Source organism: Astyanax mexicanus, chromosome 6 (assembly GCF_023375975.1).
Source record: "Astyanax mexicanus isolate ESR-SI-001 chromosome 6, AstMex3_surface, whole genome shotgun sequence".
Taxonomy (NCBI): domain Eukaryota; kingdom Metazoa; phylum Chordata; class Actinopteri; order Characiformes; family Acestrorhamphidae; genus Astyanax; species Astyanax mexicanus.
The window spans coordinates 57,807,826-57,879,914 of record NC_064413.1 but is presented as its reverse complement, the minus strand read 5'-3'; the positions used below and the strand labels follow the sequence as shown (position 1 = coordinate 57,879,914).

General features: G+C 40.6%; 4 protein-coding genes and 1 long non-coding RNA gene across 9 annotated transcripts in view; all 5 read left to right on the top strand.

The window, feature by feature from the left end:
- LOC103045221 (SH3 and multiple ankyrin repeat domains protein 1) overlaps positions 1 to 7,402 on the top strand; it is an 84,102-nt gene extending 76,700 nt beyond the window's left edge. For 2 of the 3 annotated variants that reach the window (XM_049480362.1, XM_049480361.1), the window contains 3 exons: positions 1 to 2,594; positions 4,309 to 5,595; positions 6,218 to 7,402. The exon at positions 1 to 2,594 is cut by the window's left edge and continues 378 nt beyond it. In XM_049480362.1, the coding sequence (XP_049336319.1) occupies positions 1 to 2,594; positions 4,309 to 5,595; positions 6,218 to 6,299 (3,963 nt within the window). In that variant the 3' untranslated portion in view covers positions 6,300 to 7,402. Of the gene's footprint in view, positions 2,595 to 4,308; positions 5,596 to 6,217 lie in introns of those variants that run through there. The other variant, XM_049480363.1, reaches the window with a different exon arrangement.
- A 4,041-nt stretch (positions 7,403 to 11,443) lies between these two features.
- On the top strand, positions 11,444 to 21,039 carry zgc:91999 (uncharacterized protein LOC445104 homolog). The gene is made up of 9 exons (XM_049480366.1): positions 11,444 to 11,662; positions 14,432 to 14,588; positions 15,378 to 15,613; positions 15,748 to 15,903; positions 16,581 to 16,756; positions 18,746 to 18,866; positions 18,976 to 19,046; positions 20,053 to 20,132; positions 20,453 to 21,039. Exons 1-9 carry the CDS (start codon positions 11,609 to 11,611, stop codon positions 20,590 to 20,592), a joined length of 1,191 nt encoding a protein of 396 aa, XP_049336323.1. The 5' UTR covers positions 11,444 to 11,608; the 3' UTR covers positions 20,593 to 21,039.
- Positions 21,040 to 23,636: 2,597 nt separating this feature from the next.
- Positions 23,637 to 42,212, top strand: LOC111189867 (circularly permutated Ras protein 1-like). Of its 2 annotated transcripts, none has more exons than XM_049480365.1 (19): positions 23,637 to 24,092; positions 24,188 to 24,421; positions 25,314 to 25,508; positions 26,002 to 26,121; positions 26,752 to 26,832; positions 26,929 to 27,002; positions 28,552 to 28,731; positions 29,143 to 29,184; positions 29,320 to 29,409; positions 30,298 to 30,449; positions 31,069 to 31,150; positions 32,274 to 32,404; positions 35,439 to 35,523; positions 35,742 to 35,848; positions 37,542 to 37,651; positions 37,962 to 38,073; positions 40,082 to 40,222; positions 41,046 to 41,139; positions 42,054 to 42,212. In XM_049480365.1, exons 1-19 carry the CDS (start codon positions 24,035 to 24,037, stop codon positions 42,126 to 42,128), a joined length of 2,163 nt encoding a protein of 720 aa, XP_049336322.1. In that variant the 5' UTR covers positions 23,637 to 24,034; the 3' UTR covers positions 42,129 to 42,212. The 2 variants fall into 2 exon arrangements, with proteins under 2 accessions (XP_049336322.1, XP_049336321.1); XM_049480364.1 differs by having other exon boundaries at positions 23,638 to 24,092; positions 26,749 to 26,832.
- A 9,572-nt stretch (positions 42,213 to 51,784) lies between these two features.
- Positions 51,785 to 71,850, top strand: lrrc4bb (leucine rich repeat containing 4Bb). The gene is made up of 4 exons (XM_049480564.1): positions 51,785 to 52,177; positions 65,837 to 66,282; positions 67,714 to 71,422; positions 71,562 to 71,850. Exons 2-3 carry the CDS (start codon positions 66,040 to 66,042, stop codon positions 69,667 to 69,669), a joined length of 2,199 nt encoding a protein of 732 aa, XP_049336521.1. The 5' UTR covers positions 51,785 to 52,177; positions 65,837 to 66,039; the 3' UTR covers positions 69,670 to 71,422; positions 71,562 to 71,850.
- Positions 71,851 to 71,896: 46 nt separating this feature from the next.
- LOC125802450 (uncharacterized) overlaps positions 71,897 to 72,089 on the top strand; it is a 4,617-nt gene continuing 4,424 nt past the window's right edge. For both annotated transcript variants that reach the window (XR_007439587.1, XR_007439588.1), the window contains exon 1: positions 71,897 to 72,089. This exon is cut by the window's right edge and continues 3,478 nt beyond it. This is a non-coding gene — a long non-coding RNA (uncharacterized LOC125802450).

Genomic DNA, 72,089 nt, shown 5'->3' with positions numbered 1-72,089 from the left:
CTGCCACCTATTCAGTCATCGGAACGTCCGGATCTAAGCAGCGGCGGTACAGCCAGACGAGAGAGAGAGCGCTACCGTGACTCTCGCAGGAAAAGCACTTCATTCTTCTACTCCTCTGAGGAGGACATGCTGGACGAGATGGAGTCCGGCCAAACCCCATCCGAAACTGGCACCACCCCTCGCCTCCGCCCATCAAAGTCTATCGATGAAGGTCTTTTTTCTAGTGATGCTGGCAGCATGCCACCTGCCTTTGGCCTTCCACAGTATGCCTCAGCCACCCCTCACCATGCCACAACCTTCATCCACCCTCTAACTGGGAAGGTTTTGGACCCTGCAAGCCCCCTGGGTCTGGCTCTAGCTGCTCGAGAACGGGCACTAAAGGATGATCGCCGTACTCGCAGGGAGGAAAGACATTTTGGTCGTCAATTTTCCACTGCTGGAGTGTTTCCCTCTACTACCCACAACCCTCAGCATCCTCAACATCCTCAGCATCCTCAGCATCATCAGCATCCCCAGCATTCTCAGCATCCTCAACATCCTCAGCACCCTCAGCATCCTCAACATCCTCAGCATCCCCAACATCCTCAGCACCCTCAGCATCATCAACATCCCCAGCATCCCCAACATCCTCAGCACCCTCAGCATCCTCAGCCCCCTCAACCCCCACCCCACCCTCCGCACCCTCAGCACCCTCAGCACCCTCAGCCCCCCCACCACCCTCCACAACCTCAGCCCCCACAGCACCCCCAACACCACTCGGCCACTTCCCACTACATACACCAGACACATGCTGCCCATTATCTCAGTGGCACGGGTACCACGCCTACATCAACAGCGCAATCCCCTCTGAGCCGACCACAGTCCCCCCGGATGTTGCAGTTGGGAGGAAGTGGGATGGGTTCTGGGGAATACAGTGGTGATACTGTGGACAGGGAGGGCAAGGAGGTTCAGAAGGTACGTTTTACAGGTGACAGAGCCAATCAGTATCAGACTTTCCTTAGAGAGAGGGAAGGGCATGGAAAGGGGCCAAATCAGGCTCCGCGCAGACCTTCCTTACTGCGCATGGAGAGTGAGGTAAGCAGTAACGCTACCGGCTACATAGGTCATGGTTCCTCCAGCCCTGCCCAAGAATCTGCAAGAGGAGGAGAGAGAACCATGCATAGAGACAGACTGACAGACAGAGAAAGGGAGGAAGAAACAGGAGGAGATCCAGTGGGAGAGAGTGGAGGAAGCGTAATGGTTTTGCCACCTCCAGCTCCATCCGTGGATGTTGCAGATGAGTTTGTGTTTGCAGAACCTCTGCCCCCTCCTTTGCAGTTTGCTAATGGAGTGGATGGATCAACACAGGGAACACCAGTGTACACCCATCATCAGCACCATCAACACCAACAGCACCAACAACAGCAAAATGAACAAAACCCACAGACACAGTCGGCACCACAATCTCTGCAGGACCATAAACCGTTGCATACCCCTGAACCTCCAAAACCCACTGAAGGCTCACAGTCTCTCCCTGACACTCAGTCCCACTCACAGTCCTGTCATCCCTCTGCAATCGTCCATCCCTATCTCTTTCCACCGTCTCCACTGATCCCCCCACCCCAGCTGTGCCCGAAAATACCCCCAGCAAATCCACCGCAACCTCCGCAACCCCCTCAGCCCCCTCTTCCTTCTCCACAGGCAGGAGACTCTGCTGCCTCCAGCCTGACATCCTACGACAGTGAAGTGGCTAATCTGACCCAATCAGCTCTTTCCCCATCGCTTCCATCTCCTCAAACCTTCCCTTCATCCTCTTCTCCCTCTGCTCCGCCCACGTCCTCAGACCCCGCCTCTTTGCACAGGCCTCTACCACTTTTCTATCAGTCCCAGGACCGCAGCGCTACCCTTACCTACGCCACCATGACAACTGCTGCCATAGCCACAGGAAATGCTGCTGTGGTAACGGTCACTATGACGACTCCTTCGGCGAGCATGGCAGTTGTTACCGGTGACCATCACCCACCACCAGTCAAAAACCGTGAGTGGTCGGAAGCAGTGGTGGATTCTGGGATTGAGGACAGCCACAGCAGCAGTGACCATCACATGGAGAAACACATCAGAGAACAGAGAGAAAGGAAACAGCAACAGGAGAGAAGGGTTAGCATCGAGAGCGGCAGGCTGAGGGACGAGGTGAAGGCGGGAAGACGAGTGTCCCTGGAATCATCTATGTCCAACCCTGACAGGCACCCTGTTAAAACACACAACGACATGCACGCCAAAACACAGATGCACAGAAGCAAACCGCCGCCGCCCCCGCTCACTAAGCCACACCCACACCCACACAACGCCATCAGAATGCACCCACACACAGAGGGTGGCCGAAGTGTTCCATCCTTACGCCGTCAGACCAGCGCAGCTCCCAGCTTCTACAGGCCAGACGAGGACGTGATGGGCGAGAGGGCTGTATTGGAGGCGATGATGAAGTCTCCGGGTTTTATGGACCGCCGGCTGAACTCTCCTCTCTCCAGTGTGAAGGCCAGCATCATCAGCGAACTCAGCAACAAGCTGCAGCAGCTGGGGGGCTGGCAGGGTCAAGGGCTGCAGCAGTCCCAAAGGTCAGACGCTGTCTACTACTCCCACAACTAATTTACACACTGCATGATCCTGTAGAACAGCGAATCCCGATGCTGGTCTCTGGAAACTCAGAAAATGCTGGGTTAGCTGGCAGTTAGGACTAATGCAAAAAATAGATAATTCCTGTTGATTAATCTGCTCTTCTCTGATATAAATTGGCTTTTTTAGAATTGTTGTTGCTTTTATATTTGTTGCATCTTAAAACAGCTTTGGTACTAATTTAAGTTGGCTTGATTGAATTGGGGATCACAAAATTAAGGTCCAATCCCATTTCACCCCTTGGCCCTACAACTTACCCCTTCCCCTCTGTTTTGCATGGTCACAGCAAGGGGTATGGGTGTCCCAATTCTTATTAAGGCTGGAAGGGTAGGTTAGGGCAAGGGATAGGGCTTCATATGGAGATCGCTAGTAGTTTGTCTCAGTAGCAGGCTTATCTAACTTGGCCTTTCTACCTTAAATGGTCCATCAGATTGCAACGGCTGCAGCATTTAAAGCAGAAAAATACAATTACAATTTAAAAATACAATTTAATTAAATAAAAGCTAAAAAATCTAATTTCAGCTCCCCATCACAGAGGAATAAAAACATTTCTGCACCATCTCCCCCTTTCTGAAGACATACAATTAAATACGCCCTAAAGTTAACTACAGTTAATCAACAGCTAGGTTATGAACTTTATTCCTTCTGATGACGTATTGGGTGCTTGAAGGATTTCCCAATTCTAACGGAACAATTACACTCAAAAAGAAGGGTTAGGAATAAGTATTAGGGCCGAGGGGTGAACTGGGATTGAGCCTAAGGCTACCTGCAAGGAGCTGGAGGATTGATGGTACTAACCTAGAAAGAGAAACAGGAAATGGACTTTAAAGCCTATGGTTGCATGGCTATAGTGCAAAGTGTTCACTTTTGGTAAAGGAATAACATTAGTTTAGTCTTCAGTGCTAGTAGTTTTGTTTTCCTAGTTACATTAAACACATTTAAATAAATGTTGAGAATAAGTGACAATAGAATTGTGAATAGTTCCTCTAACTATTATTGCATCGCAAATGGATAATTACACCACTTACATTATATCAGTTCCTGTATTACTTTTAATAGAAACACCATTTAGAAGGCTTGAACACACAGCCACTTAATTTTAAATGTGTGTGTGGTCTGTGTGGGCAAGGTTGGGTCTCTCTTCTTTATTTTTTTGGTGTTCTTATTTATTTATTTTATTTATTTCCTATGAATCAGATGCATTGTCCATTAGCTTGTTGAAAAACCTAATTTAATAGTGCTTTTACTGTTACTATATCTCTCAATGCATGACTGTATCCACTTTAATAAGTCTTTAATACATTTGTGGGCTTTTATTATTTATTAATATAAAGCCTGGTGGTAAGGCTGGAGACACTACGGTTGTCAAAACAATGACAAGTTTCCTGTTAGACAATGGAAACGCAGAGAACCCAGCACTCAGCCCTGCAGAACTCTGTAATGTCGTCTCAGAATGATGCCCTGTCAGTGCTAGGATTGGTGTCATTCACAGCTGGAGTAGTTCTAAATTCCTGGTCAGGCAGTGAACGCCTCGTGTGCTCGAAAAAGCACATTCTGTATTCACCCCAAAGGCAGTTTTTATGATTTTCTATTCCTGTGTATTTTCTCTTTCTGGTTTATCTCTCCCCTCTCTATCATTACCTATTGCTCTTGCAGGTTTTCAGAAGACCTGTCTTCATTACTTCCCACAGGTCATGCCCAGCCATCCCTCCTCCCCACCTCTGCTCAGACACTTCAGAGAGCTCTGTCCCCCACTTCACCTACTGTTCCGTTACCCCCGACTATTACCCCTAACCCCTTAACCCCAGCCATGTCCCCTAACCCTCTGACCCCCACACTTACCTCAACCTTACCCCCAAACCCTTTAGCCCCTAATTCTTTAACCCCCACCCCTTTTACCACTAACCCATTAACTCCAAATCTCAGTCCAAACCCCTTAACTCCTACAATAACCACTAATCCTGTCCCCTCCTCGCCTCTGACCCCAACCCTGAACCCAAATCCGCTGCCTACCAGTCCTCTGACCCCCAGCCTGACGCCTCTTCCTCTCGCCCAGTGCCCGGCTCAACCCCCTCCCTACGTCAACTGGACCCACTCTCCTTCTCCTCTCTCATTTTCTCACTGTCCTTTGTCTCCTCCCTCTCTCCCCCACGCCCCTCTATCTCCTCTGTCCCTCGCCCACGCTCCTCTATCCCCTCCAACATACGCTCATCCTCCCATCTCACCTATATCTCTCACTCATCCACCTCTTTCTCCTTCCTCCCTCTCTCATCCCCCTCTTTCCCCATCCTACTCCCCGTACCCCACTTCCCCGAAGCATCGCGCCAAGTATCGCGCTAAGGCCATGGAGCTGTTTTCTGCCTCGGAGTCGCGGCGCTCAGAGTGTCACGGTCAGCGCCGCCGAGCTCCGAGTCCGCTAATCTCCTGCTCGGACCGACCGCAGCCGGGTCCTCCACGTCCGTCCTCCCTCCCTCTCTTCCCTTCCGCCCCTCTCTTCGGATCTCCATTTGATTTGCAGGCTCCCCTCACTCCTCCTTCCAGCACCCATCCTCTAGCCGAGCACTTCTTCCCTCAGACGCCGCCGCTAATGTCATCTTCCTCCGCCCAGCCGCCTAACCCCTTGCTAGTCTCTCGCTCCCTTTCCCCTACCCACTTCCTGTCTGGTGGATCCTCCCCTTCCTGTATGAGCTACCCACCAACCCTCACACCTCCTCCACCCAACCGACCTTTTGCATCCAAGCCCCTCCCTTACTGGAGCAAATACGACGTCGCTGATTGGCTAACCTACCTGAACCTGGCGGAGCATCGAGAGCGTTTTCTGGACAATGAGATTGATGGCTCTCACCTGCCATCTCTGACCAAGGAGGACTTTCTGGATCTCGGAGTAAGCCGTGTCGGACATCGCATGAACATCGAACGTGCGTTAAAGAGGCTTACCGACAGGTGAGGAGAACCAGAAACCGACAGGCAGAACACATGCTGTCCAAACCACTTTTAAAGAGTTTTAGATCTAAATCCAAAAACAGAAACGTAAAGAACAATTAATATTTATGTTTTTCATTAAATACCTGTTTGTAAATTTATTTAGCTCTTTGGTTTAACTATCTTTGGTAACCCAATAATGCAATATACATATGACATTTTCCCAAATATTCTAATAGTGATGGCAATGGCCAAGAAAAAACTGTCCCCAGGACCAGACTTGGGACATTCATGCATCTTGGCATCATGTTCTCCTCCACCAGTCTTACACATTGCTTTTGGATAACTTTATGCTGCTTTACTCCTGGTGCAAAAATTCAAGCAGTTCAGTTTGGTGGTTTGATGGTTTGTGATCATCCATCTTCCTCTTGATTATATTCCAGAGGACTTTAATTTGGTTAAATCAAAGAAATTCTGTATATTATATAGTGTGTACAGGTTTAAATCTGCTCTATAAATAAATGACATACTTTATCCTGGATGGTGAATTGTAGTGTGTCTGGTGCAGGAGTCACCTCTTTTCTTTTCTTAAGAACGTCTGAAGTCTCATTGTTTTTCTTCTCGTTGTTTCTTGTTGGTTCAGGCTGTCGTCTCCATTCTCCGTATCTACCGTTTCCTCCGAGGGTCTGAACGAGCGTCTGAGGGACGAGGGCAGTCAGAGCTGAGGACGTTCTACACCGCAGACTGAGCAGGGCTATGAACTGGGACAACAGTACGTGGGAGAAGACAGCGTCTCTAAAGACGGTGACGCTGTACGAGCAGCGTAAACGACTCTTAAACACTCGGTCATCCCCCAGGGAGACTGAACTCTGCATCTCTTCTACTCTGTGTTAATCTGCTCCACCACTTCGGATCAGCGCCGTCCCCGGAGACGGGGGGACAGGACCTCGTCAGATGGACGAGTGGGACCTGCAGTGCATTCCTCTTGATCCTTCATGAACTGAAGTGAGAGCCGGCTTGATTTTGTTTACTGACGACGTCGAGGGCGGTGTTCCTCTGCTGCTGAACGCCAATCGCGCTGATGTAAAGTTTATTGATTAGTAATACAATGATCTTTATTGTTGTAAAACTTTGTGCAGCCAATGTTCTCCTCACCCTCAGCATCAAACACACGCCAATGAGGAAGAGGAGGTTGATGGTGGTGATGACAGTGGTGATGGTGATAATGATGATGAGGGTGATTAAGGAACATTTGCACTACGATTTCTATTTCCATTCATAATAATAATGATAATGATGATGATAATGGTAATAAGAATAATAATCAGCATTTAACAGTTAAGTACATAAACATTATAACGCTGTAAGCATAATCGGTCTTCCAGATAGCAGAACGCAGTGAATCCTCCCTTCGGGTTTAGTTTCTCTTCATCTGCTCTCTGTGCAGCTTACACACACACACACACACACACACACACACACACACACACACAAACACATACACACACACAAATCAGACACAAACACATGTACACACAAAAACAACACACACCTATATAAGTGTGTAAGAGTGTGTGTGGAGGTGGGCTCAGAGAGAATAGGATAACTTCATTTTATTTGAGAGAATATTTTAGGAAATTATTAGTAAAATCTATGAAATTATTGAGAACTTGGATATATATAAATATATAAATACATTATGAAGATGTTTATGCAGAGTTATTTAGATTTATCAGGTATTTCTGTTGCTATGTAAGAATGATATTTATGATGGTGATGATCTGAGATTAATGATTAAGATGTTTGAATAAATGATAATTATACTCCAGCTCCCACTGTTCTTGTTATGACCTGAATAAAACTCAAATATCCAGCCCCAAAACCTTATAGATTCCAACTATCACACCATCAGATCTCCTAATATCAGCCATTAAACCATCAAATGTTTGAATTCCGACCTTCAAACCACCCAGTCCCAAACATTAAACCCCACCTAACCCTAAACCATCCAACCCTGACCCATTCAGTCCTAACCCATCCAACCTTGACCCATCCAACCTTGACCCATCCAACCCCAAACCATTCAATCCTAAATTATATAATCCCAACCATCTTAACCCTAAACCATCTAATCATCAACTATTCAACCCCAACCATCCAACCCTAAACTACTGTATATACTCCCAACCATCCAACCCTTAAAACATTCAACCTAAACCATCTGACCCAAACCATCCAACCCTAAACTATATAATCCCAACCATTCAACCCAAACCATCCTAAACTACATAATCCCAACCACCCAACCCTAAACTATATAATCCCAACCATTCAACCCAAACCATCCTAAACTACATAATCCCAACCACCCAACCCTAAACTATATAATCCCAATCATCCAAATCTAAACCATTCAACCCCAGCCATCCAATCCTCAACCGCCCAACCCTTACCCATCCACCCCTAAACCATCCAATTCTAAAATACAAATCAACTATTTTCAACCATTTCAGACTAGACCATTTTAAAGATCAAATTCTGTTCCCAAGTGTTGCATCTCCAACAGGTAAAAATACATCTACACTGATCTAGGAGCAGTTTTACTTTCACACACAGTCTCAGGTTGAGTTACACTTGTAATAATTTATCATATCCTTTTTTCTGCATGGGACTGTACTGAGTACTAGCTAAACCTGAAGAACTGCGACCGCAGGAGCTGCAGTTCTGACCGCCGGGCTGGAGAACGAGTGCTGGACGTGATGACGAGTGGAAAACAGGAAGCTGAGTAGATGTGGTGCCCTTTTTGGTTACTCACCACCTCCAAACATTTCCTGCTATTTCCAGCTGCTGTTTTTAAATGACATCACAGTAATTAGCATTTAAAGGGTGTATTTTTAGTAGTGATGATGCGAATGTCTGTCGGGGTGAAAGGAAATGAACAGCTGCTCTAAACAAATAAAAACACAGACACCATTAGGGCTGATGCATTCTGGTACTTTAGGCATGAAGCTGTGGAGCTGTGGAACTGTGTTCTGTGGAATTCAGAAGCTCTGATCAATACTTTAGGATACAGGGATGAGTTGGAAAGATGGGAATAGAATCCTTGCCTCACTAATGCTCACTAATTTCTTGGTCCCAGAGATTTTTCTTAAAGCCACTGGAGGAAAACGTATAGTGTTCTGGCTGGGTTCCTCCTGTTCCTCCTTATCCGAAGGAGCAGATCCTGGTCGTGCTCTCCTGGTGTAACAGGATCTTCCCCTGTGTCCTGGTATCTCCCGGTATCTCCTGCTATCTCCTCCATGACCTTGAGACTGTGCTAGGAGACACAGCAAACCTCCTTACAACAGCACCTACAGATATTCCATCCTGGAGGAGCCGGGCGACCTGTGCTACCTTTACGGTCTGCAGGTATCGCCTCCTGCTACCAGTAGTGATAAAAACAGTAGTGACAGAAGATTACGTGAGGATGAATCCGACTGAATGGTCAGGTTGATATCCCTGAAGTTGAACTGATGTTGTGCTAAACTCATCAATCAGTCAATCAATCAACCTTTATTTTAACTTGTGAGTACGTTGAGGGTGAACCTTATTACAAGGCAGGGGGAAAAATAATGATTAATAAAAGAAAAACACATTAAATAAATATATTTATTTATTTATAAAATTTAAAATAAAGTAACAAATAATAGATGTACACGTAAAGTATAAAATAAAATGATGACTGATAAGTAATGGTATTGTATAATTAATAATAATGAACTAACTATCATAAGAATCTAAATTAATAAATGAATTAAATAAATACATTTAAATAATAAGAGAAAGGATAAACTCAGTTAAAACAGTCACAGTTTATAAACTCTATAAACATTAATGTTATGTGTAGGCCATGCCCACATCTGTTTTAAATGAACTAAAGAAGAGCTACAGATAAAATAATTACATTAATCATAAAACCAGCAGCAGAACTCATGCAGGGGTGTGTGTGTGTGTGTGTGTGTGTGTGGCTGATTGCCATGGTAACGGACAGTAAATCTATATGAGGGCCATCACGTGACTGACCACTGTGTGCGGGCACAGTTGCCATGGTGACGGAGGATGACAGTGTGACAGTCTGCACAAGCGTAGCATGACTCACTCTCTTACTTCACCCCCCACCACACACACACACACTCTCACACACACACACACACACACACTCTCACACACACATAGACACTAATTAACTCACATGATTGTTCTTGTCACAGAGTTGTGATTTGGCCTGAGGGTCAAACTCACATTCTCCAACACACCAACTCATTAACACACACACACTTAATCAATACAGTCAGTATCTAATACAAACTATTATTAATTACATACTTATCTGTGTAAATGTAATGAAATGTAATGGAATATAATGAAATGTAATGAAATGTAATGTAATGTAATGAAATATATCTTTATAGATTATATATTATTTGCTAAATCTGTTCTGTAACTGAAAGGAGGATCTAGTTTAGACCCTGTTGGTTTCTCTATGCTGGATATAAGATTGAGACGGTTGGGTTTGGAGGTTCTACAGGTTCTGTATGGATCCTGCAGCACATTTACCCACAGATGTTGCTACAGCTGGGCCTGTAGATCCTGTAGCTCTACACTCGTAGGCTGAAGCTGAAGCTGAGTCCCAGCTGCTCCATAAATGCTGGATTGGTGATAAATCTGGAGATCTGCAGGACGAGGAAGTGCTGCAATCTGGTGGAGACTGTGTTACTGGGAAACCCTTGCTGTGTGTGGGTGAACATTATCCTGCTGAAAAATGCTGCTGTTATCAGCTGGAAGTTCTGCAGGAGAGAAAGCAGCAACACATGGATCTGCAGGATGTTCTGCACAGATCACTGTTAGTAATGTTCCTCCTATCACTACTAGGGGAGACTGACTGTCGCAGATCATCAGTCATACCTGCAGTTTACACTGTGAACTCTTCAGTCCAGGCCAAAGGCAGGTTTGAAGATTAACAACAAGCCTCCAAACTCAAACCTGACCTAAATCAGATCCCAAACAGAACCTGAATTTGTTACTAGAGATGATACAGTTTCAGTCTGTAGCAGTGCAGGTTTTTCATTCATTAAAGCCTCTGCAGCATTACACTTGTGTTACATTTGCGTTGCACACTACTTCTGAATTGGTAGATGTTAATATGATGGTTGTTAATATGAGACACATACAAACACATACTTTCTTTCTCTCTCACACACACACACACAGTCAGACAGTGTGTGTGTGTGTATGGATAGTCAGCTCAATTTAGCTGCCCTAAAACATGATCACACACACACACTCACAGCAACATAGCAACAGTTGCTACTGAGTGTGTGTATGCATAGCATGTGAAAAGTGTGTGTGTGTGTGTATAGTCTGTGTGTTTCTGTGTTTAGTGTGCATATGTGTGTGTATAGTGTGTATATAGTGTGTGTATAGTTTGTGTGTGTGTATAGTGTGTTTAGTGTGCATATGTGTGTGTATAGTGTGTATATAGTGTGTGTATAGTTTATGTGTGTGTATAGTGTGTATATAGTGTGTGTATAGTTTATGTGTGTGTATAGTGTGTATATAGTGTGTGTATAGTTTATGTGTGTGTATAGTGTGTTTAGTGTGCATAATAGTATGTGTGTTGATTGAAGAAATGTAAATTCTGTTATATACTGTATGCACCAATGGCCAATGAATATAAGGTTTAATGCAGGTGTGTGTAAGAGTGTGTATATCTGGAAGTGTGTGTGTGTGTGTGTGTGTGTGTGTGTGTTGTGACCTTTTGCGTGTTGTTTATTTTGGGACGTCTCTGCTGCATGGTGGAATGTTTGGGAGGGGATTCTATTCCTGCTGCCAGATTCCTGCACACACACACACACACTCTGTTACACACTCACACACTTTCAAACACACTCTCTCTCACACACACACTCTTACACACTCTCTTACACACACTCTCCCACTCTGGTGTGTTGGTGTTGGTGGAGGTTGGAGTGTGTTTAGGGATTGGGGCAGCAGCATGTCGGACCCGGAGCCGGAGCCACAGGAGGACCCGAGCCGGAGCTTCTGGATGGTGAGAGAACTTCAGAGAGAGAGAAAGAGAGAGAGAGAGACAGGGAGAGAGAGAGACAGAGAGAGAGACAGGGAGAGAGAGACATTCACTCAGTGCTGGAGTTCAGTTCTGTAGTACAGTCTAATAGTTCTATTGGTTCTGTAAGGTTCTATTGGTTCTGTAAGGTTCTATTGGTTTTGTACATTTCTATAGTTTCTGTAAGGTTCTATATGTTCTGTAAGGTTCTATAGTTTCTACAAGGTTCTATGGTTTCTACAAGGTTCTATACATTCTGTAAGTTTCTGTAAGGTTCCATAGGTTCTGTAAGTTTTATAGTTTCTGTAAGGTTCTATAGGTTCTGTACGTTTCTATAGGTTCTATAGTTTCTGTAAGGTTCTATAGGTTCTGTAAGTTTTATAGTTTCTGTAAAGTTCCATAGGTTCTGTAAGTTTTATAGTTTCTGTAAGGTTCTATAGGTTCTGTACGTTTCTATAGGTTCTATAGTTTCTGTAAGGTTCTATAGGTTCTGTAAGTTTCTATAGGTTCTATAGTTTCTGTAAGGTTCTATAGGTTCTGTAAGTTTCTATAGGTTCTATAGTTTCTGTAAGGTTCTATAGGTTCTGTATGTTTCTATAGGTTCTATAGTTTCTGTAAGGTTCTATAGTTTCTGTAAGGTTCTATAGGTTCTGTACATTTCTATAGGTTCTATAGGTTCTGTAAGTTTCTATAGGTTCTGTAAGTTTCTATAGGTTCTATAGTTTCTGTAAGGTTCTTTAGGTTCTGTAAGGTTCTATACATTCTGTAAGTTCTCCAGAAGATCTGCGTCTGTAAACAGTGTTTGATTGTATGGATATTGAAAGAAGCTGGTTCAGCAGAATCTTTAGGAACAGTGTTCTTAAATTAGTTTGTGAGAAAAGTCGTAGCAGAAGTGTGTGACCATGTGTGTTTATAACATGCAGAATGTAACACTGTATTATTAATGCTTATACATTTTTAATGCTTAACCTACTTAACAGAGAACATTATAACAATGTTTAGCAAAGGTTTTAGGAAAGTTAGACTGTATTTACCTGTATCTCTGTAGGATATACAACCAATATTTTTTTTTAATGACTGGAATATAGAAGATGCATTTGTTACCCTGAATGGCATGATCAAATATTCATACTGTCCCATAGTACTTAAAGGGCACTTTTCTATTCATCTCCTTCTGTCCACCTGTAATTAACTCTATATAACATTAGAATAAACTCTAATAAACATAAAGTCAGTGATCAGCGAGAGTGTCTACATAGCTGATTAAAGATGATTACAACTGATGTTTATTTGAGTTTAGTATTCTAAAGTTATAGAGTTAATTACAGGTAGAGACTCACTGATCACTGACTTCATTCATGTTTTTTTTATTTATTATTCTAAAGTTATATAGAGTTAATTACAGGTAGATACTCTCACTAATCACTGACTTTATGTTTATGTGGGTTTAGTATTCTAATGTTATATAGAGTTAATTAAAGGTCTTCTTATGCACTATGGGACAGTATGAATATTTGATCATGCCCTTCAGTGTAACAAATGCACCTCCTATGTTCCAGTCTTGTATAAATGAACTGGTTATAGCCTATATAGATAATATCTTAATGGCATTGTTTACATTCAGTTTGTGATGAACTCTGGCGAGGTTTTGAGGATAGGGGCGTGGCCTGGGCAAGTATATTCTTACAGTGGGTGAAGTGGGAGGGGTTGATGACTTGATTAAAGACAGTAAAATAGGTGGAAAATGTTGTTACATGTGGGATATTGCGTTCTTAACATGAGTTAAAGATTAAAAAAATCCTATAGTGTGAGACGGGTCAAATGCCTTCAGCCTCAATCACCCTGATCCATCTTAGCTAAACACAGGGGAAGTTGATGCTTCCAGCGTAGTAATAGTCACAGTACTGTCCTAACGTAGCCCACGCAAACTTTGTATTTTATAACCACAAACCATGAACAAGACAAAATACATAACAGGGCAAAACATAGATAGATAGATGAAAAAAATAATTACTGTAGCAAAGTATAGATAACATACATTTGTACTTAAGTAATGTGACGAAGTATTTGTATTTCAATAATTCACAGACGCTTTTATAATATTTTGAATCTTAATTTGAATCTTCCATAGTATTCCATTTCTTACTGTGCTCTCTTATTGTACTACTCCTATTGTTGTTTATTTCTACTGTGTTGTGTAACTGGTACTGGCTGCTACATTTAAGTCTATCTGTCTATCTATCTATCTATCTATCTATCTATCTATCTATCTGTGGACAATTAGTGGCAGTAGAAGCATTTCAAAGGTTTGATCATTTAAATGGTAAAAGCAGGATTAAACAGTAAAACCCATGAAATATTGTTTATTATTTGATATAATAAAAGTATATATTCAGCTAACGATACTGATATTTTTTACTCTATTAATAAAGTATGAATTTATGTCATCTATTATTTTCTGAATCTTTAACTTCTAATAAATTCTGAAAAGTCATTTGTAATGAAGTATGCATCCTACTGTTATACATTAATATATCTCCAGATTGTGCAGGGTTTACTGTTCTGAAGTGTGTGTGTGTGTATATATCTGTGTGTGTGTGTGTGTGTGTGTGTGTGTATATATCTGTGTGTGTGTGTGTGTGTATATATCTGTGTGTGTGTGTGTGTGTGCGTGTATATATCTGTGTGTGTGTGTGTGTGTGTGTGTGTGTGTTTGTGTATATATCTGTGTGTGTGTGTGTGTGTATCCTCCAGCCCGGTAACTACGTGGCGACGGTGCAGCGGACGCCAAACTGTTTCCAGGTGTGTGAGGACGTGGTGGCGTGCTTTAAGGACCGGGCGCGGGTGGAGCGGCACTACGCCCAGCAGCTGAAGGAGTGGAGCAGCAAGTGGAAAAGCATCATAGACAACAGTGAGGACACACCCCCCGGCCACTTTATCAGAAACACCATTGTATTATTTAAGAGATACTCACTTTTTCATATAGTAATCATACGACTCAGCACAATCACCATGTGAGGAACGCTAGAACCAGGAAAGGCAGAAACACGTGCTGAATAAAATCAGGTTTTTATTTACAGAGAGTAAAATAAACGATATAATCAGGGCAGCAGAAATAAAGAACATACCAGAATCATACTGAGGGACAGGCTAGAGAGAAGTTAAAGGAACAGAAACAGATCATAAACATGAAAACAGGAAAGCAAGAAAAAACGCTGTAACAGAGCTGGAGAACCAGGTAATACTCTGCAACAAGAGAAAGGAACAATGGACATTAAATACACTGTGTCGCATGCTCAGCAGCATCTTTGTAGTCCATGGGCTGAGCATGCTGGGAGTTCGAGTCTTTAGGAGTAACAGCGACTAGAAAAGGCAGACTGACAACATCAGGCGTGACACACCATTAATATATATAAAATCAATAAAAAATAATATAGAAAGAAAACTCAAATAATAGGAAACTCTGTTTTTAGAAGAAAAATAGACTATTTGCAATTAACTTAAAAAATAAATATAAATGAATACACGTATAACTCTCTCTGTCTCTCTGTCTCTATCACTCTCTCTCTCTCTCTGTCACTCTCTCTCTCTCTCTCTCTCTCTCTCTCTGTCTCTCTCTGTCTCTGTCACTCTCTCTCTCTCTGTCTGTCTCTCTCTCTCTCTGTCTCTCTGTCTCTCTCTCTCTCTGTCTCTCTCTCAGGGCCTCTGTATGGTTCTTTGATGCGAGCGTTTCAGAGTTTCTTCTCCTCCGCTGAGCGTCTCTCCGTCCTGCACTCGTCTATCTCTCGCTCGCTGGTGGAGGAGGATGGTGAGCGGATTCACGTCTGGCAGAAAGAAGCGTTTAAACGCAAAATGTTCATAGGATTTCGGGAGTCACATGACTTCGAGACGGCGTTCGCACGCGCTCAGAAGCCCTGGGTGAAAAAACTGAACAAGGTAAAGATCAGACCTGTCCTCAGTGTGTCCCAACATTACTGCAGGAATACACTCTGAGAGTGTGTGTGTGTGTGTGTATGTGTGTGTGTGTGTGTGTGTGTGTTTGTGTATAATGTGTGTGTGTGTGTGTGCAGCTGGATAAAGCTCAGAGGGAGTATAATAAGTCGTGTGAGAGGGAGCAGAGTGCGCTGGATAAAGAGCGTCAGGCCAAAAACAACCCCGGCGTGAACGAACTCACACTCACCAAGATCCAGCAGAACTGCGAGAGAGCAGCGCAAGAGCGCGACAAGGTGAGGACACTCTCTCGCACCAATCAACTCCCACCAATCAACTCACTTACACCAATCAACTCACTCACACCAAGATCCAGCAGAACCGCAAGAGAGCGGCGCACGAGCGCAACAAGGTGAGGACACTCATACGGATCAACTCACAAATCAGCTCACTATCACCAATCAACTCATGAATCAACTCACTCACACAAATTAACTCACTCACACCAATCAACTCACCAGAATCAACTCAGTCGCATGAATCAATTCACTCGCACCAATCAACTCACACCAACCAACTCACTCCAACCAACTCACTCCAATCAACTCACTCCAACCAACTCACTCCAACCAACTCACTCCAACCAACTCACTCCAATCAACTCACATGATTCAACTTACACGATTCAGCTCATATGAATCAACTCACACAATTCAGCTCACTCAAACGAATCAACTCACAAGAATCAACTCACTCTGATAAATCTGCTGTCTCAGATGAATTAACTTGCTATGAACAATCCACTCAGACCAATCGGCTCACTTAATGAATCATCTTAAGCAAGAAAATCAACTCACTCATATGAATCATCTCAAATGAATCAACTCACTCTCATAAATAAACTCACTCACACCAATCTGTGTGGGTGTGTGCTTGTGTGCGTGTGTCCGTGTGTGTGTGTGTGTGTGTTCAGGCCCGGGATCGGTATGAGAAGGTTCTGGATGATGTAACAGGATACGCCCCCCGTTATATGGAGGAGATGGAGTCGGTGTTCGACCAATCACAGGAGCAGGAAAGGAAACGCATCAGCTTCCTCAAACAGACCTTCCTGTCCATCCACAGACACCTCGACGTCACCAACAACGATAGGTCTCACAGCACACAGTACCACAGCAACTCATCTGTAGCACCATGGCAACCACCCAGCAGCACACTAACACCAATCTAAAATACACACACTACCACCTTACCAATTATTTAGGACACCAGAGCAAGTAGTAGTATCAATAGTAGGAGAATAGTGACCACTTAGCAACACCATACCGACCACCTGTAGCACCATAACAACCACCTTCAGCAGAATAGTGACCACATAGCAACGTCATAGCAATGTAACAGCATAGAAACCACTTAGGAACTGCATAGCAACAATATGTAGCAGCATCTCAACCACCTGTAGCAGTTTTATCACAACTTAACAACATCGTAACTACTTAACAACATTACATTAACATTTACCATATGTATCTGATTACTGTGATATTATATCATTATCTAGATTTTAGACACTAGAATAAACAGATACATCAAGTTTATATACTGATAGATACAGTCAGTATGGATACCTACAAGAAACGTGTTCATTTAGACATCAGCACCATAACAACCATGCATGCATCATAGCAACCACCTGTAGAGGAATAGCAACTATCTAGTAATAATAACCACCTATGTTCTATGTTGCATAGCAACCATAGAAATGGATAATGATTAAAACTGCTTAGCAACAGAATACCATCTATCCAACAACAGAAACCTCAAGAAACATCAAAGCAACCACCAAGTAACTCCACACCAACCACTTTAAACTGTTGTACTGTTGAGAGTACAGTAATCAGATAGATAGATAGATAGATAGATAGATAGATAGATAGATAGATAGATAGATAGATAGATAGATAGATAGATAGATAGATAGATAGATACTTTATTTATCCCGAAGGAAATTTAATCAGTAAACTGTCCAATCAGATTCTTACACTGTTAATCCCTTAATCAAACTTCTTAAACTTTAAAAACACGGTATTATTTATTAATGTATTTTTATTAGTTATTATTTTAGTTTACCATATAATTTAATACATGATTAGGTTAATACTGTAAGATTGATTGATTGATTGATTGATTAGAGTTTTATATACATTTAAATGCATAAACCTTTAAGTATTGTGGGTTATTAGATTTATTCTCTCACAGTCTGACCACCAGACAGCTCCAAACCCCCAGTTTTTCAAAAATGATGAATTTGGTTGATTGGAGGATAATTTTATTTAATTAAATAGTCCTTATCTACAGATCTGAAAAAAAAACATTTCTCCCAAATTACAAATAAAAATATTCTCATTTAGAGCATTTATTTACAGAAAATGAGAAATGACTGAAATAACAAAAAAGATGCAGAACTTTCAGATCTCAAATAATACAAAGAAAACAAGTTCATATTCATAAAGTTTTAAGAGTTCAGAAATAATCAATATTTGGTGGAATAATCCTGGTTTTTAATCACATTTTTTTTCATGCATCTTGGCATCATGTTCTCCTCCACCAGTCTTACACACTGCTTTTGGATAACTTTATGCTGCTTTACTCCTGGTGCAAAAATTCAAGCAGTTCAGTTTGGTGGTTTGATGGTTTGATTATATTCCAGAGGTTTTCAATTTGATAAAAAAAAAAAAAAACTCATAATTTTTAGGTAATCTCTTATTTTTGTTCCTGTTAAGATTCTGTGTTTATTCAGATTTAGTGTTTAGACTGTTATCTCACAGTTTGGCCACCAAGGGGCTCCAAACCCCATAGTTACTTAATGAATTTACTTTAATAAAGCAAAGCTGTTCTTTTAAAATGTAAATAAGTGGGGCTGGGCAAAAACATTTCTGTATAACAAGGGGCTTGTACATTCTTTTGGGGGCGTGGCTAAAACTAGGAACATAAATAGAGTGGAATGAATGCAGGACCAGGTTGCATTTGTGTTTGTTTCTGTTCCCGCATTCTCCACCAGTGCTCAGTAAATTCTGTATATGGATGTTATAAGGTGTGTGTAATGCGTATAATGTGTGTGTGTGTTTGTGTGTATTGCAGTATAAAGGCTGTGTACAGTGAACTCCACCACACTCTGATGTCCATCTGTGAACAGGATGATTTACGCTGGTGGAGGAACAACCACGGCCCAGGCATGACCACTGATTGGCCGTCACTGCAGGTGGGCGGAGTCTGTAATAAATCATAAGTGTGTCTACAAAGACCTCACTGAAACCTCAGAACTGCCTAAACGTGTGTGTGTGTGTGTGTGTGTGTGTGTGTGTGTGTAGGAGTGGGTTCCTCCAGTTAGGAAGAAGAAACCAGGAAAGAAGCCAAAGCCTGTAACCGTAGACACCAAAGCGTATGTTTACCATTATCCCCATTATCACTATAATCCCCATTATCACTATAATCACCATAATCACCATTATCACCATAATCACCATAATCATAATCATGATAATTCAGCTGTTTTACAGATATAACATATTTTTTAACTGTCATTAGCATCTTTATCATCCCCATCACCATCATCATCGTAATCACTTTACAGTCTTCTTCACAATTACTTTCAGCAATATAATCACTTTAATCACAGTAAAAAGCTCTCAATATTATCATCACCATAATCACCATCAGTGTTATTCACCAACACCATCACTATTTCTATGACAATTACAGGTACCACTGTTATCATCACCACCAACACATCTGCATCACTAACACTAATGAAGCACTATCATAAACTATTGCACTATTTCTATAACTATTGATACCATCACCATCTTCATTAAATCATTATCACCATCACAACCATCACCACCCTCACTACAATCATTACCATCACTTTTATCACCACTTTCATTACCACCACTATTATCATCATCATCAATACCATTACCACCCTTATTACCATCATTATCACCATCATTATTACCATTACCACCCTTATTACCATCATTATCACCATCATTATCACCATCACGACCCTGATTACAACCATCACCATCATTATCACCATTACCACCCTGATTACCATCATTATCACCACCACCACCCTGATTACAACCATCACCATCATTATCACCATCACCACCCTGATTACCATCATTATCACCATCACGACCCTGATTACAACCATCACCATCATTATCACCATCACCACCCTGATTACCATCATTATCACCATCACCACCCTGATTACAACCATCACCATCATTATCACCACCACGACCCTGATTACAACCATCACCATCATTATCACCACCATCACTACCATCACCAGCTTCATTACCATTACATCTGTCACCATCAGGGTGGATTTGAGTATTAATTTTATCATTGTGTTTTATCTCCCTCTCTCTCAGGGTTATGATTGGAGGAGTGCGAGTGAAAGCTCTGTATGATTATGTTGGGGAGGAGGCTGATGAACTGTCATTCAAAGCAGGTAACCCCGCCCACTTTATAATGACATCATAACAGTTTATAACAGTTTATTTGCTGTTGGGTTTAGAAGCAAAAATCAGGTTTGATTGTTCAGTAAATGTATTAAATACACATCCTCTTACACACCAATCAGTGTTGAGTATAGGGAGACTCCGCCCACATAGGTGATGATGTCAGGATGTAGTAAAGTGGTTTAAGTGGCTCAGTCTCTAAACTGCAGTGTGAAACTATTTAAAACTAACCAGATTAAATACAGATTGTGTGTGTGTGTGTGTGTGTTTTTATGTCTGTGTGTGTGTGTGTGTGTATCTACCTGTAAAGGGGAGGAGTTTCTGAAGGTGGAGGATGAAGATGAGCAAGGCTGGTGTCGTGGAGTAAAAGAGGGCGGAGTCGAAGGCTTCTATCCAGCCAATTACGCTCATGTGGAGCAGGGACATCATCAGGATGCACAGGAAACCTGATTGGATGGAGTTTTTCATTAAGTCACAGAAAGCATGTGAACGTCTTCATTATGATGTCATGGTGATGTCATCATGACCTCAGATATCAGCGCTGAGCAGGAGAACACACGGACCAGAACTCAGAACCACTATATACTGAACATGAGAGTAAATCAGAAACACAGTATTATTACTATTTATTAAATATATCACATCTCTGTATTGTTTTTCCTGTGGCCACCAGAAGGCGATTTAAATTATGAAACGGTATTTGTTGTGGTGCTTCCTGAGCCTGATTTAAAGTGTTTTACCTTCCAGGTTAAAGTGAATAGAATTTTATAATGTTATTAATCAGTATTAATGATAATTAGCCATATTTAGATGTTACGCATAATTAATTATTAAATCTGCTGCGATTAAAAAAACTGTACACAAATAAAAATCTATTAAAGTTCAGTAAATACATCAGTACTGGTCTGGCTTTTATCTGATTCCATGAATCCTGATTTGTCCTCCTGGAATATCCCCGTCCAATCAGAGAAGATCAGATCCACTGATGGAATCACCTGGTCTATATTCAGTATATTCAGGAAGTCAGCTGACCTCATTCTTTGGGCTCATAACGCTGCTGAACCCAGACCTGACCAATCACAGCACCCCCAGATCATAGCCCCGCCCCCACAGGCTTGTACGGCAGCACTAGGCATGGGTAATCACTTCTTCCTACAGCCGCCTCTCTTCTCACCCTCACTCTGGAACTCTGGGTAAATCTGAACTCATCAGAGCTTCACATCTTTACTGTCTCTACTAAACTGAAGCTGTTTTTTTCACTGATAAGAGATTTTCTTAAAGCTACGCACAACGCTATTTAGTCACTTTAATCCCTTCAGTTCTCTTTACTGCAGTGTGTGTGAGTGTGGTGAAGCTCTTACTTTCACTATTAACCAACATATCCCTGAGTTCTAGTGCTGTTTTTATACTATTCTATTTGATTTCACCAAACGATTAAGTGATCATGTGCTAATCACTATCATTTAAGATGTTTTTTTTCCCACCACATTCCTTTCTAGAAAATAATGTTCCTCCACGGTCCTATATTTAATAATATGGCATTAGATAGTTCTTAACCTTTTTTAGTAGTTTTAGCTACAATCTCCTTTAATGTAATGGTTAACAACATACCAGTTAAAGAGCAGGCAAAAATGATCATACATAGAAGATCTAAACAATAGAAGGGTTAGGCACAAAGATTATTCAAAAACAGAAAAAAGATTCGGCAACAATAAGTAATAGTCAAAAATACAAAAATATAAGTTGGGAAGAAAAGAGCAATAAACAAAAGAAACATGACATAGAAGAGCTACAAACTAGATCTAATCCCAGCCAATGAGAAAACAGAAACAGTGGGGGATAACATATAGTAACAAGACCAGGTGTGTGTAATCAGAAGCTTGGCGAGTTAGAACGTCGTAGCATCATGTGATCAGCAGAGGCTGGAAGGTCTGGTGTAAGTGCATGCTGGGAGTTGGAGTCTTTAGTGTGTGTTAGGTAGATAGAGGTCAGGACTGACATTTTGACTCAGGGGAACTTCCACATGGTGGTTTAATGAACTAATGAGAAGCTACTCCCTGCATCAGCTGACCTTAACCCTCCTGTTATGTTCTGTGTCAAATTGACTAATTTTAAAGTGTGAAGATCTAGGAAAAATACCTAAAAGTATTTTTTCAGTATGAATCTTCTTCCGCTGGCCTTAATTAGTGTAATCAACATATAATATGAAAATGGTTCATTTCACATAATTGCAAACAAAAAAAAACAAAAGAAAACAAAATTGTAATGTTATGTTTCAATGTTATGTAAAACTGTTGTGTTTTATATGATGGTCTTTCAAAGTAATAAAGTAGTGAAATGTTAAAAAACAAGTTAGAATTATGAATCATTTTTATATTATATGTTGATTACAGCATACAGTATATATATATATATATAACTACACTATCTGGTAATATGTGTGTTATTATAGCTTTATAAGCTTTATAATAGATTAATCATTAAAGCAGGAGGAATAAATCAGAATTATATGAATTATATTCAGTCTTATTATAATCCACTGGTGCAGCAGTACAGATCTGTATGTGGGAGCTGTGTAGTAAACCAGTGAATATAGCGCCCCCTACTGCTGCTGTATATTAATAGCAGATTAAAATCTGTTCATTTATATTAATACAGTATGTGTGTATTTAGGCATAGCTCTATAAATCTCAGATATCAGTTATAATGTTCTGCTTAAATCACTGTATATCTAAAGAGTTAAAGCTCTTCCTACTGTATCTGTTCAGACCTGCATTACATAACTTAGTTGGAAGCTGTGTGTGAGTGTGTTTGTGTGTGTGTGTGTGTTTGTGTGTGTGTGTGTGTGTGTGTGTGTGTGTGTGTGTGTGTGTGTATGTGTGTGTGTGTGTGTGTGTGTGTGTGTGTATGTGTGTGTGTGTGTGTGTGTGTGTGTGTGTGTGTGTATGTGTGTGTGTTTAGGTGGATGAGTAGAGAAGCAGGTTTTTCAGGTTGCGGTAAAAACACTTAAAAGCCAAACCGCGGCAGCAGACACACATACACACATCTACAGCTCTGTAAGTATACACACACACACACACACACACACAAACAAACACACACACACACACACACACACACACACACACACACACACACTCTTTCTATCGTATTCTAAAACACACAAAACACACACTATCAATATCGTCTTATTTTTCCTTATATCTGACTGAGCTTTCAGGTACAGTTAAGGTTTGTGTGTGTGTGTGTGTGTGTGTGTGTGTGTGTGTGTGTGTGTGTGTTGGCATGATTGAAATGTAAGTTTTGTTTCCTTTTCCTCATTTTTCTTCTTCCTGGTTTGAGTGGTAAAGGATCAGGGTGATCAGGTACTGTCTGGGGTTTCAGTGTTACGGGGTGGTAATGGATCAGGGTGGTTGCTCAGGTCATTTTGGGGGTTGTTTTGACAGTGTTGGTAGAGTTTGAATATTGTGTGTTGGTAATGGATCAGGGTGGTTGCTCAGGTACTCTCTGGGGGCTGTTTAAGGACTGGGTGTTGGAGAGTGTGGTGTGGTTTGAGTGCTATGGGGTAGTAATGGATCAGGGTGGTTGCTCGGGTCCTTTTGGGGGTTGTTTTGACAGTATAGGTAGAGTTTGAATATTGTGTGTTGGTAAAGGATCAGGGTGGTTGCTCAGGTACTCTCTGGGGCTTGTTAGGGGACTGGGTGTTAAAGAGTGTAAATGTGAGTGTTATGGGGTGGTAAAGGATCAGGGTGGTTGCTCAGGTACTCTCTGGGGGTTGTTTGATTATTATTGGGTGGTAATTGCTTTGTACTCTCTTTTTGATCTTTCTGAATCACTGTTAATGTTGTAACTTTATTATCCAATCACAGGGCCCAGATTAACACAGAATCAGATGGAGTTCGCGTGTGAATTTGTTTATATTTCTCCAGCGAAGCAGGTGAAGCGCTCAGGTGAGGGGCGGAGCTTGTATGTAAGGTACGCAGTATTGGTTATTTTTTTGTATTTATTTCTTTAATCTAATTAATTGTTTTTCGTCTTTTCTCAGCTCTTCTCCCTCCAGCAAAGGACTTTCCCATTAAGAGCTCTACAGCCACGCCCCCTAAACCAATCCCCGCCCCCAAACCACCCGTACCCACTAAACCCTCAAAACAATGCTCACCATCGCCCCCTGTCCCCACCACCCCTAAACCACACCTTTCAACCAGTCCCAGAAACCCCTCACACACACCTGTCTACGAGAACCTGTCGAGAACTCCGCCCACCCCACCAAACAACACAGGTGAGTTTCAGTCTTCAGTACATTGCAGTAAAAGTTACGTAAAAAAAACAAATTAGCGAAATGACAAAACACAGCGCATCCAACTAAAGCCAAAGCTCCACCCATATTTAAAACGGAGGTAAAAACATGATTTTTACAGACGCAGCAAACGTTTTCGAAATTTTAGGGAAGCAACTGATGTATATGTACAACACCACGGACAAATTTTGGGTTACAATAGCACCGTGCAGCTTGATTTAAGGTGTCTCAGTGTGTCTTTGCTATAATAACAACAGGAAAAGTATGTCTTTCACTGTTTGTAACGCAACGCAAAAGTCATGTACTAATTCTCTTAATTAATCATGGGTGTGGTTAATAATTTTCAGAGTGTCTCTTGCTCATCATTCTCTTTAAGAGTAGGTCAGGTGAGCTCTGTCTTTGGTGGATTGCTATTGTAACGGTGCAGCTACCTGGACGTGTCCAACAAACTCTTCTCAGCAGAGGAAACTGAGCTGCTGGTTGACGCTGTGAAGGAGCTCCAGCAGCTCATTTACGGGAACAGCAATGTTATTTTATTTACTATTCTGTTTATTGTTGATGTAAAAGTTGGGTTTGTGCTGCTGTGTGTTCATGTGTGTGTAATAAGTGGGGGTGTACGCTCGGCTCGGCACGGCGCCTGTGTTACCGAGATAGCGATGAACGTCTGACTGTTGGCGTCTGTCTAGGTTGTATTCAGTCAGTGGAGCTCCTGTGTTTTCTGTTACCAAGATAAACAAGATAAAACTCCAGAAATGTACCTGAACACACCTCATTTCCAGAACACCACGCCCATCAGTGTAGATATATTCAGAAGATCTGCTGCTGTTTAAACCAGGTATTAATTTATATGTGTATAAATATGTTGTTTTTTCAGTCACTTCTCCTCCACGGGTTTGGAAGGTGCATCTTCCCCCGTCTGCTCCCTCCACCACTGCTAAGCCAATCAGAAAACCTCAAACACCATCAAACAGCAGTGAACCCATCTACGAGCCGCCGCCCCCAGACCCCGAATCACAGGCCTCTAAACCCCCCACCTCCCCCCGTAACTACAGGACCTCCCAGACACCAGGTACACCACCTACACTCATCATCTAATACAGTATCTGCTCCCAGGAGGAAGTGAGGGAATTTTATTCTATTGAGAAAGAAGATAAAAGTTATCAGGATCAATAAATTATTATAAATTTATTCTGATTTTTAGAGTAATATTTATTGATCCACACATACAGTAGTAGTGTGTATCGTATGTGTAACACTGCAGACGTCTCAGCAAGAAGTTGTAGAGGTTCCTCCTGTGATAATCCATCCCATAATAACTCCAGTATTCTCTGTACACAGTAGCTGCAGATTGGGTGGTAGGGGTATAGGAGTGTTGATAGAGCGTCCAATAGAAACAAATCCCACACATTTACTATAATCAGATGATACAGTGGATCATCTTCAGTAATGAGTTACTGAGTTACTCTACAGTCCTGCTGTTCTGATGTAACAGTCAGTGCTGTGATTCTCCACTAGAGGTCAGTATAAACTGTTAATAACACAGAAATCCTCTGTTCTTACAGCTGAAGCTCCGCCCCTTCCGCCACGCCCACCCTTCTTACCGAAATGCCCGGAGTACGTATTAGTGCGCCCTGTTTCCGGCCGGGACCACCTCCCCGCCAGCAGCGCTCCGGCTACTGAAGGTCTGAGAACTTCCAGCTGTAGATCCTACAGGACCTGAGTGAACACACCTTTACACACTTTTACACAGCCCAGATACAGTACACTCCTTCAGCCAGGACATGCTAAACTACCCACCCCGCATTTTAACGTTTATTTAAGGTTTAATCACATTTTTTAAAATCCCTTCATTGTCCAGTTATGTAATTATATAATATATAACAATAACTCTTTTAATGTTATGTACTATATAAATGCTCAATTTGTGGTTAATGATAACTGATTGTCAGTTAACACATGTTTTCATGCTGTAATTGGCTTTAGTAAAAAAATTGCTCAACTAGTAAAAAAGGTACTTTCAATTTTAAATAAAAATGTAGCTACTAATAAAATCCTATTATCGTATTTATGAGAGGTGTACTACCACGTGCACAATCACATGTATGATCACATGCACCCTTCACACATACTACCACATGTACTATCACGTGCACTGTAACGGGTAATATCAGGTTCCACCACAGCTTGCATCTACATCTGGATCACCATCTTCTGGTGTTTCCTTACTTCTGAAACACAAATTATAATTACTGTTATAGTGATGATGATGATGATGATGATGATGGTGATGATAGTGATGATGGTTCCAGCAGGAGAGTCTGAGGGTCAGCTGCTGCCTGGAAACCCGAACGTGTTGCTGGTTAATCTGGGGAAGCTGGTGATGGAGGAGCCGGGTAAGATCTGCTCAGTTTTAATGTGATGAATCTGATTGATTATTTTGTAATATAATAACATGTTTATACTGGTTTGTGTGGGTCGGGGGCGGTTAGGTGAGCCTGTGCTGGGAGAACCGACGTCCTGTTTTGGATGTGGATCCGTGTTGGAGTCCAGCTACGATAACATGGTACACATAACATAACTACATGTTACTGTTATTATCTGTGTTTTATACTCTGTATACCTTTATACTCTACAAACAATGTGGTATGACAAGAAGTATGTAGCTAAAAGAACTGTGTAACTGTAAGGAACAACAACAAACAACAAAAAAACTTTAAGAACTGCGTAACTATATCCCTATCTCCGACAAACCAAGTCTCCCTGAAGCTGTGGGAGTCTCCCGCATTTCGGTAGAGGCTCCCTGATGCCCGCGAGTCACATATAATCTCCCGAAATTCAGAACGAGTGCCCCAAACGCCACACAGGCCACAGACTTTTATTCTCTAATCGCGTGTGGGAAGGAGAGAGAGAAAACAGAGAGGGTTCTGATTGGCCTGTTCTCTGCAAAGAGTCTGTGAGACAGCCAATCAAATGTGGGCGGGCAGTGTTTTCCCCCCCTCCCGGACAGGATTTGTTCAGTGAGTGAGAGAAAGCAGATCATGGCGGAGGCAATATTAATAATTATTGTAATATGATATGAAATGTTTTTGATGTTGTGCAATTTCTTGTGATATTGTTACTGTCAATTTTTGTCAAATAAAAAAAAAGCAGAGGCAGGAAAGCAGAGGCCTTCCAAAAAGAAAAAAGATAAAACTCATTAATAAAATTAATTAATATAAAATTAAAGTTTCGTTATCATTTGGTGAGTTGGTTGAATTTTTATTTTTTTTTGTCGCCTGGGCGGGGGGGGGTGGTTGGGGGGGGGGGGACCTCCCTGAAATCAACTTTTGCAACTTGGGATGTCTGCTATCTTGACGGGATTATTTTCTCGGGGGGAAGTCTGTGTAACATATTTCACACTTCTATTCAGTGATAAAACAGGAGGACCAGTGAGTTTTTAGGTTTTCTCGGTCACATGACATCATCAAGTTCAGTAGCTCCTCCATTTCCGCTAGCTGATGTGTTTTTTTAACGTGGATCTCCATGGAAATCGTGGTGCGCCCAAAGTGTAATTACGGTGTGCGGCAGTGGACAAATATCTATTTTATTAAAGGAGACGAAACTCAGAGATGTGCGTCCGGACGGGACTAAAATTACCTGAGGAGCACGGAGTTCAGAGAAAAACAGTAGATAATTCAGCCTGTAATTTTCTCAGTGGACGTCTGGGAAATAAAACACCTACATGATCGTTCTGGACGGGAATAAAATCACAGAGGATGAAAACCCCCATAAAAGAGAAAATTACCCAGAACCCCCTGAGAAACTAATCCTGTCCAGACAGGGCTGTAGTGTTGTAAATTACAATACATTTAATTGGTTCTTTGTTAAATTTATAGCTCCCTCTATTGTTTTTGAGTTAGAAATGCATGTAATCTTTAGAAGGATGCGAATGTTCAAAAAACTCTAACATTTTTAAACAAATTATACTATTATGTTACAAAGTGTTTCCAGAAAAGTGTGTGATTATAAGAAATGTTTTTGAGGACGAGGTTTAAAACATTTTAAAACATTCTGAACAACTGATTTATTTTAGGAAGTAAAAAGACTAAAGTCAAACGTTTTCCTTTTTTTAGGTAAAAGAATGTTATTTCTGTCAGTCTTGGAGCCCCGCCCCTTCCTCTCCTATAGACCCGCCCACTGGTTGTGAGGACTGCCTCTTCCAGTTGAGTCCTGGGATCAGAGGCTCCTCAGCGGACAGTAACCTGCTCATCTTCTGTATCTCTACCTCACACTCCATGAGTACCAGTGCTCAGGTGTGTGTTGCTATGGTGTTATGCTATTGTTGCTGTAGAGTTGCTAGGTAAGGTTGTCAGTATGCCTTTGCTAGGGGGTTGATATGGACTTCCAGGTGAATGGTGTTGCTAACCGTACACTAGGTGGTTATATAGATTTTGTAAATTAATAAATTTATCATTTCATAACTGGCTTATCATATTTGGTGGCTGCTATGGTGTTCTGAATTGGTTGCTATAATGTTCCTAAGTGGTTGATATAGGACACCGGAAGTTTACTATAATGTTTCTAATTGGTTGCCAAAGTGTTGCTTGGTGGTCATTATTGTGTCACTTGAGGTTGCTACAGAATCCCAGGTGGTTGATGTGGTGCTGCTAAGTGGTTGCTATGGTATCACGGGTATTGTTTGTTATTGTTTGTTTCTACTGCAGGTTGTAAAACAGAAAAGTGCTACACACAGGTCCCGCCTCCACGTGAGTTACACTATCATCTAATAACACTGTTCGCACATTTATTACACATTTATTCACTATCAGCTTACACAGTGTGTGTGTGTATATTTGTGTATATTTGTGTGTATATGTGTGTGTGTGTGTGTGTGTGTGTAGTGTGTACAGGAGGCTGTACTACAGTGTGTTCAGGTTTTGAGTGAAAAGCTTCCAGAGACTCGTGTTGGTCTTGTGACTTTCGGTGAAAAGGTAATTATCATATTGGTGGATTATATATTAATAACCTTTATAAATAAGTAAAGCAAACTCTTTAACTGTCATTAATAAAGTTATTAATAATATAACACATAATAAAGGTCTCATAATAAACTGTAAAGGATAAAGTATACCTTCCTTATTATCCTTATAAACTAATAATAACTCACAGTTACTGTGCAGATTCTTAAGTATATATTTAATGTTTATAGTTGATTTCTGAAGGCTCTGGGTGAGGTGTATTTTTGCTGTGGTAAAGAAGTGTTGGTGTGGGGTATTGTGATTGGGGTGTCATGATTGCACTGCTGACTGTTGACTGTTGTCAGGGTTTTAATCATTCAGTGGCGCACATGTATTTCCCACGGCCAAGATACAAATACACCAGAAATATACCTGACTGCTCAGTGTAGATATATTTCTAAAGCCTGACGCTATTTTAACAGTGTGGGAGCAAGATGTGAAAATAAACTGTTGTTGGGGTGTAAGATAGCAATGAACATCACGACGTACCTTGTGCAGGGTGTATGATAGGGCCCTTATAGTTTATTAATAAGTTTATTGGGGGGTAAATCTGTTCTGTAACTGAAAGGAGGATCTAGTACCTGTTGGTTCCTCTATCCTGGATATAAGATGAGATTGAGAGGGTTGGGTTTGGAGGTTCTACAGGTTCTGTATGGATCCTGCAGCACATTTACCCACAGATGTTGCTACAGCTGGGCCTGTAGATCCTGCTCTATAAAACACCTGCAAACACAGGGAATGGATTTCTAGGTTCTAGATTGTTCTAGATTAAGAGCAGTGTAAATTATAGGTATTAAATGGGTGTAAAATACACTTCTATACAAAAATTAATAGCGCTAATGCTAATGTGTGTTTTGTTAGGTAACGATACACGGTTACGGTGAAGTCCCGCCCCGAGTTCTTCAGGGAGGAGAACTATCTGATAAAAACCTCCTTGAGGAGGCGGGGCTTAGCTTTCCAACTCCGCCCCCTCTGTCTGAGAGTCAAGCCAACCTTCAGATGGAGATTCATAGGTAGCTACAATATAACAGCTAATGCAATATAACAGCTAATGCAATATAACAGCTAATGCAATATAACAGCTAATGCAATATAACAGCTAATGCAATATAACAGCTAATGCAATATAACAGCTAATGCAATATAACAGCCTATGCAATAATATTTGATTTTGTAATCTTCTTTGCTAAACCTATGAAACCTGCTACTCCTGCACTCAGTCATCTTGCATGTGCAGTGCTGGGTGGGTGGTCACTAACATGCAACCAACGTAACTCTTTTGCTCTTCCTTTTCTGGGCTGGTCCTGATGAGGGCCAGTTCCATCATAATACTTTTGATGGTCTTTGCTGTGTCTGCATGTAAGGATACTTTCAAAGTTCTTGAAATGTTTCAGATTGACAGACTTTCATTTCTTAAAGGAAGCAAAAAAAACTAAAATATAAACAAAAACTGCTTAGTTTATTAAATAATTCTATATGTTTTCCTTTATATTATATTATAATTTGGATGAGTTTAGTATTAATCTACAAATACAGAACATTTATAATAATGTAAATTTAGTCCTGGGTAAACTCGATGTAACACCAGACTGTGGTTAGTGATTGTATTTCCTGTTGTTTAACCAATCACAGGCTGGAGGAGTGCGGAGCGTCCGCCCTCGGACCTGCTGCCCTCGTCTCCATAACGATGGCCTCCAACCACCCTGGGTCAAAGGTCAGCGGAGGGTTTAAAAGTATTTTTTGGAAACAGCTTATGGCACCTTACATATATTTCAGTTATAATGAAGCTATATTTAAACACAACATAAAACATTAGATTGTGTTTTTAAAAGCCTTTTTCATATATCTTCTGCGAACCTTATTAGATTTAAGTTTGTGTTTTTTTAACATCATTTTTACTACACTTGAAGTATATTATAAAAGTACTACTTTATGTATTGATGCACATATTTTTTTTACTCTAATAACACTGAAAAAAAACTACACTAAAGTACACTATAATCAGTATTTAATGCCACTATATATATTTTAACAACACACCATATAATTTAAATTATATTGCTTAAAATTAATTTTATGGAAATAAAGATAAAGTATATTTAATGTGTATTTTCTTTATGTAAATTAAATTTAAAATGCACTTATATGTATATGTCCTGTACACAAGAGCACGTTACACGTTACATATAATAAAAGGTTAAATATGAATACTGCTGTATACTGTTGTTGTAAAATGGCCTCATAGCTGACTCAGACGTGCAAAAGCACACACAGCTTGTCTAATTCCTGTAGTAGAGAAGTGCTGCCAGTAGATTAGGACTCTCTGGAGCTTGATGATTTATATAATATCAGGTTTGGGTTATAGAGGGGTATAAAGACCCGGGTATTGATCTGTGATCAGTGGAGGATCTGTGTTCCTGTGAAATGATGGAGCTCCGTATAATAATAAAGCAATAATACACTTGAGGTTTGTGCTATAACGTGTAATATTGGCACTGCTGTGCTGTGGTCATAGATCAGCAATATTAAAATTTTACAATATTACAAGTGTATTATTGTGATTACACCACAGTTCCATTATCTCTGTTTATTGAAAGATTTTAAAGAGTTAAAGAGGAGGAGTTAAATAGGATCTGATTGGTTATAAAAACACCACCAGTTAAAATAGTTCCATTGCTGCTCTGTTTGGCTTGTAAGCGCTGCATCGTTGCTAGGTTACCTGTATGTGGCGGAGTAATACATGGAGAGCTTCGGTTACAGTGCATTACCGGCTGATAATATATATATATATATTTATATATATAAGGAATAAGGAATATTGTGTGTGTGTGTGTTAGGTGCTGGTGTGTACTGATGGTGTTCCTGATGCAGGATTGGGTGGTTTGAATCCGAGTCTTTTTCCCAATCGTTCAATCGTCTCCTCGTCAATATTCTACAGGGATCTGTCAGAGACTGCAGCGGCGCACGGGTACAATCAACCACCTCACCCCCACACTCACCATACACCACTACCTATATTATATTAATATATTCATATCAAAACTCACCAAACACCACCACATATATTAAAATAATATATTAATAACAGCAATTACCATACACCACTACATATATTACATATATTATATAAATATATTAATAACACTCACCATACACCACTACATATATTATATTAATATATTAATAAAACTCACCATACACCACTACATATATTATATTAATATATTAATAACACTTACCATACACCACTACATATATTATATTAATATATTAATAACACTCACCATACACCACTACATATATTATATTAATATATTAATAACACTTACCATACACCACTACATATATTATATTAATATATTAATAACACTCACTATACACCACTACATATATTATATTAATATATTAATAACACTTACCATACACCACTACATATATTATATTAATATATTAATAACACTTACCATACACCACTACATATATTATATTAATATATTAATAACACTTACCATACACCACTACATATATTATATTAATATATTAATAACACTCACTATACACCACTACATATATTATATTAATATATTAATAACACTCACTATACACCACTACATATATTATATTAATATATTAATAACACTCACTATACACCACTACATATATTATATTAATATATTAATAACACTCACCATACACCACTACATATATTATATTAATATATTAATAACACTCACCATACACCACTACCTATATTACATATATTATATAAATATATTAATAAAACTCACCATACACCACTACATACAATATATTAATAAATAATAATAACACTTACCATACACCACTACATCTATTATATTAATATATTAATAACACTCACCATACACCACTACATATATTATATTAATATATTAATATATTAATAACACTTACCATACACCACTACATATATTACATATATTATATTAATATATTAATAACACTCACCATACACCACTACCTATATTATATTAATATATTAATAACACTCACCATACACCACTACGTACAATATATTAATAAATAATAATAACACTTACCATACACCACTACATATATTATATTAATATATTAATAACACTCACCATACACCACTACATATATTATATTAATATATTAATAACACTTACCATACACCACTACATATATTATATTAATATATTAATAACACTCACCATACACCACTACATATATTATATTAATATATTAATATATTAATAACACTTACCATACACCACTACATATATTACATATATTATATTAATATATTAATAACACTCACCATACACCACTACCTATATTATATTAATATATTAATAACACTCACCATACACCACTACGTACAATATATTAATAAATAATAATAACACTTACCATACACCACTACATATATTATATTAATATATTAATAACACTCACCATACACCACTACGTACAATATATTAATAAATAATAATAACACTCACCATACACCACTACATATATTATATTAATATATTAATAACACTTACCATACACCACTACATATATTACATATATTATATTAATATATTAATAACACTCACCATTCACCACTACATATATTATATTAATATATTAATAACACTTACCATACACCACTACATATATTACATATATTATATTAATATATTAATAACACTTACCATACACCACTACATATATTATATTAATATATTAATAACACTCACCATTCACCACTACCTATATTATATTAATATATTAATAACACTCACCATACACCACTACATACAATATATTAATAAATAATAATAACACTCACCATTCACCACTACATATATTATATTAATATATTAATAACACTTACCATACACCACTACATATATTATATTAATATATTAATAACACTTACCATACACCACTACATATATTACATATATTATATTAATATATTAATAACACTCACCATACACCACTACGTACAATATATTAATAAATAATAATAACACTTACCATACACCACTACATATATTATATTAATATATTAATAACACTCACCATACACCACTACATACAATATATTAATAAATAATAATAACACTCACCATTCACCACTACATATATTATATTAATATATTAATAACACTTACCATACACCACTACATATATTATATTAATATATTAATAACACTCACCATACACCACTACATACAATATATTAATAAATAATAATAACACTCACCATTCACCACTACATATATTATATTAATATATTAATAACACTCACCATACACCACTACATATATTACAATAATATATTAATAATAGCACTCACAATCCTCAGCTACATATATTATATTAATATATTAATAAAACCAGGACCCATTAACACATTAACACATGCTGTGTTTTAACGTGAGGTGAAGTTTACAGTGATGGTGCCGGATACAGCGTCACTACTGCAGAATTCAGAATGTAGATTACCTTTTAAAAATTATTATTTGAAAATATTTGATGGCACATTTCCTCTTTAGGTTGTTGAGTGTGGAATATGGAGCTAAACTAGCCTTTATTTCCTCCATTAAATCTCATTAAAACTCAACACTTTATAATATTCTAGTGTAAAAATCACCAACACTTCCCTGAGTATTCATTTACTTTATTAATTAACCCTTTATTAAATATATTTTTGGGAGAAAAAAAATCACAGCACATTGTTTATCACGATGATCTTGTAAGCTTACAGCACTAATGTAAGAATAGAGTAAAAATATAAACAAGCATGTTCATGTTTTTATTTATGACCCATTTGTAAACCTTATTGTACTGGATGTAGAGATGCCATGTAATATTATAATAAAAATAAGGTAGGATATGGAACAGAGTAAAAACCAAAATATTGATTTGTTGGTTGATGATTAAATTAAAGTATTAATTATTAAATAAATGTATTTCATATAAAGCTTTTATCTGTCTCTCTGCAGTGTGTCGGTATCTGTGGTGTCTCTGGAGGGTTCAGTCTGTAGACTGGATGAATTGGGACGAGTTACAGACGGAACCGGAGGAAAGGTGTGTACATTTTTACTATAAAATATATATTTATATATATTTACTGATCAACATATTTACTACGTTCATTGTTCATTATGTTTTTTCAGCTCTACTAAGCTTATAGGAAATATAGGCTCTATTTTAGTGATCTATATAGAGAGAAACAAGGAGGAGGTTATAATATTCTGCTATAAATATTATATATATATATATATATTGTGTGTGTGCATATATAGGTAGTAATATCTAGCTATGATGATCTGGGGGAGGAGTTTATGCGGCTGATTGATGACAGGATCATTGCTACGAGCTGCACCGTCACCCTGCTGTTCCCTAAAGTTCTGTAAGTGATTTAAACATTTCCTGAGTTTTATATATTTACCTGTTTAATACAATATATATATATATATAATGCTCTATAGAACAGCCCCAAAGCATGATGCTCCCACCACCATGTTTAACAGCTGCTACAGTGTTACTGAGGTTTAACACCTCAACAATCTCTGACCTATCTTACCATAAAATATTTATCCATAAGGATTATATTTTCTATATGAGGTTGAGCTGTGAGCTTTAGTGGAGATTTGAAGGTGTGGGTTTTGGAGGCGGAGTCTATGGTGAGGTAAAACTCTGAACTGTAGACAGTGATACTGGTGATACTGGTGATACTGGTGATGCTGGTGATACTGGAGCTCCAGCAGCTTCCAGTTCATGCCAGGTCGGTTTTTGTTTTTATTTGTTTGGATTTTGGGCTGTTTCTGATCTGAACTAAAAATCAGTTTACTCTCAGCTGATTGGACAGATCCTACCTGAAGTGGCTCCGCCTCCCAGTAACTGGTTCTTACATACAGCTGTCTGAATAAGTGATGTTGGAGAAGTTCAGAACCGGATCCAGGAGACGTTTGGTTCTGATCCGATTGGAGCTGCCAGTCAGAACCTTTTTAAGTGGTTCTGAGACGCTTTCAGCTGTAGTCCATCATGATCACTAACAGGAAGTTGAGAGCTGTTACACTGTATTTACACCAATTTATCCCATTCATTTTTAATAGCAAATTTCGACGCAATGCATCTATCCAATCAGAGTGTGGAGAGAAGCTGCAGAGATTGTTGGGGTCTCTGGTGGGTTTTGAAAATATTAATACAGTATATACCGTATTTTTCACACAATAAAGCACACCAGATTATAAATCAAATAATTTTTAAAGTTAAACGAGTGCTGGATGTTAATCTACACAGATTTCTCTCCTGAAAACTGTTTATTTGGGTGAATCAAGAGTTTCCGTTTATTTACAGTAATCTTAGATTTACAGATTTATCCTAAAGCTAGCTGTGGTTAGCAACACTTAGTGCTAATAAATGCTCCCTGATAGCGCTACCCTGAGGACCCCAGTAAGCCAGGGTGATATTATCTATCGGTTCGTCCCACGTAGCTTATTTTAACACGGTAAACACGCAGACTACAGTCCGATATACTCACCTCTGAACAGTGAAAGAGCTAGCGCTTAGCACGGTTAGCAGCTAATGCTAATACTGCTCCAGTCATGCTCCCTGAACCCAGAACTCTTTCACAATTCCAGCACCATGAATCCTGATATTGTTCATCTTGGAATATGAAGAAAAAATTAATCCATTGTTGGAAGAATAACCTGGTCTATATTCAGTATATTCAGGTAGAGTCAGCTGACCTCATTCTTTCAGCACATACTGTTGCTGAACCTAAACCTGCAGCATCAACCAACCCCACATCATTTACTCACTTAAATACAGATGGAGACTTTTATTTTGGACAGGAAGTGAATAAAAGTGGGTTGTGATTTTTAACCACGAGAAAAGTGGGTTTCGGGCTGAAACCTGTTCAGATTTAAAGGGATAAATATTTCAGAGGATTCTTCAAAATGTAAACTCATGCTGTAAATTATTGCATTTGTTTTTATTTTAAAGATGTATAATATCATTGAAATCTCAATATTACCATGATCTTGATTTGTGAGGAATGTAGGAAAGCTTCTAACCATACCGTTGTGTTGTGTCTGTAGGACGGTGATAGGGGAGAGGCAAGCAGGGCATTGTGGGATACGGGAGGTTGGGAACATCACAGAAGAATCACAGATCACCTTTCAGTACGGACAGGCAGCAGCAAACACCAGTAAGAACATCAATCATCTTGCTGATCTGATTGGCTGAGGGCTTTCTGTGATGAGCTGAAGTTTGAGCATCTCTAGATCTTCCAACAAGACAATGACCCAAAGCATTCCTCAGTATAATAGATCCATAATAGGACATATTAGGTTTCAAACATAACATCTCTCTCTCTCTCTCTCTCTCTCTCTCTCTCTCTCTCTCTCTCTCTCTTTCTCTTTCTCTTTCTTTCTTTTTCTCTCTTTCTCTCTCTCTTTTTCTCTCTTTCTCTCTCTCTTTCTCTCTCTCTCTCTCTCTCTCTCTCTCTCTCTCTGCAGTTCTGCAGCAGGGTAGGAGTGTTAGTGTTCAGTTGTTGGTGAGGTATTGTCGTTGGGATGGACTGAGCATGCTCAGAGTTCTGACCACCAACCTCCAGACCACCGATGACAGGTAATCAATCAATTAATCAATCGATCGATCGATTATTATTGATCTTATATAAAATTTCAACTTTAACAGGTCTTTATTTTATTTGACCTGATTAGTTTAGATTAGTTTTACACTGCAGTTTAGTGAATAAACAACTTTACTACTTCCTGTCATCATTACTCACCTATGTGGGCGGAGTCTCTCTATACTCTACACTGATTGGTTTGAAGAATGTTGATAGGTGTTGTGCTAAATGATGTCTCCCTGCCAGAATGTGTCTCTATTATTGGAGTGCAGGTTTGAATGAGTAAAAGATTCCCCTCAGATTCCTTTTATTAGTGTTTATAAATAAAGATTAATCTACAGCAGCGACCTAGCAACCACTTAACAACACCTTACCAACCGCCTATCAACACCAAAACAACCACCACAAAGATGACAGCAACTGCCATTCAACACTGTCCCAACCACCGGAGACCTAGTTATATCTTAGCAAACACCTGGAATACCTTAGCAAGTGCCTAGCAATGCCTTAGCAACCACCTTATAAACAATAGTAACGATAGCAACAGATTCCATGTGGTTTATTGGTGCGCATTTTGGTGCGTTTAGATTTATGCCTGTGTGAAACCAAACCAAGCAGAGGGAGAAACTCTCCAAATAAACGTAATAAACTTATCGACTGATAAATCTGATAAATCTGAAAAGACTCCAGGTAGAAACAGAACCGTGGACGTGATCAGGGTTCGAATTACGGGGTATTGGAGGGGTCAGACCCCCCCTAATTAAGACTTCAACCCCCCCTAAAGGGGTAAAAACAGTAGTTTCAGGGGGTATATTCTGTGGTAGTTCTGTGGGAATATTGTGATACGATTTCAATCCCCCCTAAAGTGGATCAAACCATTATTCCATGATTATAATCATATTCCTCTCGTTTACCTGCTGCTGGATGATTATTGGTCAGGTGCATCTAAGTTAGGCAATGTGCTCAAGCACCTTAAATGCTGCTGATTTACCATTCTGCTTTAAATGCTGCCGTGACGGTGCTTTTAAGGTAGAACAGAACGTTCAAACAGGAATCCAGGTTCTGTTTTATATGGGCTGTTTGTGAAGCAGAAATGTGTAAAACTCTTAAAACACTTTATCATCTATTTATCAACTACAGTCTAAAAAGGGAAAGTGTTTAAAGTAGAGAAAACTAACTTAGTTTTAATGCAGGGAAACAGTTAAGGCAGAAAGGAAATGTGAAGAAGAAACTAAAAGCTTTATACGCTGCAGTAAAAACACACCTAGTGAGGAATTAGTTACTCAGATTTAATTACTCATTTTTAAGGTAAGACTTATTTTCTATCTTTTTATTAGGCTACTTTGAAAATACCAATAAATAACAATAGCTAAGCTTTTAAAAAGGCATTAGCCAAGCTATATAAATGCATTCCTACATCTCCACTTTTATACATTTATTATATATATATATATATATATATATATATATATATATATATATATATATATATATATATATATATACATGTAATACTGTAGTCCCAGTGTCAAAATATGTGATTATTAGATGAAGGACAAAATCCTTATTTATATCTACAGGGATTTTCAGTTACATTGTTATTTTCTATTTATTTAGAATTAAATGACAATGATTCCTGTGGGAGAATTCCTAAATGGTGAGAAAGCTGATGAAAATAGCAGCCAATAGCATTGTGTGTGTTTTAGCAGGATTAACTGTGGATTTTGCTGTATAATATATTATATATGATTTATAAAGGTTATTATGTGGTATATAAGTGGTACATTATGGAGAAGACATTATGGATTTGTCTGTAGAGGTTACAGTAAAGAAGTGAGACACTGTATTATACAGTTATCACTGTATAACTGAATAACTCGCACCCTGGACATGATGTTCTTTATTATTATAGTCAGTAGTTGTGTAGTGTGTAGTTGTGTATAATTGTGTAGTGTGTAGTTGTGTGTGTAGTTGTGTAGTGTGTAATTGTGTGTGTGTGTGTAGTTCTCAGGCTGTGTGTGGTCTGGATCTGTCGGTGCTGATGGTGAACGCTGGTCAGACGAGTGCAGCTTTGGCCCTCAGGGGCCGATTCCGAGACGCCCACGCCGAGAGAGACGCTCAGAAACAGCTGATCCACCGAGCGCTGTGAGTGACATCACTTCCTGTTATAAACAGCATCATTCAGATTCACACAGGATAAGAAATGTCAGTATAATGAATTACGTGATGTGATTATAATCAATATTACTAGACTGTAAAATATCTATAGGATATGTATCAGTTATCAAGTCAAAAGCTGGAGTTTCTGGACGTTCTTAAAATGTTTTTTATTTAATTTAAGGTTAAGGTTTGGTAACATCGCTGTGACGTCAGTCCTCACAATGTTTTAATGTTGAGTTTTGGGAATGTTACTTTGAACTATTTCATAATGTTATTATTTGTGTAGCAAACATTCTAAAAACGTTACGATGCAGACGGTTATTATGTCTAATGTTTTCAGAAAGTTCCTAGAAAGTTTTTCTGTAACAGTACAGGCTAAACAAGACACTGCAAAACATTTTAAAGGGTTTGAAGAGATTTTATTGTCATTCACATCACAAACTGTGATCTCACCGTCCAGTTTACACTCAAAGAGTAACTGTTAAAATAGATAAATATAAGATTAAAAAAGAATAAAAGGAACCTGCACTCAGAAGTTATGAAAATAAAACCTTTTAACTTTTAAAAACAGTAATAAAACCGATATTAAGATAAAGACATATCATTTAGAAGTAGAGCAGCAACAGGAAGTCAGAGTGCAGCAGGTTTTACTACAGCAGCGCGGGTCAGTGTGAGTAAAGAGCAGTAACATGTTAGAGTTTAATGGTGTATTTGGAGAGTTTTCTGTCGATAATAACTTTTCTCTGTGAGCACTGTGATAATGAATATAATTGTGATTACTGTGATTATTGTGATTATTGTGTTACAGTGAGTACAGACAGAATACTGAAGATGAGCTGATGTTCAGAGAGTGGATCAGAACTTCTGACCCCATCTACAACAACCTGGACATATACACACAGGTACATCACACACACACACACACACACACACACACACACACACACACACATCTTATTAACCCACACACATTTTAAATGTAAGTGGAAATATAATAATAATTCAGTATTTTTAAATGTATGTAAATTTCATATTCTGGGAAAATCTTCATCCTAAATATACATTGCAATATTTAATATAATAAATACATTTTATTAAATATTATGCTATATTATGTTATCATGCTTCCAGGTCTTAAAGTATTTACCTGTGATTTCTCAAAACTAAATACTACATTTACACTGATCATTCATTCATTTATTTATTTATGTATTTATTTATTTATTTATCTGTAGAAAGCGTTAACCATAACCTTCATTAAAGTGATTCTTCTGATAAAACACATTTTTTCCTAATACCATAATATGACTTCAGATCTGCACTAGCCTTTAGATTCTGTGCTAATTGGGGGGATATAAGCTTTTATTATTAGTTAGCTACATTACCTACATTAAATACATTACCTACATTAAATACATTACCTACATTAATTACATTAGCTACATTAATTACATTAGCTACATTAAATACATAAAGTACATTAAATACATTAGTTATATTAGCTACATAAGGTACATTAGATACATTAGCTGCATACAAACATTAGGATTTGTTACATGGACTTCATTAGCCTTTTAGCTTCAGTGCTAATTTGTGGGGTATAGGTTTTCATTAATATTTACATACATTGACCTCGTAGCTCCAGTGCTAACTGATGGATATATTAGGTCCAAGTCAGTTTCCTGAGGCACTGAATCCATAGCACCAAGCTAACTGATGCTAATTGGTGGAATATAGGCCTGTATTACTTGTTAGCATATGCTAATAGCTAACATAGCCTGTTCTACTGATTAACCCTCTCCACTGTATCTGTTAGTCTCTCTCAGACGCCGACGCCGCTGTGATGTACGCCATGAAGAACGGCTACTACCACACCGAGTCCTACTGCTAACCGCACACCGGCCACTTTATCAGAAACACCTTCTACCACTGTGGCCACTTTATTAGAAACACTTTGCTGTATAATTAAGGTGTTATGCTATTGCTGATGTTATTGCTATTGCTTAATGCTATTGCTCATGCTAATGTTAATGCTAAAGCTATTGCTGATGCTCATGCTATCGATTTTGCTAATGCCAATGCTAAAGCTCATGCTGATGCCCATGCGATTGCTATTGCTATAGCTATTTCTAAGGCTAATGCTCATGCAATTGCTATGGCTGATGCTAATGCTCATGCTTTATGCTATTTCTGATGCTATTGCTATTGCTGATGCTAATGCTCATGCAATTGCTATGGCTGATCTTTATATTTATAAATAATATGCTCATGCTCAGTAATCAGTTTTGCTAAACTGATTAGCATGCTTCTTTAGATTGGTGTTTTTATAATTGTGGGATGTAACCTACCAACCAGGTGGTGGTTGCTAAGGTGTTGCTGTGGCAATGCTGCTGTAGTGTTGCTATTTGGTTGCTATGGTGTTGCTACGTAAATAAGTGGATAAGATGAAAATAAACAGGATTGAAATAAACCCAATGACCGACTTCCTGGGAGTAAACCTGTAGATGATATGATTTATGTTTATATTTGTAATTATATATTTTATATTTGAGGCACGTGGTGAAGCAAAGTGTGAAACCACACCCCCGATTTTATTACAATAATCCAGAAACTTAGTGAAAGTGGCTCTTAAACAGGTATAAATGTTCTTAACTCTCAAATTATAATAATAATAATAATAATAATAATCTATATAAAAATGCTTTTTAATAGTGTGAACAGTGTGAACAGTGTAAATAGTGTAAATAGTGTGCGGTAGTGCAGTAGTGTACAGATCAGGAGTGTGGGGGTGTTTATAGGACTGTGTTTCTTTCTTTGGTCACAAGAGGGCAGCACTGATCTGCTGAACTGCAGAGTGAACATCATTTTCACCAAAATTAAATACCTAACACATACTATTCTCCCCCTCACTCCCCTACCTCACACTACCGCACACCAACTCACACTACCACACACTCTCATACTACCTCACACTACCACAAACTATTCAACACTACTTCATACTACCACACACACCAACTCACACTACCACACACTCTCATACTACCTCACACTACCCCGCACTACCACAAACTTTTCAACACTACCTCAAACTACCACACACTACCACACACCAACTCACACTACCACACACTCTCATACTACCTCACACTACCACAAATTATTCAACACTACCTCATACTACCACACACTACCACACACACTCATACTACCTCACACTACCACAAATTATTCAACACTACCTCATACTACCACACACCAACTCACACTACCACACACTACCTCATACTACCACACACTCTCCTACTACCGCATACTACCTCACACTACCACCAACTATTCAACACTACCTCATACTACCACACACTACCTCACACACCAACTCACACTACCACACACTATTTAACACTACCTCACACTACCTCATACTACCAACTCACACTACCACACACTATTTAACACTACCTCACACTACCTCATACTACCAACTCACACTACCACACACTATTTAACACTACCTCACACTACCTCATACTACCAACTCACACTGCCTCACACTCCCAAATACCCCCCCCCCCCCCCCACACACACACACACACACACTAAAAACAGATTGTGTAAGAACTAAATAATTTTCTCACAGACAGGAAGTGATGTAGGACTTGTTTCCATGGAGATGGATGTAGTTGCTTAGATACTGTCACTCTCTCTCCCTCTCACACACTCTCTTTTTCTCTTTCTCCGTATCTCTCTTTCTCTCTCTCTCTCTTTCTATATCCCTCACTCTACCACTCTCTTCCCCACTCTACCTCTCTCTCCCTCTCCTTCACTCTGCCTCTCTCTCTCTCTCTTTCTCTCTCTACCACTCCGTCTCTCTCTCTCTTTCTATATCCCTCGCTCTACCACTCTCTCCCTTGCTCTACCACTCTCTCTCTCTCTCTTTCTGACATTAAAGTTATTTTTGCGATTTAATTTGTGAAAGGTTTACAAATATAACACAAATGTTAGTGTGAGTATCAGTTGTAATTACTGTACTCATCCCATCCTACAGTAATGGATAGAGTGCTGGTAAAGAGAGAGAGGGATGGAGATAGAGAGAGTGGTAGAGCGAGGGGTAGAGAGAGAGAGAGAGAGAGAGAGAGAGTGTGATAGAGATGAAGAAAGAGAGGGATAGGAAGGGAGAGAAGGAAAGAGAGAGAGACAGAGAGAAACGAAGACAGAGAGAGGGAGAGAGAGAGAGAGAGAAGGAAAGATTGAGAGTGGTAGAGCAAGGGAAAGAAAGAGAGGTAGAGAGAAAGAGAGAGAGAGAGAGGGAGAGAGAGAGAGAGAGAGAGAGAGAGAGAGGGAGAGAGGGAGAGAGAGGGAGAGAGAGGGAGAGAGGTTGTGGAGCGTGGTGGAGGTGGAGGATGGAGGAATATCCACTGCACTGCTGTGTGACTGGATTCTTAATGGAGGAGAGAGAGGGGGAGGAAAAGAGAGGAAAACAAGGAAAAGAGATAGAGAAAGAGAGAGAGAGAGGAGGATACGAGGGGTTGAAGTTGAAGGAAAGCTGATGAGAACGAAAGAGCAGGAATGTAAAAAAGCGAAACATCAAACATAAAACGACAGAACTGAAATACTGATCTCCACCTAAAACACCAAATACAGTAATTCAGTTCAGTAACTCTATAATAACTCTACTGATCTGAGTATCTAAACATCGGCACACTCCCAACTCTACTGAACATCTCAAAACATCTCAGAAAACCCAAACCATTAACCCGTTAAACAGTTACAGCAGCTGAACATAAATCTATACAGAGTTACGTTTTATACTGCTGGAACTGGCACTAATTTGTTAGATAGCTTAGCTTGTTGTAGCTTAGCTACGTTATTCTAATTGCCTAGTTTTTACAGGTATACAGAGCTCTAACTCAGCCGAAAAAACTCACTACAAGTACTTTTTTGCCATTTCTGTACAAATAATTTTGGTTGCCAAATATTTGGTTAATTTGACTTTACATCCCAAGATGGCGGCGCGTTAACACGCAGCGGCCGCTCCGGGTCCGTTAAATGTTGCTTTTGTGTTACTATTTGTCGTTTTTTCCGTTTATTTCCTGCAAATATGTGCATCGGAACACCCGTGCACATGTTCTACCACCGCCAGACCCTGCTACAGTGTAGAAATCAGCCAGACAACACGCTACCGGACGAGGTCCTGCAGACGCTACTTGAGCTTAGCTGCTAAGAGACCCAGGCCGGCAGCCTGCGGTGTTTCCTGACGCCGGAGCCCAGCGGAAGTGCCATCGCAAGCGGTGCGAGCGTAAGCGGAAGCGCGGAAAGAGAGCCGGGATCCGCGCGAGGCTAAAGGCTAGTCCTAGCCGGCCGGCTATACCATCGCTCTTTCTGGCAAACGTCTGTTCCCTCAACAATAAACTGGACTACATCCGACTCCAGCGAACTACCCAGCGTGAGTTCAGAGACTGCTGTGCTTTGGTTTTTGTGGAATCGTGGCTGAACGACAACACTCCGGACAGCGCCATTCAGCTAGCCGGGCTCAGAGTGGATAGGAGCGCGGCTCTATCCGGGAAGACCCGCGGTGGAGGCGTGTGTGTTTACATGAACACGGAATGGTGTAACAACGCTGTGACTGTCGCCAAACACTGCTCTCCGCTGGTGGAGTTCCTGATAGTCAAGTGCAGACCTTTTTATTTAGTACGGGAGTTCTCCGCCGTGCTAATGGCTGCTGTCTACATCCCACCCAGCGCTAGCATTGGTGCTAATGCCAAAGAGGCTCTGTGTGAACTCTATCGGTCTATCAGCGATCTGCAGAACAAACACCCAGACGGACTGTTTATTATCGCCGGAGATTTCAACCACGCAAGTCAGTGCTCCCTAAATTCCACCAACATGTGAACTTTGCAACGAGAGGAGCGAGCGCGTTGGATCTTGTTTACACAAACATCCCCAGCGCGTACCGGGCAGAGCCCCGCCCCCACCTCGCTTTCTCGGACCACATGTGTGTTTGGCTGACTCCAACATACACACCACTCATCAGACGCTCCAGACCAGTTCAGAAGCAGGTGAAAACCTGGCCGGCAGGCTCCATCTCTGCCCTTCAGGACTGTTTTGAGTGCACTGCATGGGACATGTTTAGGGAGGCTGCTACTGAAGGCGATTCTGTTGATTTGGAGGAGTATGCAGCATCAGTCACTGGCTACATCAGCAAGTGTATTGATGATGTCACTGTCTCCAAGACCATCACTACACGCCCAAACCAGAAGCCTTGACTGCTGAGGTACATGCGCTGCTGAGGACCCGCGACTCCGCCTTCAGAGTGGGTGACAAGGTGGCCCTGAGGAAAGCGAGAGCCGACCTGTCAAGAGCCATCAGAGAGGCAAAGCGCGCACACGCCCAGAGAATCCACAGCCACTTCAAGGACACGGGTGACGCGCAGCGTATGTGGCAGGGCATCCAGGCAATCACCAACTACAGGACAATGCCACCGTCCTGTGAACGTGATGCCTCCCTCCCTGATGCCCTGAACAACTTTTATGCACGGTTTGAGGCACAAAACAACACGATGGTGAGAAAGACCATGCCCAAGCCGGACGAGCAGGTGTTGTGCCTGACTGCAGTGGATGTGAGGAACACTCTGCGCAGAGTCAACCCACGAAAAGCTGCAGGACCAGACAACATCCCCGGCAGAGTGCTCAGGGAGTGCACAGACCAGCTGACAGATGTTCTCACGGACATCTTCAACATCTCCCTGTGCAGCGCCACTGTCCCAACGTGCCTCAAGTCCACCACCATCGTTCCCGTGCCGAAGAAGTCCACAGTGTCCTGCCTCAATGACTACCGTCCCGTTGCACTTACACCCATCATCATGAATTGCTTCGAGAGGCTAGTCATGAGGAACATCAAGACACGACTGCCCTCTTCACTGGACCCCCTGCAGTTTGCGTATCGTCCCAATCGCTCCACGGACGATGCCATCACCACCACCCTTCATCTCTCCCTCACCCACCTGGAGAAGAAGGTGTACAGTCAACAACCTTCACCTGAATGTGGACAAGACAAAGGAAATGGTTGTTGACTTCAGAAGAGCACAACACACCCATTCTCCACTCAACATCGACGGGTCCTCTGTGGAGATTGTTAAGAGCACCAAGTTCCTTGGTGTCCACTTAGCAGATAACCTCACCTGGACCCTGAACACCAGCTCTACAGCCAAGAAAGCCCAGCAGCGTCTCTACTTCCTCCGGAAGCTGAGAAAGGCCCGTCTCCCTCCACCCATCCTCACACTCTTCTATAGAGGGACCATTGAGAGCATCCTGAGCAGCTGCATCACTGCCTGGTTTGGGACCTGCACCGTCTCTGACCGCAAGACCCTCCAGCGTATTGTGAGGACAGCTGAGAGGATCATCGGCGTCTCTCTCCCCTCCATCACGGACATTTACACCACCCGCAGCATCCGCAAAGCAACCAGCATTGTGAATGACCCCACCCATCCCTCACACAAACTGTTCTCCCTCCTGCCTTCGGGAAGAAGGTACCGCAGCATCCGGTCCAGCACGACCAGATTCTGCAACAGCTTCTACCCCCAAGCCATCAGACTCCTCAACTGCAGAGACTGAACTGATGGTTTTTCTGTACATGCACACACACTCTTACCCCACTTACCCCAGAAAAAGGAAAGCACTAAAAACCCTACTACCTCACTGGACTCTATTGCACACTGTGTAATAGAGTAATTACTACCTCACTGGTCTTTTTTGCACACTTTTTGCACACTGCATAATTTGCACACTGTCTTGATATTTATTATTCTTTGTCTGTATGGTGTTGTATTGTCTGTCTGCACTTTTGTACTGTTGCACTATTGTTCTGTCTACACTGTGTTTATGTGCACCATGGTCCCTGGAGGAACGTTGTTTCGTTTCACTGTGTACTCTGTATATAGCTGAAATGACAATAAAAACCACTTTGACTTTGACTTTGACTTGAACTTTCGCTCAACTGGTGAGCCTGACTGAAACTCTAGTGTTTAAAAAGCTCATAGAATAAAAAATCTGAACTATTGTAAATGTTTTTGTATTGAAACATCTGTAGAAGGGTTTTACCAAGGTAACATATTTAAACCAGTCAAAGGTCCAATAAAATACCCAAAAGGGTTCTTTAAGGGCCTTTTTACCACAGAACTATTTAATCAGTTAAATCGGACTCTGGCTGGTTTGTACTCTTGGTTTGGTTGTTTTGGGCGGTTGTAAAAAATAGTGATCACCTTTAGATTTGGACAGAATCAACCATACTAACCTATACTCCCAGTGTTTGAGCTGAACGGCTGTTCAGGTGCAGTTTAATCTGATTTATTACCCAGATAATACTGAATACACCTATTAACTAATGCTAATCTCTGCTGCTGCTCCATGCTAAGCTGTTTACACACTAAACTAAACTAATGTATATATCATTTTTGTATTTACTTTTAACATTTCAGATTTTATTTCCAGGTATTTATATCTGGTTCTGATTCACATTTCAGAAAATACTATAGCACTTCCTGTCTTATTAGCAAAAGTATTGGGTCATGTGACTCAGGTGTGTTTTTTGGGCAGGTGTGTCCTGATACTAACAGCACTGAATGTCTAAACAATCGGTGTCAGATCTGGGTTTTATCTGTTCAGACTGAGCTTTTATAGTTAGAGGAGGTACCAGTAACATTAAAAACAGAGAGAAGATTATATATCAATCAGAACCATTAGAGCACAAATATTATTCATAACCAGAACAGCTGTGTTAAATGTCCCGAAGAGGAAAGTCGTCACTGGTGTACTAAATCACAGATGATGAACAGGTAGACCAAGGAAAACCACAGCAGTTTATGACACAGAAACAGTGTGAAAACTATAAATAAAAAACTTAAAACAGTTAATTTAATAGTATTACAGTATTACTGGAGAGAAAGGCTTGTTGTTGAGATAATTGAGGCAGATAAAACGCTCAGATCTACAACGCCGCCTGCTGGAGAGAAGCTCTCTGTATAGAGACAAATCATCACAGCACCAGATCTCCGCTTTAAATCAGTACTAGGGCTGCACGATATTGCAAAATTTTTTCATTGCAAATGTTCTTTTTTCGGTGATATATATCGCAATATTAAACAATCCAGGGCTCATGACATCACTAGACCGCCCCCACCCGTCCACAGTCTCGCGTCGCCCGGACCAATCAAGAGCTGAGTCAGCGCCGAGCTCTGAAAAACCCGAGGAAAACAGCAAAACAACAGTAATCTGCCCTTTAATCAGCATTTACATGTCTTTCATTTAATTGCCTTAAGTGACATCATCACATGTGCTGTGATGTGACTATTGTGCATGTGCACATCGCCATGACAACGCTTAAACGATATATCGTGCAGCTCTAATCAGTACAGTATCCGCCGCTGATGGACAGTGTGAGATACAGTGTGTAGTAGATACTCTATTCCCTCAGAGATGAATAAAAAACGCCAGAGTGAAGAAAGAATAGAGAACTGAAACAACTCTCCCTGGAGCTTTCACACAGAGAGAGAGAGAGAGAGAGACAGAGAGACAGAGAGAGAGAGAGAGAGACAGAGAGAGAGAGAGAGAGAGAGAGAGAGAGAGAGACAGAGAGAGAGAGAGATTTTGTATGTTTGTTGAACTGTGTTTGCTATATTTAGATATTTGGATATTTGTGTGTATGATGAAAAACTATAATTATTATTTTTCAGTAAACTGTAAACCAATACGTTATTTATCAAAAAAATAAATGCATATTTCTAAACATTTACGCAACTATTTTGAGTAACCTGAACATTTGTGGGCACAAATACGTTCACATTCTTATAAATACTGAGTTTAGTCTGTTTTATCATTGGCAGCTTCTTTTCTATTAGCTTCTGGCACAATCTATTTGCATAATGGGTGTGTCACAACTTTCCTGACAGACACTCACCATCACTGTCTACATTAGGTAAACTACTATATATATATATATATATATATATATATATATATATATATATATATATATATATATATATATATATATATATACACACACACACACGCACAATGCCCATTTGTTAAGTGAAAACAACTCAATGTAATCTAGGGCTGCAACGATTACTCGATATAATTGACAATGTCGATTATTTAATTTTGTCGACTACAAATTTCATTGTCAACTAATCGTTAAATTATTCACACAAAATGCTGGAGAAATAAGAGCAATGTGAGACGGGTAAATCTCTCACTCACACAGATTATACTTAACTTAACCTGTGTCTCCAAAAGTGCTCAACAGATTACATATTTACTAAATATCAGTACTTTCCATGTTTAAACAACATCTACACATTTAAATGCCTTTTAAATGTCATGTTTAGCTGTTTTTCTGTTGTTTTTAGAGATGGAGGAAATGGCGGAAATAATCATTGACTAATCGACTAATCGGAAAAATAATCATCAGATTAGTCGACTACCAAAATAATCATTAGTTGCAGCTCTAATGTATTCATTGCAATAATATTAAATATGATAAGAGAAGATAGAGCGGTTGTGCAATAGTTACTTTAACTTAAGTTTCAGTTTCTCCACATTTTGAGTGTCGAGTTCTTGTGGTTTTTCTGTTGAACTTAAAGATGGATGTTTGAAATCGGTACCACTTTAAATAAGACTACCTTTATAAAGGGTTTATAAATGGTTTACGATTAGTTTATTAATGGTTACTAATTAGGTTGTAAATGCCTTAAAATTATTAATAATCAGTTATAACATATATACACAAGCATGTGAATAGTGAACCCACAGCCGTCTATATTGTTGCCCTTTCTATGTATGTGTTATAACTGATTATTAATGAGTTTTAAGGCATTTATAACCTAATTAGTAACCATTAATAAAGTAATTGGAAACCATTTATAAACCCTTTATAAATGTAGTCTTATTTTTAAAATGGTACCGATTTTTCTAATATAGTGGACACGAAACCAAGGGGTTATTTTATTGCACCTGTTTCTTATGACTCTATATGTGGGCATTACCAGATATTAATTAAAAATTATTTGATATTAATATTAATCTCTGGGATTGGTGTTGGTACCCGATATTAATATTAATCTCTGGGATTGGTGTCGGTATTCGATATTAATATTAATATTAATCTCTGGGATTGGTGTCTGTATTTGATATTAATATTAAACTCTGGGATTGGTGTCGGTATTCGATATTAATATTAATATTAATCTCTGGGATTGGTGTCGGTATTCGATATTAATATTAATATTAATCTCTGGGATTGGTGTCTGTATTTGATATTAATATTAATCTCTGGGATTGGTGTCGGTATTCGATATTAATATTAATATTAATCTCTGGGATTGGTGTCGGTACTTGATATTGATTTTAAACACTGTTATGGGGTGATTGTGATTATTGATTACTGATAATGTATTGACACACACACACACACACATTACCCCTCCTCCTCCCTTCCCCGGTGGTGCGCGCCGGTTTCGCGAATACACACACACACAGACGCACGCACGCGCGCGCACGCATCCGAGGAGCGCGAGATGGAGCGAGAGTCAGCGAGCGCGCGGTAGAGAGAGAGAGAGAGAGAGAGAGAGAGAGAGAGAGAGACGGATGAGGAGAAGAGGAGGAGGAGAAAAGAAGGAGAGACGCGGCGCGTGAAGGTACAGAACGGTGTTCCTCGTCCCTTTTCTCTTCTTTTCTCGCGCTCCGGTGCGCGCGCCTGTGCGTGCGACTGTCCGTGTGCGCGCGCGCGGGCTCGTGAACGCCTGTGTGTGTGTGTGTGTGCGCGCGCGCGCGTGTGTGTGTGTGGTGTACGGTCGTCGCGTGGCTGTAACGGACGCAGCAGCAGCAGCAGCAGGAGGAAGAGGAGGATGAGTCCGCTGATGAAGATAAGGATGAAGAGGTAACGATATAAAATCACACACATCGTACCATCACCTTCATCCTCATCTTCATCATCCTCATCTTCATCTTCATCTGCGCTCGTGTTCGCGCGCGGTATATGACGGTAATTATAATGATATTAATAAGCGCAGGCCTGGAGTCGGTGAGTGTCGCGCGCGCGCTCGGTGCTGATTGTTATTTATGCATTTATATCTGCACGTTTATATATATTTCTCTATATATATATGTATATATGTATAAAGATTTATATATATATATGTTTGTGTGCGCGCGCGCTTGTGTGTGTGTGTGAGGCCTGTACCGCGGATGCAGGCTCCGCAGTCACACGCCCACGATACCGCGCGCGCGACCACCTCAACCACAACCCCCCCATCCCTCCGCTATAACGGCATCGCGGTGCGGGTGGTCCTAATGATGTGGCCACTCCGGCAGCGCAGGTATATATATGTGTGTATATATATATATGTTTGTGTATATATATATGCGCATCACAATATTCATAATTATATTAATAACGCAAATAATAGCGCTGTTTTTTTTCCGCCGATAAGAAAAAAAGAGAGCGCGCGATGAAAAAAAAAGATGCGCCCCCTGGCGGCTCGCGCGCCGCTGCCAATCACGGCAGCGTTACCATGGCGACTCCGCGCGCGCTCCATCCAGCCATCCCCGTCGCCGCACCTGGGCCTTAAAAAAAACACACGCTAAATAAATAAATAAATAAACGAGGCTGAGAGCCGGCGCATGCGCAGCTCACACTCACTCTCACTATGGAGAGGAGGGAAAGCTAGAGGTGCATGTTTTTACACTGATGATGATGATGATGAAGATGATCTTCATCAGAGCTGAGGAACCTGTGAGGAACCCAAGCACCTTAGCAACCACCACAGATACCATAGCAACACCTTAGCAACCACTTAGCAAAACCTTAACAACCACCTAGCAACCACAAAGAATACCGTAGCAAGATTTTAGCAGCTGCATAGCAACACTTTAGCAACCACTTAGCAACATCGTAGCAACTACTGTAAAATCAGAGCTGAGGAACCTGATCTGAGCAGATGATCGCAGATGGGTTCATGTTTACAGATCAACATATTAAACCGATCAAACAGATCAACAGATCAAACAGATCAAAGAGATAGATGTGTGCAGTAAAAAAAAACAGGTTAAACAAAATAAAATAAAATAATATTAAATTGAAAACAGAATAAATAAGCCAACTGATATTTATTTTTTATTTTTACAATAAAGAATGGGTTCTAAACACAGCGCTGATATAAATATACAGTATAAACAGGACAGTGGGTCAGTGTTACAGTTATACCTTTATCAATTTTCCGACAGTTTAAAACTGAATTTCAAATATAAAATTAGGCATAAAACTTTAATACAGTGAAAAAGAAATGTGTTTTCACTAGGGGTGCGATAAAATATCAATATCACAATACATCATAATGTTTTGTATACATACGTGCTCTAAACTCTCTAAAGCCCTGTACGGACGGGATTAGTGATGAGTTTCTCAGGGGGTTCTGGGTAATTTTCTCTTTTATGGGTTTTTTTTTTTATCCTCTGTGATTTTATTCCCATCCAGAACGATCATGTAGGTGTTTTATTTCTCAGACGTCCTCTGAGAAAAGTACAGGCTGAATTATCTACTGTTTTTCTCTGAATTCCGGACGCACATCTCTGAGTTTCGTCTCCTCGCCTTTAATAAAATAGATATTTGTCCACTGCCACGCACCGTAATTACACTTTGGGCACGCCACGGTTTCCATGGAGATCCACGTTAAAAACACAACAGTGAGTGGAAATGGAGGAGCTACTGAACGTTGTGATGTCATGTGACTGAGAAAAAAAAGCCTAAAAACTCACTGGTCCTCTTGTTTTTACAATTACAGTCCAGATGCAGGAGTTTTATCACTAAAGAGTAGAAGAGTGAAATATTTTACACAGACGAACCCCTGAGAAAAAAGTCCCATCCGGATAGGACTATGGACTCGCACCCAAATTAGACTTACTAGAGTTACTGCTACACTACTCCACATGGTGATGCAACAATCATATTTATAGAGTTAATAAACTCTGAAAACTCTGAGAAACTGCTACCAATAAATTTGTAATTTCTGGTATTTCATTATTTAGGAGTATTTTATCCTGAAGTATCATATTTCTAGAGATTTCTATTGTGATATATCAAGTATTGCAAAATCACAGTATCGTGATATCATTGTTATCGCAGGAAAAGTGTAATGAGATGCACTGAAATTCATGTAAAATATAAGTCATGTAAAAAAAACACTCAAATACTAAATAACATTTATTTAACCATTTACTCCCCATTTTTTGTTATTTAAAAAAATAAATGAAGAAAGTAAAACATAAGGTCTATAACTTATCGTAATCTTAATTCATGAGTTATTAAATGTCCAGTCTGTTAAAATGAGTAAATATTCGGTAAATGTCTATAAAAATGTAAAGAAGGGAGTATCGGAAGAGTAGCCTCTTATTTGCATTTACAACATCAGTATGCTATAAGGTATACGGAGTATTTCTAATTACAGCAGTGTGATATTAATTCATCATATATTTACTAGACTCAGTTTAAGAACAGTTCAATTAAATTAATTACTTTACCCTAAAAACAAGTAAAGCCGTAAAATTAACTCAGCAGTTCAGCTTTACAGAGAACAAAACAAAACATTATCTGATTTAGAGTGAACATTATATTCATTATGATTATTAATACACTTTGTGGAGCAGCAGCCTAAGCATTAGCATTAGCAAACCCTGATGATGCCACAGCCATCTGTAAGTGTCTGAGAGTTTCACCATTTTTACATAATTTAATGATACATGTACCAATACAAATCCAAAATGTAACTTTTAGCTTCTAGATAACTTTTATCTTCCTTCTGAATAATAAAATTACAATTCCACACTTCCACCTATTTTTTTATTTTATGTTTCTCTGATGATAAGTGTATATCGTTGCTGTTATTTCAGGTCATTTTTGAGAGTTTCTATTGGTCCGTTCATTATGGAATAGTGATGCAGTGTGAGGAAGAGTTTTGTAGTAGACTAAAAATTGAGAAAAATGGAGATACTTGTTTTTCACTGGACAGAAATGATATATCTATTTATATATACAAACAGTTTCAGTGTATAAAGGTGCGAGAGTGAATACAGTAGTGGAGATGGTGTGAGATGGTGTAGATGGTAACAGGTGTGAGTGTGTAACGCTGGTGATATACAGTAGATTAGTGAGCGTGAGCTGCAGGGGGCGGGGTTACGGTGGTGTGAGATGGTAACAGGTGTGAGTGTGCAACGCTGGTGTTATACAGTAGATTAGTGAGCGTGAGCTGCAGGGGGCGGGGTTACGGTGGTGTAGATGGTAACAGGTGTGAGTGTGTAACGCTGGTGTTATACAGTAGATTAGTGAGCGTGAGCTGCAGGGGGCGGGGTTACGGTGGTGTAGATGGTAACAGGTGTGAGTGTGTAACGCTGGTGTTATACAGTAGATTAGTGAGCGTGAGCTGCAGGGGGCGGGGTTACGGTGGTGTAGTTGGTAACAGGTGTGAGTGTGTAAGGCTGGTGTTATACAGTAGATTAGTGAATGTGAGCTGCAGGGGGCGGGGTTACGGTGGTGTAGATGGTAACAGGTGTGAGTGTGTAACGCTGGTGTTATACAGTAGATTAGTGAGCATGAGCTGCAGGGGGCGGGGTTACGGTGGTGTGAGATGGTAACAGGTGTGAGTGTGTAACGCTGGTGTTATACAGTAGATTAGTGAATGTGAGCTGCAGGGGGCGGGGTTACGGTGGTGTAGATGGTAACAGGTGTGAGTGTGTAACGCTGGTGTTATACAGTAGATTAGTGAGCGTGAGCTGCAGGGGGCGGGGTTACGGTGGTGTGAGATGGTAACAGGTGTGAGTGTGTAACGCTGGTGTTATACAGTAGATTAGTGAATGTGAGCTGCAGGGGGCGGGGTCACGGTGGTGTAGATGGTAACAGGTGTGAGTGTGTAACGCTGGTGTTATACAGTAGATTAGTGAGCGTTAGCAGGGGGCGGGGTTACGGTGGTGTAGATGGTAACAGGTGTGAGTGTGTAACGCTGGTGTTATACAGTAGATTAGTGAGCGTGAGCTGCAGCGTGAGCAGGGGGCGGGGTTACGGTGGTGTAGATGGTAACAGGTGTGAGTGTGTAACGCTGGTGATATACAGTAGATTAGTGAGCATGAGCTGCAGGGGGCGGGGTTACGGTGGTGTAGATGGTAACAGGTGTGAGTGTGTAAGGCGGGTGTTATACAGTAGATTAGTGAGCGTGAGCTGCAGCGTGAGCATGGGCGGGGTTACGGTGGTGTAGATGGTAACAGGTGTGAGTGTGTAACGCTGGTGTTATACAGTAGATTAGTGAGCGTGAGCTGCAGCGTGAGCATGGGCGGGGTTACGGTGGTGTAGATGGTAACAGGTGTGAGTGTGTAACGCTGGTGATATACAGTAGATTAGTGAGCGTGAGCTGCAGGGGGCGGGGTTACGGTGGTGTAGATGGTAACAGGTGTGAGTGTGTAACACTGGTGTTATACAGTAGATTAGTGAACATGAGGTGCAGGGGGCGGGGTTACGGTGGTGTGAGATGGTAACAGGTGTGAGTGTGTAACGCTGGTGTTATACAGTAGATTAGTGAGCGTGAGCAGGGGGCGGGGTTAAGGTGGTGTAGATGGTGTAGATGGTAACAGGTGTGAGTGTGTAACGCTGGTGTTATACAGTAGATTAGTGAGCGTGAGCAGGGGGCGGGGTTACGGTGGTGTAGATGGTAACAGGTGTGAGTGTGTAACGCTGGTGTTATACAGTAGATTAGTGAACATGAGGTGCAGGGGGCGGGGTTACGGTGGTGTGAGATGGTAACAGGTGTGAGTGTGTAACGCTGGTGTTATACAGTAGATTAGTGAGCGTGAGCAGGGGGCGGGGTTAAGGTGGTGTAGATGGTGTAGATGGTAACAGGTGTGAGTGTGTAACGCTGGTGTTATACAGTAGATTACTGAGCGTGAGCTGCAGCGTGAGCAGGGGGCGGGGTTACGGTGGTGTAGATGGTAACAGGTGTGAGTGTGTAACGCTGGTGTTATACAGTAGATTAGTGAGCGTGAGCTGCAGGGGGCGGGGTTACGGTGGTGTAGATGGTAACAGGTGTGAGTGTGTAACGCTGGTGTTATACAGTAGATTAGTGAGCGTGAGCAGGGGGCGGGGTTACGGTGGGGTAGAACAGTATGGAACAGTATATGCAGTATGAATCGGTGCTCTGGTACACTGTGTCCGGTACGGCTGTGCTGAGAGCAGTTCTCACTGTTCTGTACATTGGGGGTTGTGGGAAGGAGGCGGAGTTACCAGAATAAAAAAGATATAATAGTGATCCTTCTATAATCACGATGATAAAGATACTGATGATAAAGATGATAAAATGAAGATGATGATAAAAGCTAAACAAACATCTCTGGCTGAGATGAACTCTGGTTGACCCCAGAGTGGAGCATTAATGAGGATGAGGATGATGATGATGATGATGAAGAGGATGATGATTATGATTATGAGAGCAGATACGCTGAAGCTAAGCTCCTCTGGTTGAAATACACTTTTGTTAAGTGTGGCGATAGTGGTGGTGGTGATGTTCACTGTTATATTTGCACTACGTCCGTAATGTGTAATGTGTATATATATGTTAAATAATCAGACAGGTGGAGGTTCGCTTTTGCTTTTTTTACTCTTCGATTTTTTTAGGTAAAATTTAAACGAGACTACATATCCCAGCATTCAGTGCGTTACCACAAGTACGACATAACAGAAAGAGCAATGCGCAAAAAATATAGTAAAGTAATGATAATGGTGGTGGTGCTGCTGATTGTGGTGGCAATTGTTGTGGTGATGCTGATGGAATAATAGTGATTATGGTGGTGGTGATGCTGATGGAATAATAGTGATTATGGTGGTGGTGATGCTGATGGAATAATAGTGTTTATGGTGGTGGTGATGCTGATGGAATAATAGTGATTATGGTGGTGGTGCTGTGATTGTGGTGGCAATTGTTGTGGTGATGCTGATGGAATAATAGTGATTATGGTGGTGGTGATGCTGATGGAATAATAGTGATTATGGTGGTGGTGATGCTGATGGAATAATAGTGATTATGGTGGTGGTGATGCTGATGGAATAATAGTGTTTATGGTGGTGGTGATGCTGATGGAATAATAGTGATTATGGTGGTGGTGCTGTGATTGTGGTGGCAATTGTTGTGGTGATGCTGATGGAATAATAGTGATTATGGTGGTGGTGATGCTGATGGAATAATAGTGATTATGGTGGTGGTGATGCTGATGGTTGTGATTCTGATGGTAATATTAATTATAATGGTGGCAATTGTGGTGTTGGTGATGCTGTTGGTAATAGTGATGATGGCGGTGGTGGCAATTGTGGTGATGGTGATGCTGATGGTAATAGTGATGATGGCGGTGATGCTGATTGTGGTGGCAGTTGTGGTGGTGATTATGATGGTAATAGTGATTATGATGGTGGTGATGCTGATGGTGGCTATTGTGGTGGTGGTGGTGATGCTGATGGCAATAGTAGTGATGGTGGTGATGCTGATGGTTGTGATTCTGATAGTAATATTGATTATAATGGTGGCAATTGTGCTGGTGATGCTGATGGAATAATAGTGATTATGATGGTGGTGATGCTGATGGTGGCTATTGTGGTGGTGGTGGTGGTGATGCTGATGGAATAATAGTGATTATTATGGTGGTGATGCTGATGGAATAATAGTGATTATTGTGGTGGTGATGCTGATGGAATAATAGTGATTATGGTGGTGGTGATGCTGATGGAATAATAGTGATTATGGTGGTGGTGATGCTGATGGAATAATAGTGATTATGGTGGTGGTGATGCTGATGGAATAATAGTGATTATGATGGTGGTGATGCTGATGGTGGCTATTGTGGTGGTGGTGGTGATGCTGATGGAATAATAGTGATTATTGTGGTGGTGATGCTGATGGTTGTGATTCGGATGGTAATATTAATTATAATGGTGGCAGTTGTTGTGGTGATGCTGAAGCTAATATTGATGATGATGGTGGCGAATGTAGTGGTGGTGATGCTGATGTTAATAATAGTGATGGTGGTGGTGATGCTGATGATGGTGGTGATACTGATAGTGGTGGTGGATAAAGGTAATGATGGTAATGGAAAAAATGGTGATAATGGCAAAGAGAGAAACAAACTAATTCTAAATGTTTTTGTAAGGTTTGGTAAGACTGCGGTGTGAATAATTAGAACAGATAAAGATAAGGAATGATACATCTGATGATGATGAGGATGATTTATTATGATGATGATGAAGATGATGAAGAGTATGATGATAAGGCAAAACAAAATCAAACATTCTTATAGCTAAATAAATGTGGATTTTGATCTGGAGGATAGAGGTGAGGTTGATGATGAGCTGCTGGTGGTGTTGGTATTGAAATATGATGATCTTTGTTGGTGGTGATGTTTGTTTATATTGGTGGTGATGGTGATTGTAGTGTTAGTGATGTCAGTAAGAATAGTAAAGGTAAAGATTGTAGTGATGCTGATTATGTTGTTGATTTTGATGTTTGGTGGTGGTGATATTTCAGTGATAGTGATGTTTGGTTGATGGTGACTGTGATTGTTGTGTTTGATGATAATAATGGTGATTTAGTTTGATTTAGTGATATGGTGGTGGTGGTGGTGATAGTGATGTTGGTAAGCAATGGTGAAGACTGGTGATGATTATATTAGCAATCAATAGTGTTGACTGCAGTAGTGTAATGGTGATTTTGACAAATAAAGGACAATTCTAAATACAATCACAATTTGTGTTGGGCATCGGTGGAATTTGATCCTCCTCTTTAACACATTCCTACAGTAAACGCCAATCCTAACCACTTCATAATGGTGATTGTAGTGATGATTGAGATAATAATAGTCACTGTGTTGATGATGATTATTGTAGTAGTGATAATAATAATCAATGTGTTGATGGTGATTGTAGTGGTGATGATAAAAGTTCTTGTGTTGATGATGGTGATAACAATAATCATTGTGTTGATGGTGATTGTAGTGGTGATGATAAAAGTTCTTGTGTTGATGATGGTGATAACAATAATCATTGTGTTGATGGTGATTGTAGTGGTGATGATAAAAGTTCTTGTGTTGATGATGGTGATAATAATAGTCACCGTGTTGATGATAGTGATTGTAGTGGTGATAATAGTGTTAATGTGTTAATAATAATATTGATGACTATGATTGCAGTGGTGACAGTGATGATGGTGATTATACTGATGTGTTTATATGTGATGTGGTGATATATAGTAATAGTGGTACTTCTGATTGTGGGTGTGATGAAGATGGTAATTGTAGGGGTATTGTAGCAATAGTAGTGTTGATAGTGGTAAAGATAACACTGATGTTTGTGGTGATAATAATGATAATAGTGATGATGTTGATTGGTGTGGTGATACAAATGGAGGTTGTGTTGACAACGGTAATAATCAAATAGACTATTGGGATGATGGTGATCGTGGTAGTGATAGAGGTGGTGTGGACAGTGCTGATAATAAAATTGGTGATTGTGGTGACGGTGATATTGATAGTAATAGTGGTGATGTTGATGGTAGTTGTTGAGGTAGATGTTGAGTATTCTGATGGTAGTCATTGTGATGATAACATTGAAGAGACAGGATTGAATAATGTGGTGATTGTGATTATGTTGATTAGGGTAAATATGGTGATAGTGATGATAATAATGAAGGTGATTTTGACAGTGGTTATATTGTTGAATAGTGTGGTGATTGTGATGACCACCAGCACTGCTACCAGACTCCTGAACCTACCTCAGAAATAACCTGCACATTACTCTCTACACGTTTACATAACATGTACTTACGTGTAAATTACATCCACATCACACATTACTGTTATCATGTACATATTTCCATCCTGGATGTACATTTAACACCAATTTACCATCACCATCATAATCACAATTACCACTATCACCAGCAGTACCGTATCCTAATCACAATTCCCACCATTACCATTATAATCACAATCAGCACCACTATCACCGGCATCATCACAACCCCCTCAGTAATAACCTTCATAATCACAAACATCACCCCATCATCTATTATATTTATATTTAGTTTATTTCTTGCTTTATTGTATATTTTCTACTTTACTTGGTGAAGAAAAAAGAAAGATTTTAATTGTACGAGGAAACCTGTTCCCTACTGTGCAGATGATCTTTTAATATTCAATCTTGAATGAAGGTGATTGTGGTAAAGAAACAGTAGTGGTGATTATACTGATGATTGTGAAAGTAATAGTAATGATGTTTAGAATAGCAGTATCTTTACTGACTGTAGTGATTGTGATGATGAGAGTGATGAGACAGTAAAGTTGAATAATGTGGTGATTGTGATTATGTTGATTATGGTGAAGATGTAAAAAAGTAAAAGTGATGGTTATAGTGATGATAATAATGGGGGTGATGTTGACAGTGGTTACAATGTTAAATATTGTGGTGATTGTGTTAAAGAAACAGTAGTGGTGATTATACTGATGATTGTGATTGTAATAGTGATGATGGTGACTGTGATAGTGATGGTAATAGTGGTGATGTTGAGGATGGTAGTGATTATACTGATTGTAATAACAGTAATGATAGTAATAGAGGTGGTGCTTGTAGTGGAGACAATAAATTTGAAAAATGTGGTGATTGTGATAATAGTAATGGAGGCGATATACTGATGATTGTGATTGTTTATTGATAATATTGACAGTGGTTTAATGTTGATTATTGTGTTGATTGTGGTAAAGAAATGGTAGTGGTGATTATACTGATGACTGTGATGATAACAGTGATGAGACAGTAAAGTTTAATAATATGGTGATTGTGATTAAGGTATAGATAGTAAAAGTGATGCAACTGTGATGATAATAATAGGGGTGATGTTGACAGTGGTTATAACGATTTTTGTGTTGATTGTGGTAAAGAAACAGTAGTGGTGATTATAATGATGATTGTGTTTGTAATGATAACAGTGATGAGACAGTAAAGTTGAACAGTGTGGTGATTGTTACTATGTTGATTATGGTATAGATAGTAAAAATAATGGTAGTAGTGATGATAATAATGGAGTTAATGTTGACAGTGCTTATAATGTTGAATAATGTGGTGATTATACTGATGATTGTGATTGTAATAGTGGTGATTGTGATTGTAATAGTGATGATGGTGACTATGGTATAGATAGTAAAAGTGATTGTAATAGTGATTATGATAATGAAGGTGATGTTAACAGTGGTTATAATGTTGAAAACTGTGGTACAGGAACAGTATTATACTGATGCTTGTGATGGTAATTGTGGTGATTGTGATTGTAATAGTGATGATGGTGATTACGGTATAGATACGGTATGTGATACAGAAACAGTAAAGGGGATTATACAGATGCTTGTGATGGTAATTGTGGTGATTGTGATTGTAATAGTGATGATGGTGATGCAGAAACTCCAGATCTGGGTGTGAAATCTGACTCAGCCCCTGAGCTTCACTGTGGAAAGAGATCGCTAAGCGCTAAAATGGATGCTGTGTGATAGCTAGCCGCTGGTGGCTGTGTGTTAGCGCTGTTAGCGGTGTTAGCGGTGTGTAGAGCAGACAGACGAGGCTCAGATCTTCATGCTTCCTCCTCCTGCGGCTCGGGGGCTGGAAGCGCTGCATGAATACAAATGGTAATCAGGCGAGCTGCGAGGGGAGGGGCTTATCATCATGCCGGGTTCAGGAGGGCAGCGGTGCGGAGCAGGAGGAGGAGGAGGGGGGGTTTAGTGATTAAACCTGAATAAATGTGTTATAAACACTTTATTACATCCCTCTGTAAAGCTGAGCAAACACAGGCTTTATCAGCCCCATATATTTTATATATTTACACCACAACATAAATCACACACACTACCTGCAGCTCTCGCACTTACGAGGTTATCGCACCACGCAGGAGGCTGGGATCTGCAGTACTGATGCACTGAAATGAAAAATGAGAAGAATATGTGGATGACACATTTGTTTTCACATATGGTCAAAAATCTAAAGGCTGATGTTTTTTATAGTTCTTTGCATTTTGACTTTCACAATGAAATGAATGAAATTCTAAATTACATAATTAAAATAACAAATATTGATTGACTGGTTACCTAAACTCATATTATAATTATCTTTATAAAACCTTCCTGAAAACAGGATTAAGTTAATTTGGATAAAGTCTGGGAAGTAATTGACACTGTTCTGCCGGATGTGATTATAAAAGTGTTGATGTGATGGTTGTGATGATTTTGACTTGGTGGTGATTATGATAATGTTGATGACGTGATGGTGGTGATTCTGATGACATGAATTTGATGATGATGATTATGTAATGAAGCTGGTGATCGTGGTGCTGATTGTGATTATAATGGAATTATAATGGTGATGGTGGGGTTTGTGATTAGGATACAGTAATGCTGGGGACAGTGGGGATAGTGATAATGTGGTGGTGACTGAGGGGACTGTGAGGATGCTGGTGATAGTGGTGCTGATCTTGATTATAATGGTGATGTTGGGAATTGTGATGAAGTGGTGATGCTGGTGATAGTGGTGGTGATTTAGATTATGATGGTGTAATGGTGGGGACTGTGCTGATGCTGGTGATAGTGGTGGTGATTTGGATGATGATGTGTGTAATGGTGGGGATTGTGATGAAGTGGTGATGCTGGTGATAGTGGTGGTGATTTAGATGATGATGTGTGTAATGGTGGGGACTGTGATGATGTGGTGATAGTGGTGGTGATTTGGATGATGGTGGGTGTTATGGTGGGGATTGTGATGATGTGGTGATGCTGGTGATAGTGGTGGTGATTTAGATGATGATGTGTGTAATGGTGGGGATTGTGATGAAGTGGTGATGCTGGTGATAGTGGTGGTGATTTAGATGATGATGTGTGTAATGGTGGGGACTGTGCTGATGCTGGTGATAGTGGTGGTGATTTGGATGATGATGTGTGTAATGGTGGGGACTGTGATGATGTGGTGATGCTGGTGATAGTGGTGGTGATTTGGATTATGATGGTGTAATGGTGGGGATTGTGATGATGTGGTGATGCTGGTGATAGTGGTGGTGATTTGGATAATGATGGTGTAATGGTGGGGATTGTGATTAAGTGGTGATGCTGGTGATAGTGGTGGTGATTTAGATGATGATGTGTGTAATGGTGGGGACTGTGCTGATGCTGGTGATAGTGGTGGTGATTTGGATGATGGTGGGTGTAATGGTGGGGATTGTGATGATGTGGTGATGCTGGTGATAGTGGTGGTGATTTAGATGATGATGTGTGTAATGGTGGGGACTGTGATGATGTGGTGATGCTGGTGATAGTGGTGGTGATTTGGATTATGATGGTGTAATGGTGGGGATTGTGATGATGTGGTGATGCTGGTGATAGTGGTGGTGATTTAGATGATGATGTGTGTAATGGTGGGGACTGTGATGATGTGGTGATGCTGGTGATAGTGGTGGTGATTTGGATGATGGTGGGTGTAATGGTGGGGATTGTGATGATGTAGTTATGCTGGTGATAGTGGTGGTGATTTGGATGATGATGTGTGTAATGGTGGGGATTGTGATTAAGTGGTGATGCTGGTGATAGTGGTGGTGATTTAGATGATGATGTGTGTAATGGTGGGGACTGTGATGATTTGGTGATGCTGGTGATAGTGGTGGTGATTTGGATTATGATGGTGTAATGGTGCGGACTGTGCTGATGCTGGTGATAGTGGTGGTGATTTGGATTATGATGGTGTAATGGTGGGGATTGTGATGAAGTGGTGATGCTGGTGATAGTGGTGGTGATTTGGATAATGATGGTGTATTGGTGGGGACAGTGATGACGTGATGATGCTGGTGATAGTGGTGGTGATTTGGATGATGATGTGTGTAATGGTGGGGATTGTGATGATTTGGTGATGCTGGTGATAGTGGTGGTGATTTGGATTATGATGGTGTAATGGTGCGGACTGTGCTGATGTGGTGATGCTGGTGATAGTGGTGGTGATTTCGGTTATAATTGTGTGTAATAGTGAGCTTCTGGGGAGTTAAATTATGATATTTTATTACTGATATATTTGTTTGTACAATAATGTAATAAACAAGCTGGATCACCTACATACAGTGACTTACGAGATTTAAAATATTTTAAACAACCTATAATGAGCTGTGTACATATGTATTTTATTTGTGTGTATTATATTTGTATTCTAATCCTCTTATAACAAATAATCTGATTACAAGAAATATAAAATATACTGTCTGGGTTTAATATGATTTTCTCACCCAGACATCAGAACCTATACAGCTGTTTATGATTAAGATCAGATGATGATGATGATGGTGATAATTGTGATGATGGTGATGAAGATGATACCTGGGGTGACTGACCTTAGAGGAATCACATGCTTAGATAAGAGAAAATTGACCCTCCTGCATTTCTGCACTTTATTCACCCTGCTGCCCTCTCTCTCTCTCTCTCTCTCTCTCTCTCTCTCCAGGCTGATGATGATGATGATGATGATGATGATGGTGTGATGCAGTAACAGAAGGCTGAAGACTGAGGATCTTGCCGTCGGCGAATCAGCAGCAGCGCTGGTGAAAATGAACATTTAAAGAAGCTCTCGCGCTCTCCTGTCGCTCTGCTGCTGACGAATCGACTTTTTTTTTTTTTTTAAAGGGGGTGGGACATGACTCATCTGCCATGTGGGCTGCCATGGTGACAGGCCTCTCCAGCCCCTCCCCCCTCCTTTGGTTGGTCCAGCTGCTGTTATGGCCACATCTCAGTGGACCCAGATTAGCTGAGGCCAGTCCCCCTTGCCCCGCCCCCTGTAGCTGCTCCAATCAGGCGAGTCGAGTGATTTGCACCAGGAAGGGCTTGGATGAAGTTCCACAGAGTATCTCAGTCAACACGCGATACCTCAACCTGCAGGAGAACTCCATACAGGTAAACCCGCACCTTTTGTTGACAGCCCTCTTTATCCTATACCTGGCATTAGGCATGCGGCCATTAGCTTTAGGTTTAGTGTTAATCTGTGTGCATTTGCACATCTGTGTCAGCAATGGGTGCAGCTTAAACTAGCTGATTGCAGCATCCACAAACATATGGATGGATACAAGTCCTAGACTAAATGTTCCTTTGAATAGAAGCTCTCCAATACTAGTCTCAATCTCTGTCCAGAGACATCGTGTAGACATCACCATAAACAAATCAAACAAGAACAATTTAACATATAAGTGGTTTCTCCAAATTCAACACAAGATACCGCTTTAACGATGACTGCAGTCTCACAATTATTAACCCCTGAACAGAAACTCTCACGAGAACATTCACTACATTCACTAATCAGGTGGCAAATCAAGAAAATTTGTCCTAAAAGTTGAGAGAAAAGAGATTTTCTAAAGAGAGTCTCTATACTTAAGAGATTAAAGTATAAAGTGTTCTGAGACCCAGTTCAGAGATAAAGGAACATAGGCTGCACTTCCTGAACCTGGCAGAAAGAGGGCGCTATCCCCAGCTGCCTCCAGACACCTGAGACCTGCAGTAGGATTCTGTTTGGTTTTAGTTTCTACAGTAAAGAACATGTTTAACGCTGAGGCTCTCCTTGCCTGAAAACCAATAATGTCCCCAAAGCAGAAGAAAGTCAACTCCAACCTGCTCAGAACCATATAAACATTCCACAGACGTTTGGGATTTCTATTCTGAGGAGAACTTAATCAGAACTGGACCTTTTTGGACTTATGGGGTTACAAAATGTCTAGATAGACAGACCTCAAAGTCCACTGAAACTTTTAGAAAGGTTTTAGAAGAAGTCCTAGAAGATTCTGCAGGGGCCACCAGAGTCGCATGACTTAAACATAGAAACCCGAAGAATGATAGTGATCTGGAGGGCACTGCCCATCAGGAATGAGCTGAGGTTCCTCAGGAACGCTGCCTCAGCATCACATTTTCAGAAGGTCAACAATATCTACTAAGGGTTCATAATTGTTAGACTGCAGTCATCAATAAACTTGGCATTTTGCATTGCATGTAGATAAATCCTTTGTTCTAGAAGTTGTTTCAGATTGATTTAGTTGGTTTTGTTCAATTTGTTTATTGCAATAAACGTAAAGTGTCCATTTTGCTGGTAAAAAGGTGTTAAACTATTTCAGTGGCAACAGTAAATCTACCTTCTGTTGATGTTCAATAAAGTTGCACAAGGTTATCTTACATGTTCAGTTTAAAATGCTGTGTATATTTTATGCTCGATATCAATTAACATTAAAACAGTCTGTAATCACATTCAACCGATTTCACTCAGGTAATACGGGATTGAGTTCTTTACCCTTATTTAATATCATCTTTCTCTCTCTTCTTTCCTCTTTTGTCTTTCTGCAGCTGATCAAGTCAGACACCTTTAAGCACCTGAGTCACCTGGAGATTTTGCAGTTGTCCAAGAATCACATCCGCCAGATCGAAGTCGGAGCGTTTAATGGGCTGCCCAACCTCATCACGCTCGAGCTGTTTGACAACCGGCTGCCACTGGTGCCATCGCAAGCCTTCGAGTACCTCAGCAAACTTCGAGAACTCTGGTTGCGAAACAATCCCATTGAGACCCTCCCGGCCTACGCCTTCCACCGCGTCCCGTCCCTGCGACGGTTGGACCTGGGCGAACTGCGTAAGCTCAGCTTCATCTCGGAGGCTGCATTCGAGGGTTTGGTGAATTTACGTTTCCTCAACTTGGGAATGTGTGGGCTAAAGGACGTGCCCAACCTGACACCACTGGTGCGACTGGAAGAGCTGGAGTTATCTGGGAACCAGCTTGGAGTGGTGCGTCCTGGATCTTTCCAGGGTCTCGTGTCACTTCGCAAGCTGTGGCTCATGCACTCCCGTATATCCTTAATCGAGCGCAATGCTTTTGATGACCTGAAAAACCTGGAGGAGCTCAATCTGTCCCACAATTCTCTTCACTCCCTGCCTCATGACCTGTTCACGCCCTTGCAGCAGCTGGAGCGGGTACACCTGAACCACAACCCCTGGGTGTGTAACTGTGATGTTCTGTGGCTTAGCTGGTGGCTGAAGGAGACCGTGCCGGATAACTCCACTTGCTGTGCCCGCTGCCATGCTCCTCCCGGAACGAAGGGCCGCTACATCGGCGACCTGGACCAGAGAGACTTTACCTGCTATGCACCTGTCATTGTCGAGCCACCAACTGATCTAAACGTGACAGAAGGAATGGCAGCAGAGCTTAAGTGCCGCACTGGGACCTCAATGACTTCTGTCAACTGGCTGACCCCTAACGGAACCCTAATGACACACGGCGCCTACAAGGTACGCATCTCTGTTCTGCACGATGGAACCCTGAATTTTACCAATGTGACCATGCAGGACACAGGTCCCTACACCTGCATGGTAACCAACTCTGCTGGAAACACTACGGCGACCGCGGTCCTTAACGTCTCTGCGTCTGATCCCGGCAACGGATACAGTTACTTCACCACTGTTACTGTGGAAACAGTTGAAACGGGTCAGGAAGTGCATGACTCAGCACGGCAATTCGTCAACGAGACCTTTATAAGTTTTCCCGGTCCGACGGCCGCGTCTGCTTCGCCGGGTCCTTCGGGATCTGCGCTTTCCTCCCTCGCACCTCACGCTACCCGTGCTCCCGACCGCCCATTCACCGTCTCCGTCATCACTGATATGGCCAATCTGTCGGGCCTAGAGGACGTGATGAAGACGACAAAGATCATCATCGGCTGCTTCGTGGCCATCACCTTCATGGCGGCTGTCATGCTGGTGGTCTTCTACAAGCTGCGGAAGCAGCACCAGCTGCACAAACATCACGGTCCTGCCCGTGCGATTGAGATCATCAACGTGGAGGACGAGATGGGCCCGGCGGGAGGTGCCAGTGGCATAGCCGGTGGGTCCACGGTGCACTGCAGCGGAGCTGGAACGGGAGGAACCGGACAAAGCCTGCGGATACACGACCCGGAAATCGTCACTCTGCCCAACATCGGCCGAGCCGATCACGTCAACCACTACTACAAGCCTCACCACTTCAACAACAACGTTCTCGGACTCAGCGTGGGACCGGGACAGTCCGGCGGCATCCTGAACAACAAGACCAGCCCCACCTCCAAGAAACAGGGCGTCTCCATGAACACGACGACGGCCGGATCCTGCGACTCCAACAACCACGGATCCACCGGATCTCCGCCTTTACCCATCCCCATCCCAATGGCCATGGCGTTCCACGGTACGCTGAAGAGCCTAAGCCACACCCCCAGCACTCAGACCGAGCCTCTACTGCTGTCCAACGGGTCCAAGGAGAGTGTGCAGGAGACACAGATCTAAACACACACACAAATACACACAATTACACACATCTACACACACTTATATACACAGACACACACTGAGGCGTGGAGGAGTCTGGTTGGTATGCCAGCGGGGGAGACGTTGGCGGAGTTTGACATTGCGGAAGCTTCGTCCCCGACGGCGGACAGACAGACTCAGAGGATTATTACGAGTCCCACGGACGACGTTTGTACAGACGGACTGGACACGGCACTGTTGCGTACGGAAAAGTGCCAAAGAAAGCGTCTTTTTTTGCAGTTTCTACAAAGTTGTATCTGTGTATAAAATATAGTCTATATCCAAGTAGCGTAATTCCCTACGTTTGTCGGTTTGCTACAGACAGACCCCGCCCACACAGGTGAAGAGCGCTTATAGACCTGTGCGGATCACGCGCTCACACACACCTGGGGATGACATCACTGATATCTCTGCCCTCGCAGGTAGTGTGTGTGTGAGAGAGAGAGAGAGAGAGAGAGTGCGAGAGCGCCGGAGTCGAAACGATTCGATTATTCCGAAACGAACGGTGGAACTTTTGTCGCTGAACACACACACACACACTACACACACACACACACACACTACACACTACACACACACACACACACTACACACTACACACACACACACACACTACACACACACACACACTCGCTCATCTCCACTCTGACTGCTGAGCTGTGGAATTCTAATGCACAAAATGAGGATCAGTTCATCGTAACCTGAACTTGACACCACACGCGTTTGCCTATGCGCAGAACCCACACGGTTCCCCGTTCTCTGGAGGAGGGGGTCGAGGGTAGATGAGGGGATGTGAGGGGTGTATGTGTGTGTGTGTAGTGTGTGTAGTTTGTGTGTGTGTGTTATTTCTCTGGGCGAGGAGGTTGTGTTGTTTTGTCTCTGAGTTTATATCTTCACATGTTCCTCACACCTGAAATCTAAAAACCCCAGAGCACACTGACCTGCCACCCGCCACCCGTCACCCGCCACCAGATCCCCCAGCCACAGTCCAGCATCCGCACACTGCCCTCATCAGAAATCAGGAATCAGACAAATCAATAAGAACAGCAGAGAACAGTCTAGAACAGTGTGATCTGAGGAGCAGTACAGTTATAGAGACAGTGAACACTAGAGAACAGTGTGATCAGAAATCAGTGCAGCTGACTGAACTGTCTGTGAGTAACAAGCTTCTAGAGCCGTGTGAATAAGAAAGAAGCTTCTACAGTAGAGCTGCAGTATAGATGCAGTGAACGTTCTAGAGCAGGCTGAGTGGGGTGAACGTTTAAGAATATTCTAGAACAGTATGAATAAGGAGAACATTCTACTACAGAGTAAATCAGGAAGAAGGTTCTACACTAGAACATTGTAGGTAGGATGAACAGAATCGACTATTCTAGAGCAGGTTGATTATAGAACAGGAATATTATAGAACAGTGTGAATAAGAAAGAGGGTTCTTCAGTAGAACTGTGTTGGTATGATAAACAGAAGAAAACATTGTAGAGTTGATGAACGTTCAGGAATATTCTAGAACAAAATGAATAAGAAGAATATTCTAGAACAGTTTGAACAAAAAGAAAATTCTAGAACACTGTAAATAAGGAAAAAGGTTCTACAGTAGAACTGTGTTGGTATGATGAACAGAAAGTAACATTGTAGATTTGATTGGGATGAGCATTCAGGAATATTCTAGAACAGAATGAATAAGAAGAAACATTCTAGAGCAGTATAACCAAAGAGAACATTCTAGAACAGGTTTGAATAAGGAAGAAGGTTCTACAGTAGAGCTGTGTAAGTATGATGAATAGAAGGGAATGTTCTAGAGCAGGTTGATTGGGTTGAAAATTCAGGAATATTCTAGAACAGTGTGAATAAAGATAACATTCTAGAACAGTATGAATAAGGAAGAAAGTTCTACAGTAGAGCTGTGTAGATGTGATGAACAGAAGGGAACGTTGTAGAGTTAACTGGGATTATTGTTTAAGAACGTTCTAGGACAGAGAAGGACAATGGAGTAGAATTGACCTGGAATGATGGTTAATCTTCACCAGAATTTACCACCACATAATCTCTCAACCAATCAATAACTGACTCTAATTAAGACATTATTTAACAATTTCTACAGTTAAACTAATCTTTCACTTCATTAGGAAAGGTTCTAGAACAGGTTGATTGGGGGAGAATATTCTACAGGGCTATTCTAGAACTACAGAGAAGTTAAAATTAATGGTAAGAACATTCCAGAGAAGATCAGGGGAGATGATTTTATAATACGGAATGAGAAGAATAATCTAGAACAGTGTAAATAAGCAGAACGTTCTAGAGCAGTGTGGAAAGGGAGCGTCATATTGAGGGGGTGATTCTCGAACAGGGTGAATAAACTGAATGTTTTAGAATGGAGAATATACTAGAACCGTGTGAA

Excerpts from the sequence above, each read along its gene's own strand:
- zgc:91999 (XM_049480366.1), top strand. The coding sequence starts at position 11,609 with ATGTCGGACCCGGAGCCGGAGCCACAGGAGGACCCGAGCCGGAGCTTC. Across the intron at positions 11,663-14,431 it reads CGAGCCGGAGCTTCTGGATG|CCCGGTAACTACGTGGCGAC; the intron begins GTGAGAGAACTT and ends TGTATCCTCCAG. Across the intron at positions 14,589-15,377 it reads GAAAAGCATCATAGACAACA|GGCCTCTGTATGGTTCTTTG; the intron begins GTGAGGACACAC and ends TCTCTCTCTCAG.
- LOC111189867 (XM_049480364.1), top strand. The coding sequence starts at position 24,035 with ATGGAGTTCGCGTGTGAATTTGTTTATATTTCTCCAGCGAAGCAGGTG. Across the intron at positions 26,833-26,928 it reads GCTGGTGATGGAGGAGCCGG|GTGAGCCTGTGCTGGGAGAA; the intron begins GTAAGATCTGCT and ends GGGGGCGGTTAG. Across the intron at positions 41,140-42,053 it reads ACCTGGACATATACACACAG|TCTCTCTCAGACGCCGACGC; the intron begins GTACATCACACA and ends TGTATCTGTTAG.
- lrrc4bb (XM_049480564.1), top strand. The coding sequence starts at position 66,040 with ATGTGGGCTGCCATGGTGACAGGCCTCTCCAGCCCCTCCCCCCTCCTT. Across the intron at positions 66,283-67,713 it reads TGCAGGAGAACTCCATACAG|CTGATCAAGTCAGACACCTT; the intron begins GTAAACCCGCAC and ends GTCTTTCTGCAG.